The 70,177-nt window shown below is 45.9% G+C and overlaps 3 protein-coding genes and 1 long non-coding RNA gene across 13 annotated transcripts in view; 1 reads left to right on the top strand and 3 right to left on the bottom strand.

Moving 5' to 3' along the window:
- Positions 1-1,489, bottom strand: part of LOC146431937 (antigen-presenting glycoprotein CD1d-like) — a 3,372-nt gene extending 1,883 nt beyond the window's left edge. The window contains exons 1-2 of one of the 3 annotated variants that reach the window (XM_085073181.1): positions 1,328-1,489; positions 1-131 (exon numbers count right to left, since the gene is read on the bottom strand). The exon at positions 1-131 is cut by the window's left edge and continues 130 nt beyond it. In XM_085073181.1, the coding sequence (XP_084929307.1) occupies positions 1-131; positions 1,328-1,400 (204 nt within the window). In that variant the 5' untranslated portion in view covers positions 1,401-1,489. The remainder of the gene's footprint in view (positions 132-1,327) is intronic. The other 2 variants (XM_085073182.1, XM_085073183.1) reach the window with 2 other exon arrangements.
- Positions 1,490-7,714: 6,225 nt separating this feature from the next.
- On the bottom strand, positions 7,715-9,913 carry LOC146431938 (T-cell surface glycoprotein CD1b-3-like). The gene is made up of 6 exons (XM_085073184.1): positions 9,728-9,913; positions 9,146-9,403; positions 8,704-8,985; positions 8,315-8,599; positions 8,113-8,209; positions 7,715-7,947 (listed from the first exon to the last, which is right to left on the bottom strand). The coding sequence occupies exons 1-6, from the start codon at positions 9,804-9,806 to the stop codon at positions 7,887-7,889; spliced, it is 1,062 nt and encodes a 353-aa protein (XP_084929310.1). The 5' UTR covers positions 9,807-9,913; the 3' UTR covers positions 7,715-7,886.
- Positions 9,914-21,852: 11,939 nt separating this feature from the next.
- MAJIN (membrane anchored junction protein) lies at positions 21,853-53,417 on the bottom strand. 8 transcript variants are annotated; one of them, XR_014854817.1, is made up of 15 exons: positions 53,067-53,414; positions 43,000-43,098; positions 40,965-41,281; positions 40,407-40,516; positions 40,160-40,284; positions 34,803-34,848; positions 33,328-33,403; positions 30,824-30,949; positions 29,442-29,473; positions 28,577-28,686; positions 26,102-26,156; positions 25,765-25,824; positions 23,245-23,307; positions 22,985-23,129; positions 21,853-22,205 (listed from the first exon to the last, which is right to left on the bottom strand). XR_014854817.1 is itself a non-coding variant. In XM_085073189.1 (15 exons), the coding sequence occupies exons 5-15, from the start codon at positions 40,258-40,260 to the stop codon at positions 22,160-22,162; spliced, it is 870 nt and encodes a 289-aa protein (XP_084929315.1). In that variant the 5' UTR covers positions 40,261-40,284; positions 40,407-40,516; positions 40,965-41,281; positions 43,009-43,098; positions 53,067-53,363; the 3' UTR covers positions 21,853-22,159. The 8 variants fall into 8 exon arrangements, 7 of the variants coding, with proteins under 7 accessions (XP_084929315.1, XP_084929314.1, XP_084929320.1 ...); XM_085073189.1 differs by having other exon boundaries at positions 23,235-23,307; positions 43,009-43,098; positions 53,067-53,363; XM_085073188.1 differs by having other exon boundaries at positions 23,235-23,307; positions 53,067-53,363.
- A 38-nt stretch (positions 53,418-53,455) lies between these two features.
- LOC146431940 (uncharacterized) lies at positions 53,456-60,129 on the top strand. Its single transcript, XR_014854818.1, has 5 exons — positions 53,456-54,019; positions 57,073-57,191; positions 58,243-58,745; positions 58,892-59,016; positions 59,904-60,129. It is a non-coding gene; the product is annotated as an uncharacterized LOC146431940 (long non-coding RNA).
- Positions 60,130-70,177: the final 10,048 nt, after the last annotated feature.

Consider the following 70,177-nt stretch of genomic DNA (forward strand, 5'->3'; position numbering starts at 1 on the left):
GTGGATACTCCAGTTGGCAGGATCCAGTGTAAAGATGGGTATGTCCCCTACGACTGCCAAGCATGACACCTCAGCAGAGCTGATGTTGACAAAGAAGCCAGTCAGGAGGTACTGGATAACCTCTGGCTCTGCTAGGAGAGACAATGGAGATGGAAAGGGGTGCAGGAAGCAGATGAGTGGAGGTGCTACAGGGGAAACAGGGGAAGTGGAGGTGCTGGAGGGGGAACACAGTATTCAGACTAGATAGTAAGAAAGAAAGCTTTTACTGTTAGGGTAGCAGTGAGACCCTGGCACATGTTACCCAGACATATGGTGGATGCCCCATCCCTGGAAACATTCAAGGTCAGGTTGTTCAGGTCTCTGAGTAGGGAAGGTGTCCCTGCGCATGGCAGGGGGGTTGGACTGAATGGCCTTTAAAGGTCCCTTTCACCCCAAATCATTCTGCAGTTCCTATGCTCTTCATCCTGCTCAGGGTTGCTTTCCTGTCTGAACTTCCTCTGACTTCACTGCTCTTTTTCCTTCTCTATTTTGCTTTCAATGAAGTGGTTGTCTTCTGCAGGGGATTTTAGCCTCCCTTCCATGCCTCCCTCCTGGCCAGTGCTGCTGTCTAACAGCAGAGCAGATGAAGGGGCACCTTGTTGCTCGTTTGGGGTGATGTTTCCCCCCAGGAGAAGCACCTGTGCCAGGACCTGTTTGTGCCAAAGACTGGCACACAGTGTGGAGGATATGGAGGATGGTTGATAGGAAAGGGCATTTTGTCGAGGTTTGGGGCTCCCTGATAGGGCCAGGACATCAGCCCAGCACAGAGATCAGTCCTGCCTTTCCGCGTCTAGTGCTGCCTGCACCGGAAGCATGAGGTCTCATGGGGCTGTGATAAAACGCTCTGTAACAGCAATGCCCGAAACACTCTTGCAGGTGCAGCTCCCTAACGAGCAAGGGGCTGCTGGAAGGGGCCCTCAGTACCATGTGGAGCAGAGACTCGCCTGGAACCCATGAGCTCCTGGCAGGAAGAGGACATCTTGGGGGGAACCTCAACACCCAAGGCCTGGATGGGGACCCCTGGTGTTTCTTCTCGTGTGCCCAAGGCCCTGTGTTGGAGCTGGTGGGGCAGAAGTCCTAAGCTGGAGGCAGGAACAGAGAGGGTGGGTAGGGACAAAGTAGGTTTGAATGCTGCACAGTGGGAGGTGGGCCTCTGATGCTGGGGATCATTCCCCCCCACCCACCATATGGCACAGTGGCCCGGCTATGCCTCCCCTGAGGAATTTGTGGGGTCCTCTGACAGGGTGGGGGTTGAGAGCAATTGAGGCAAGGCAGGGCTCCCACTTACCCTCTGGGTCTGCCCACATCCCAGGGAAGAGGATCAGGAGAAAGAGGAAGAGGAGGAGGTGAGTGGGCTGCATGGTGCATGTAAAGGAAGCAGCAGCAGTGACTGTGGGAGGAGGAAGAACCTGTGGGATCCCAAGCTTCAGTCCAACCCAGCAGTCACTGCGGTGGCTCTCCACCAATTGGACCAGAATGAATGTGTCAGGGAGGGGCCCAGAGGTCCCAAGCTGAAGGCTGGGGATGTGTGGGAGGGGCAAAAACTGAAATAAGGTCTTGAGCATGAAGTGCCATGACAGGCTAAGGCTGGAAAAACCCCAGCCAGAAGGCAAAGGCAGGGAAAGAGAGTCCCAGGAAACTGCACTAGGAAAAAAGATATTCAAGGATCTAAACTGGGTTTCCTTGACACCCCCCTCCCCACCAATATTAAATTGTCCTGTCCCTGTTCTTGTGGGATGCATCAGCTCCGATGGAGGTGACGGTGACTTTTGGATTTCAGACCTGAATGGTGAAAGATGGTTGCTATCCTCTCAGCCCCCACATAGGGAGAAGGGATAGTTTGGGTCACCCCCCCTCCCACTCCTGGTATGTCCAGCTCGGGCTGCTCCTGCATCACTTGCCTAACTCTGGGGATGGGGCTCCCAGGGAGGAAGTGACAAGCTGTTCTACCTACTCCCAAGCTGTAGGACGCTGCTGCGGAGCCCCAATGCTGCTCTAAACACCTGGGGATGGGCCTGACAACTCCTCTTTGCTTCCCACCAAATTTGGTATGGAATCCAGTCCCCTTCCCCAAGAGCCCCCTGTGCATGGGATCAGAAATGGGGGGAGCCATCCCCCTGCTCTGTCCCCACTGGCATTAGTGTCCAGTGCTGGAGGGATGATGGGGTGACCAGAGTCAGCATCTCCCCTACAATGTTCCTGATTGACTGCTCCTCCCTGACTCCTCTCTTCAACACGCAGTTTCTCTTCCCTTTTTTGAGTGGTGCCTGCATTGGGGGTGAAGGCAGAACCAAAACTACAGTGGAGGGCAAGTCTGAGGGGTGCACCTCGGTAGCATCCAAACACTGAATCCTTTTGCTTCCATGGAGCTGTCCCAGAGAGAAGTAGGGATGCTGTGGTGGCCCGGTAGGCCCAGAAATGGCACCAGCTTCCCTAGCAGCATCAGCCAGGGGATTTCCAGCTATGCCACCACAAAGTCCACATCCTTCCCACTAGTCCTAGACCCAGAGGAGAGTGTTTGGCTGTCAGGATGGTAAAGCACAGCCATTGGGACAACCAGGGAGAGAAGAGAGAAGGGGACTTTTGTCTCTGCAGTCCTGTGAGGTGATCACTTGTCCCCATGGTCTCCCCTGAGATGACTGTTGGCCACTTCTTGGTGAGCAGTTGAGAAGCCATTCGCAGCCCTCTGTTCTGTGCAGGTGCATGGGGCATTACCGGTGTCTGAGCTGCTTGTAGGACAGGCCCAGGCACCTGGCTTTTGAGGGTGTGTCAGAGACTGAAATAGTTTATGCCTCAAACATTGATATAAAGTTTTGCTCATTATAACAAAAAGTGTATGAAGAAGCTACAATTAAAGAAACCTCCTTGAAGATACCTGACTGGCACTTTGGACTGAGTTAAACTGCTGAGATTAGATAAAGGGAAACCTTATTGTTCAATCATCTCAGGCTGAGGGAAAGGTATGCATCCACAAAGGCCAAAGCCACCAGCTGTGCTGAGGATCATCCCTGGCTGAGTTTGGGGTGGGGGCAGAGCACAGCTCACAGAAGCCAGGTTTACACAGACTGGCCCAGCTGTGGAACCCCCAACCCCACAGGCCACATCCACGGGACTTTCACGTGAGAGACAGCTGAGGGGGAGTCACAATCCATCACAGACCCCCAGAGTGCTAAGCCTGGCACCACAGGAGTACACGTGATGCAAGCAAAATCTGCAGCTAGAGGCTGCCCCCTCCCCCGGGGGGACATGCCTGGACATTGCCCCTGGCCTGAGTGTATATTAACCCATGGCATTCTGTGCTTTTCGGGGGGACCACCACCACCGAGAAGACCGGCTGGAGAGGATCAACGCAACATCGTTGGGATCCATGGATGGTGACATTTTCTCTTTCTCTCTTTCTGTCCCCCCCACCTCTTTTCCTACTTCTCTTTTTCTCTCTTTTCTTCCCTCTCTCTCTCATATTTTCTATCAAATAAAACCCATACTATTGATTGGCATATGGTCTCGTTTGTACCTTAATTCGGGTAGAGGTATTTCTAAAGAACTTTAATATTTAGATCATAACAGGGTGGTCAGCCCCTTCTGAATTTCCTCCAGATGTCTCCCACTGTTGCAGTGGATCTGCTTTAAAGTTCTGCTTTAGGCCTTCTGCTTCTCTATTTAATGTACTTTTCATGTTTGGGGTTTTTTCCACTTTCATTTTTGCTCACGACTTCCTCCTCCTTCATATTGTCACTTCTGTGGTCTGAAAACATCCCAAGGGAACAGGGAGCTGTTGGTTCACACAGACCATTGGTCCTCACAGTCCTCTCAAGTGACCATGGTCCTCAGAGTCACCCCCAGGTTACCACTGGTTCCCACAGTTCCCTCAGGTGACATTGGTTCTTACAGTCCTCTCAAGTGATTACTGGTCCTCACTCTACCCCTGCCCCAAGAGACTGTAAGAGTTTGAAACTCTCATGTGCCCACTGGTTCTCGAAGGCCCCACAGCTGACATTGTGTTATGGGTTCGGGAGGATGCCCATGCACAACAAACTCAAGACACATTCAGAATTGCAAAGCAAATTATTTTCATTAGTCACGGTAGCAATTAATACATACCAACCCCTCTATTCTGGAGAAGCCACAGAGCAAGAGAAGGAGATGGAGCATGGCTTCTGAGCAGGAGGGGTAGGAAGGCAGTGCACCTTCAGGGCATCCGCTGGATGATAACGGCGTGCGTCTTGTCTTCCTCTCCACTCCACCCCAGAACCACACCTTAAATCTCATCCTCGGGAGTTGCCACTTACAACATCACCTCATACAGGGCCAGTGCATGAGATGAGGTCACAACTGCCCATGTGTCCTGGGGTGACGTTATGAAGCTACTTTGTTCCTTAACCATCTGTTTAATGCCTAGGACTTCTGTGCCTTTAAGATGGACCCAGGGGGTGGGGCTGGAGCCAGGGTCGGTTAAATGGCCGACCGAATGGTCAGTTCAACCGAGCCCACACCTGGGGGTCAGTTCAGCGGCGTACTGAATGGTCAGCTCATCCGAACCGGCACCTGCGGGTCGGTTAAATGGCTCGGTCCAACAGCACTGGCTATAAAAGCAGCTCAGTCCAATGGCCTGGGGGGAGACGGCTCTCTGCGGAGCTTTGTGAGGGCGACGGTTCTCTGCCGCGCTTCGGGAGGGAGCGCACTGGTGACGCGACACTGCTCTCTTCACTGCTCTTCCTGCTAGCTTAGGAAAAGGTTTTGTTGGTTTTTTTTTTCCTTCCCCTGGCCTGCCTACCTTCCTTCCCTTCTCTATGGCTGGGGGAGCCTGTTGGGTGGCCCTGGCCAGTCCGAACTCTGAGGAAGGCCACACCATTAAGTGAAGAGGCAAAGAGTCGCCGAAACCCTACAGCTTCGCCTGCTGTGTTGTCAGCTCCTTGCGAGCATCCTTTTCCCTTTTTGTTTCTCTTTGTTTTTCCCAGTTTCAGTCTGTGTTAATAAATAGTTGAGGGTTTTTTTCCACTTTCACCTGCTGTTGTTAATTTGTTTCATTGGCAGAAGAAAGGCAGAAGGCCTTTTCTCTTGGGAGGATGTGCTCATTCCAGAGCGTTTCCTCCTGAAACTTTGCCTCCAAAAACCAAGGCACTGTGATAACACCTCCATGCTAACAGTGGCTTTATCGTTTATTGTTCCCCTTCCAGAGGTTGAATCCCACCAGGTGACCAACACATTGTTTCATTTGCAAAGGGTAAAGTCCTACCAACTAACAATAAGGTCTTCTTCTACATTATCTTGTCGATAGGCGCTACAGTGGACCAAATATGGTAGGCCTTAGACACATCTTTGGTTCCTGACACATATTGGTCCTTGCAATTTCCCCTGAGATGAGGGCCATAACCCCCCAAGCTGTGGCTGTGTGATTCAGGGTGGGGTGGACAAGGATGCAGTGACTGCGTGCTGTACTGAGTGGGTGGGCAGGCAGCAGCACCCGCTGCACTGGGCTGGGACGAGGTGCCTGAAGAACCCTCTCAAAATGCCTGGGTGGGGCGTGTTATTGTAAGGTCTCTTGGGGGATGTGAGCAAACACTTGCAGACACCTCCCTACTACCAGGTGTTTGTGGGTATGATACTGTAGGGTCTCTTGGGAGGCCATTCACAGGAAACAGGAGGTCATTCAGGAGGAAAGGAACACCTTTCCTCAACGGGTTTGCTCACTGGCTGCACCTGTGTCATGGTCCAGTTATCAAGGTTATTAGAAATGCCTCTGCCCAGATTAAGGTGCAAACGAGACCGTATTGCCAGTCGATAGTATGGGTTTTATTTGATAGTAAATATGAGAGAGAGAAGAAAAGAGAGAAAGGGAGAAGTAGGAAAAGAGGTGGGGGGACAGAAAGAGAGTGACAGAGACAGAATAAAGAAAATATCACCATCCGTGGGTCCCAACAATGTTTTGCTGCTCCTCTCCAGCTGGTCTTCTTTGTGGTGATGGTCCCCCCAACAAAGCAAAGGATCCAATGGGTTAATATTCATAATATTCAGTCAGGCTAGGTGGCAATGTCCAGGCATGACCCCCTGGGGGAGGGGGGCAGTCTCTTGCAACAGACTCTGGATCTGCTTGCATCACATGCAATCCTGTGGTGCAAGGCCTCTGGGGAGCACTTTGTGGGGCTCAGCTGCCTCTCATGTGAAAGTCCTGTGGATGTGGCCAGTGGGGTTGGGGGGTTCCACAGCTGGGCCAGTTTGTGTAATGGAGGATGGGTGTTTATTGCCTCTGACCAGAGGTCACACCCAAAACCTCCTCCTCCTCCTCCCATTTTGGGGGGGAGCCTGTGTAAACCTGGCTTCTGTGGGCTATGGTCTCCCCCACCCCAAATCCAGCCAGAGAAGACTCTCAGCATGGTTGCTGGGTTTGGCTCTCTTGTGGATGCATTCCTTTCCCTTAGCCTTGTTTGTTTTTCCTTAGGCCTGAGATGATTGAAAAATAATGTCTTATCTAGGTGGTTTAACTTACAGTCCAAAGTCCCAGTCAGGTATCTTCAGGGAGGCTTCTTTGGTTGTACTTCCTTTATACAGTTTTTGTTATAGTGAGCAAAACTTTATATCAGTGTTTGAGGCATGAACTATTTCAGTTTCTGACAACCTGTTTGCCCTGTCCTGTGAGTGCTGCAGGATGTTCCACTCTGCTTGGGAGAGGAATCGCCCCCTTTGCCCTGTCATTGCCAAGGCTGCAGGGAGACATGGCCAAGTGTTAACACTTAAGAGTTTCATCTGTCTGTTCCCAGTCAGCAGGAAGAGTCTTGGCATCATTCCTCCTGCAGTGAGGTCCTTGAGTCCTGTGATGCCAGCAGGTGACTCTGGCTGCCAGGGAAATGCAGTCCTGACCCCAGCGTTTTGGTTTCCAGGGCCTTGCCATTGGATTTGTGGTGGATGTGGCCACAAGCCAGCCAGGTTTTCTGGTTTGCACACAGCTGCCAGATTTTTCCTGGGAAACTTTGCAGGAAGTTGTCCAGTGAAACCAAACCTTTTGAACCTACATGTTCAAATTGATTGGGAGCATGAACTAGATGCCTTTCTCTGTATGTATGAACTCTGCTATCTTTGATGGGACATGGGCTTCCTTTTTCTCCTTTATTAGGAGCCTTGGGGTCACTTCACCCCCATGTGCACCGTTGCTTATTTCCTTGCAGCATGTAAGAATATGTTTGTTTATGCAGAGGCACACATGTACTGATTTTTCCCCATGCCTTCCTTGGTGCTTCCTGCAATTAGTGCAAATAATTCAGTGGTGTTTCAGCTTCTATACGTGGCTGATCAAAACCTCTCCAAGCCCATCCAGCTCTCCTTAGGAAAGGCACATGGTCTTAGTGAAAATATGAATGGTTTATTTTCATTTATACACATCTGCAGCTCCCACACATTGCACCAGAGTTTCAGTGTTAGCACTCTGAAAAGCCATTTCTGGCCAGGTTCTGTTAGTCTGTGTGGAACAGTTGAGTCTCAGCACAAATTTTTCTGGAATATGGTTTATAAAGGCAATTTTTAGGGAAAAAAATACTAGAAAGTGATGGTAGAAGGGTACAGCTTTCCACCTACTGACAAAAGTGTTACTGTACCAGAACCAGGAGAATTTGCCATTGGGCATTGAGGTGCCCTTGAGCATCAGTGGGTGCAAAGGCCAGTGCCACAAGCAAAGATTTGTATCTGTTCAGAAAATTCAAGTGAGTCAAAAGCTGCCCAGGTTTCTCTTGTGCATCTTTGAATCGAGTTAGTTTCACAATTGGCAATACCCAGAACTTAGGTGAAGCAGGGAAAAGGTAGCTCATGTTGTGAAGGCAGTGGAAGGGAATGGGGATTGTTGGGTCCCTTCTGAGCTAAGTTTCTTTGCTCAGGATGGAGTTCCTGGACTCTGATTCTGCCATCCGCTGGTGCTTTCTGAAATGAGAGGGGGACCGATTATGATTGCTCTATGGCAGAGACCTTGTGGGAGTGCACAAAGCATCTGGCAGGGCCAAAGCAAGAGCTGCTCGGTGCAGAAATCCCCATGGTATTTCCTCCCCTCTTTTCTCACTGCTGCTCCAAAGGCAGACAGGGACTCACCTTTGTCTCCACACCCAAAGCACAGACACTGCAGCTATGGCCATGGCTGCAAGCAGTCCAGCCATGAGCCCTGTGATCAGCACCACTTCTGAGTTCCCTGGGAAACATAAGGAGAAGCTGCCATGAACTTTCTGGAGTTTGCTCCATGTTGCAGGGCAGTGTGGCTCAGGAGCTGCATCTCATCCCCATGGGTGGCACCTACCCCATGGGATGAGAAGGCTGCGGGTGCCCAGGCTGCGGTGGCGCACACGGCAGACATAGCTGTGCCCATCGTGGGGGGCCACGGCCAGGACACTGCGGAGCTGGTAGGTGAGGTCAGCGTTGGGCAGGATGCTGCTGGTGTTGAGCGCCGGGCCTGGAGGCACCTCCTGGCCATCCCGCAGCCAGGTCACACTGATGGGGCGGGGGTAGAAGCCGGTGACATGGCAAACGAGCAGCAGCTGTTCTAGGCTGGGGGTGCGGGCAAAGACCGTGGCCACAGGCAGCTCTGGGGAATGAAACCAGAGGGGTGGGGGAAGCCGTGTTGGGGCACAGCCTGGCCCCAGTGTGGGGGACTTTGGGGTGGCTGTTGCAGGGTCAGAGTGGTCTCACCTTTTCTCTCCAAAGCTGCCCTCCCATAGTGCAGTAACACCTCCATGTCATCAACACAGGTGTCATTGAAGAGAACTTCCACCAGCTCACTCAAGGCAGTGTAGTTCTGGAGAAGTGACCAAACATACCGTGACAAGTTGCTGTCCTGGGAGAGGGTCCAGGTGGCATTTTCTGTGTCAAAGCTGAGGAAATCCTGACCATTGTAACCCACATAGGCAAAGGACCTGGAGGTTCTGTTGGGGTAGAGCTCGCAGCCTGCCATGCATTGGGTCACAAAGGGGTCTGGTGGGGCAGAGAGGAGAGAGATGTTGCATGAGGAGCTGGAATTGCCTTCCTGCAGACACAGTCACTGTGTCGCCTATACAGCGCCAGCATAATCAGATCCTTCCCCACTTCCCAGCTGCTGTTCAGAGAGGAGATGCAGTGAAGACTGGGTACTCACAGGGAACGTCCCTTTGCATGGCCCCTTCATTGATCAGATGGCTGAACTGCTGCAAATAGATCTTTAGTAGGTTCTCAATGGTGTCCCAGTCACTATGGGGCAGGGCTGGGCGCACCCAGGGCTGATAGAAGCGGAGGGACCATGTGTGTTTATCAAGAGAACCAAGTGCGATGTCTTCCAGCAGGCCTAACCCCTCCGTGTCCACCATCGAAGTGTTTTGGAAGGTGGTGGTCTGCAGCAGCCGGATAGTGAAGGACCCTACATGAGACAAAATTTGACAGGGAGGAGATGGGACTGAGGGAAGAGGGCTGAAGAAAGTGGAGGGGCTGAGGGATTTGTCCTTGATGTTGCAGGGTTCTGTGGGCCCCTCATAAGCCACTTATACCCTTTGCAGCCCCAGATCCAAACCCCTTGCACCTGCCTGTGCTGTCTGCATCCCTGCTGGAGAGGAGGTGTAGAGCCAGGGGACAAGGAGGGGTGAGGAAGCAAGTGCCCAAGGTGAGAGGTGGGTGGGGAGCAGGAAGCCTCTCCCCTATAGAGTCCCATGCAGGTAGATGTGTATGAGCCAGGGGTCCCACTTACCCTCCAGGTCTGCCCATGTTCCAGAGAGGAGGAAGAGGTAGAGGAGGAGGGAGAGAAGGTGGCAGCAAGGGGTCTGCATGGTTCCAGCGGTGAAGCCCAGAGTGTGTAGCAGTGGGTGCAGCAGCAGGAAGAAGAGACTGTTGAGAGATGTGGCCTCAGATGTCTCCCCAGGCTGGCTCTGCTCGGGCAGCTCTGCTGGTGCTAATGGCCCTGGCAGCCAATGGGGCTGGCACTGAGGTTTAGGGGAGGGTTCTGAGGTTCCCACTTGGTGTGAGCTGTGGCATCCGGAGTATGGCTGTGAGTGCTGGGGGAATTTGATTGTGAGCAAGGTCATCCCATTGGATGCAGGAGCAGTCCCTCATGGCTGCAGCAGCTCTTTGACAACGAGGGTGATATGGGTGAACTGAGTCCTTTTTTCTCCCACCCTTTCATGTGGATGTGTCACTTGACCATGGGCTACATCCATTGCCCTGATAGAAATGTGCCTTACTTAGGCCTGGCATGTCTGGCCCTGCATAGAATAGACATTGCCACCTGCTCTGTGCTGCCAGGTGGGCTCACAACAACCTTGCTGTCTTTCTCACAGGGCAGGCAAACCCTATTCCCACCACAGGGCCTCATGCCTGAGCTCTCTGTGCCCCCAGGCTGTGCACTGGTCCCATGCCTCTTTGTCACCTCCAAACCATCCCACATCCAGGCCACTATGATGTGCCACAGGTATATAAGCCAGTGATGTGGCACACCTGCAGGAGAGCTGGACCATGACCTTGGAAAACTCTGAGCGGTGAGAGTGAAGGAGAAGAGCTGATGGTAATATCCTCTGACTCCTCAGCACTGCTGGTTTGATGCTGGGGAAGTGACTTCCCAGGAGGTGGTGAGCAATTCCAGGCTGGACCACAGCTGTGGGGGTCAGGGATGGCTGCAGGAACAGCTGGAGGAAGCAGTCCTCCAGGAGCTCTTCTTGGGGTGCAAGAAGGGAAGGGACTAGAGAAGCTATAGTGTGGTGGTCCCCAAAGGGAGAGATGGGCTACAGGGCCTGGAAAGGACTGTTTCCAACTGACAGTCATCAGACCCTTGGAGCAGTGGCACTTGGCTGGACAGGATCTTCAAGTTGGTATGAGACCCCATCATCCGGCCCATTACAGGGAGTTGCATTGGATGTGCAGCTTCCCCCTTTCCATGGAGCTCTATCCATGCCACAGGTCCTGGGAGCTGCGTTTCTGCTTCCCTGCACCCCACAGTGTTGGGGAGCCCAAACTCTGCCCTAAATGCCCCCACAGGGGAGGGTCTGAGGATGGGCTGCAGCCTGGCAACTCCCCTTTGCTTCCCACCAGCTTTGGTGTTGAATCCAGTGCCCTTCCCCAAGAGTCCCCTGTGCATGGGAACAGAAATGGGGGGAGCCAACCCCCTGCTCTGTCCAAACTGGCACCCGTCTTCAGTGCTGGAGGGACAATGTGATGACCAGAGCCAGCCTCACCCCCACAATGTCCCAAATCCACTGCTCCTCCCTCACCTGCAGTTTCTCTCCTCCTTTCCTGGGGGATGCCCACACTGAGGGTGAAGGCAGAGCTGAAACCACAGCCAAGGGGAAGTCTGAGGTGGGGTGCTGTCAGAGACTGAAACAGTTCATGCCTCAAACATTGATATAAAGTTTTGCTCATTATAAGAAAAACTGTATAAAGAAGCTACAATCAAAGAAGCCTCCCTGAAGATGCCTGACTGGGACTTTGGACTGAGAGTCAAACCGCTGAGATTAGATAAAGGGAAACCTATTGTTCGTCATCTCAGGCTGAGGGAAAGGAATGCATGCACAAAGGCCAAACCCACCAGCTCCACTGAGAATCATCTCTGGCTGAGTTTGGCAATACCCAGAACTTAGTTGAAGCAGGGGAGACCACAGCCCACAGAAGCCGAGTTTGCACAAACTTCCCCCCCCCCCCCCCGCTGAAGGGGCGGGGACAGGAGGTTTGGGGTGCATGGCATAACCTCTGGTCAGAGGCAATAAACACCCATCCTCCATTACACAAACTGGCCCAGCTGTGGAACCCCCAACCCGACTGGTCACATCCACAGGACTTTCATGTGAGAGGCAGCTGAGGGGGAGTCACAATCCATCAAAGACTCCCCAAAGCTCTAGGCCTTGCACCGCAGGAGCACACGTGATGCAAGCAGAGTCTGCTGCTAGAGGCTGCCCCCTCCCCCGGGGGGACATGCCTGGACATTGCTCCTGGCCTGAGTGTATATTAACCCACTGGATCCTTTGCTTTGTTTGGGGGGCCATCACCACAAAGAAGACCAGCTGGAGAGGATCAACGCAACATTGCTGGGATCCACAGATGTTGATACTTTTGTTATTCTGTCTCTGTCTCCCTCTTTCTGTCCCCTCCCACCTCTTTTCCTACTCCTCCTTTTCTCTCTTTTCTTTCTCATATTTACTATAAAATAAAACTCATACTATTGACTGGCATATGGTCTCATTTGCACCTTAGCTTGGGCAGAGGTATTTCCAAAGAACCTTAATAATTGGATCATAACCGGTGCCCTCATAACAACTAAACACAACAGGGACAGAGTTATCCACATTGGTACGTGACCCTTCCAAGCACAACTGGGACCAGGTGTCACTGCTCCATGTTGCCATTTTTAGTGTCTCCAGCTGTAGGGACATGGGAAAGGCCTATATGGGGCTGCTGCAGTCGCTGCAGCAGCAGCTCCAGCACCCCATGACACTGAGTCAGACATGGGGACGAAAGGACAGTAAACCCCTTCCCTTCCTTGGAGCTGTCCCAGAGAGAAGTAGGGATGCTGTGGTGGCCTGGTAGGCCCAGAAATGGCACCAACTTCCCCAGCAGCATCAGCCAGGGGATGTCCAGCTATGCCACCACAAAGTCCACGTCCCTCCCACTAATCCTAGACCCAGAGGAGAGTGTTTGGCTGTCGGGATGGCAAAGCACAGTCATTGGAGAGAAGAGAGAAGGGGACTTTTGTCTTTGCAGTCCTGTGAGGTGATCACTTGTCCCCATGGTCTCCCCTGAGATGACTGTTGGCCACTTCTTGGTGAGCAGCTGAGAAGCCATTCACAGCCCTCTGTCCTGTGCAGGTGCATGGGACAAAACAAACAACATGCAGTCCCCTGTAGGTCCAAATGAAGTCCCATGTACACAATCCATGTGACAGAAATTTGTACGAATCACCATCATAGTACACCAACTCACTGGCAGTGATGTCAACAAAAGAAGGAGAACAAACTGTCCTTCAGGTGACTCCCTGACTCCAGCAATATGAAGATTATCTTTTTTCCTCCCTAGTGACCTGTGCCTTGGTTGTGGAAGGACAGACTCAAATGACTCAAGCAAACTAGAGAGGAAATGTCCCATATCCTGCCAGTACAGACCAGAGCCTCTCTGCTATTCAGAGCAAGCCTCCTCCTGCTCAAGAGTGAGGGGACACACCACAAGGTAGCCTGTGGTTTTACCTGCATGACATGGAGAGGACATGAGGACGTGGCATAGAAAACCCACCTCTGTCCTGGCATAATGGGTATGTGAGCTGAGATGAAGAACAACCACTACAGGAAGTTCTTCAAGGATAAATGACACTGCAGTTTCCAGCAGGCTAGTCCTCAGACACAACAGGAGGGCTGATGTTGCTTCCAATCCTCTTAAAGGCACCTCCAGTTCATGTTTACAAGAAATGAGCAATGAGTACTGTGACCAGGACTAGAGGGGCCCTGCCTCCAGCCAGATGGATGAAAGACAATCAGACCTATTGGACAGTGTGGATCCGATGGCCTGGCATATACAACCCACAAGAGTATGACTTTAAGTGACTCTGGTGCACAGCGTACCCTGATGCTATCAAGATCTGTTGTGGTAGAATCCATCTCTATTTTTCGGGTGACAGGGGGATCGCAGCAGCGGACTGTACTGGAAGCTGAAGTGAGCCTGACTGGGAACGAATGGCAAAAATACCCTATTGTGACTGGTCCAGAGGTCCTGTGTATCCTTGGCATATATCACCACAGGAGAGGACCCAAAAGGACATCACTGGTCTTTTGGGATAGCTGCTGTGGAGACAGAGGCACTTAAGCAACTGAATCCTTTTCCTGGTCTCTCAGAGGACGTTTCTGCTGTGGAACTGCTGAGGGTCCAAGAACAAGAGGTACTGATTGCCACCACAACAGTGCATCATTGCTACCACAACACTGCACCAACCAGGACTCTGTGACCCCCATCCATGAGATAATTCGAGAACTGGAGAGCCAAGGAGTCATCATCAATACTCGCTCACCTGTTGATAGTCCTGTATGTCCTGTGTTTAAGTCCAATGGAGAGTACAGAGTGACGGTGGACTATCATGGCCTGAATGAACTGCTATGCCAGACATGCTTGAACTTCAGCATGAACTGGTAACCAAGGCAGAAAAATGATGCCACTATTGACATTGCCAGTGCATTTTTCTCCATTCCTCTAGCAGGAGAGTTCAGGCCACAGTTTGCTTTTGTCTGGAGGTGCATCCAGTGCATCTGTAACCAACTGTCCCAGGGGTGGAAACAGAGCCCCACTATTTGCCACTGACTGATCCAGACTGCACTGGAAAACAGTGCGGCTCCAGAACACTTGAAGTACACTGATGACATCATTACCTGAGGGAACACAGCAGAGAAAGTTTTGAGAAAGGGGAGAAGATAATCCAGATCTTCCTGAAGGCTGGTTTGGCCTCCCCAGGAACCTCCCCAGGAACTTAATTTTTTAGGAGTAAAATTGCAATATGGATGTAATCAGATTCCAGTGGGTGTGGTCAACAAAATAGCAGCCATGTCATTACCAACTCTCAAGAAGGAAACAGAGGCTTTCCCAGGCACTGTGAGTTTTTGGAGGATGCATATCCCAGAGTGCAGACAGATTGTAAGCCCTCTCTCCCTGGTTTCCCAGAAGAATGATTTCAAGTGGGGTCCTGAACAACAACAAGCTTCTGAACAAATTAAACAAGAGATTGTTCATTCAGTCGGCCTTGGGCCAGTCAGGACAGGACAAGATGTGATCTATACCAAAGCCAGGGAGAATGGTCTTTCCTGGAGCCTCTGGCAAAAAGTCCCTGGGTAGACTCAAGGACAACCTCTGGGGTTCTGGAGTCAGGCATACAAAGGACCCAGAGCCTGCCACACCCCAGCTGAAAAAAGAGATTCTGGCAGCTTATTAAGGGGCTCAAGCTGCCTCAGAAGTGATTGGCACTGAAGCACAGCTCCTCCTGGCACCCTGACTGCCAATGCTGGGCTGCATGTTCAAAGGGTCACACTGATCACACAGTGAGCTTAAAGAGGAAATCCCAGTCATCTGGAGATCTTGGATGCCATAAGAAATTGGCCTGAAGGCAAAAATTTTGGATTATCACCAGAAGAGGAGGAGGAGCAGGTGACATGTGTGGAGGGAGCCACACACTCAGCTACCTGAAAATCAGCTACCTGAAAATGAAAAGTGACATGCTCTTTACTAATGATTCCTGATGTGATGTAATGTTAGGACAAATCGAAAATGGAAAGCTGCCGTATGGAGACTTACATGTAAGATGCAGAAGCTATTGAGGGACAAGGTGGATCAAGTCAGTTTGCAGAGTTAAAGATTTTGAGTTGGATGCTGAATGAGAGAAATGGCCAGTGCTCTACCTCTACACTGACTTGTGGGTGGTGGCTGGAGCAATGGAAAAAGATCAGTTTGCAGTGCAGAGGGAAACCCATCTGGGCTGCCGAATTGCGGCAAGACGCCACTGCCCAGGTAGAGAAGTTGGCTGTGGAAGTCCATCGTGTGGATGAACACGTACCCCAAGAGTCAGGTTACATAAGAATATTGCAGCAGCAGACAGATGGATTGTGCTGTCAGGATTAAAGTGTCTCAGGTGGGTCTGGACTGGTAACACAAGTGAGAGTTATTTCTGGCTCAATGGGCCCATGAAGCTTCAAGTCATCAGGGAAGAGATGCAACATGCAGATGGCCTAATGATCGAGGGGTCAACTTGAACATGGGCACCATCTCCCAGGTTATCCATAACTGTGAAACGTGCACTGCCATCAAGCAGCCCAAGTGCGTAAAATCCCTGTGATGTGGGAGCACACTGGTCAAAATATAAATATGGGGAGGCCTGGCAGATCAATGACATCACACTCCCACAAACCTGCCAAGGCAAGTGCTATGTGCTGACCATGGTGGGAACAATCACTGGATGGCTGGAGATGTACTCTGTGCCTCATGCCACTGGCCAGAGCACCATCCTGGGCTTTGAAAAGCAAGTCCTGTGATGTCATAGCCCCCCAGAAAGAACTGAGTCTGACAATGGGATTCATTTCATAAACAGACTCATGGACACCTGGTCCAGAGAGCATGGGAGTGAGTGGGTGTATCATATTCCCTGTCATTTGCCAACTTCTGGGAAAATTGAATGGTACAACAGACTGTTAAAAAACATCAAAAGCAATGAGTATGGGACCTTCACACATTGGGATCTACATGAAGCAAATGGTAAGCAGGCGTTAAACTGGTTAGTTAACACTAGAGGCTCTACCAATGGAGCTGGCCCTGCCCAGTCAAAACCTCCACATAACGCAGACGGGGATAAAGTCCCTGTGGTGCAAATGAGATGTGTGTTAGGGAAGACAGTTTGGATTAGTCCTGCCCCAAGCAAAGGCAAACCCACCCATGGGACTCTTTTTGCTCAAGAACCTGGGTGCACTTGGTGGGTAATGCAGAGAGACAGGGAAAAATGATGTGGACATCAAGGAGACTTGATTTTTGAGTGAGAACAGTCTGTAATGTTGAACTGTATAATATTGGTTGCTGAATGACACTGCCAGTGTGTGCCATAACTACCATGGTCAATGAGAATGGACTGCTCCAGATACACCAGGTGTTAGCTCATGGCTTGCAACCAGCTGACAGCACACCAGCCCTCCTCTCCTGGAAGACATCTAGGATGGACAGAATGCACAGCCATGGATTAAATGAACTCAACAGACATCATGGAGGGGCAGCCATTGACTGTGGAAATTACATTAGATAGATGGTATAGAATAAGGGGTGGATAATGCCCTGGTTCTGGCCAGGACAGGATTCATTTTTGCAGTAGCCAGAAGGGGCATGGCCAGCACCCAGAGATTATACTATACCACCTCACATCATTGCTGGGTACAGTGTGGCAAGACATCCTCCCCCTCTCCCTCTACCATATGGCTGGTGCATAGATAACCCAGGCTGGATCAAAGGCCCAGCAAGGGGTTATCTCTTGGCACCCGAGAGTCTGGGGCCTCTAACCAAGAATCAACATCTTGGTATGTAGAGAAAATGTCAAAAGAGATGAAAAAAGACAGATAACGTGACTGAAAGACACACTTTTACACTATAAAAGACACACGAATCATCACAGAGCCAGAAGTCTCCCACAAACACTCTGGAAATGTTCAAGCCTTCTCCCCGGAGTTTGGACCCAAGCTCTGCCGATTACTTTCTTGGGAATTGAGTGAAAGGATTCTGAAGTATACTCCACCACCAAATTGGCGTTGGTAAGATACGTTGGTTCCTAAAGTGTATTATTTCTTGCTAGCTGTAATAATAGCTACATTTTCGCATGCCACACTTTCTCTACTAGTAGTTTTCTTTCATTTTATTCCTGTGTAGTATGTAGTTTTGTCCCAACGCTTATGTCTGTTGTTTTTGTGTCTAATAAATGGTAATTTATGTATTACTAGGCCTAATTGGCCATTATTTAAAAACTTGCAAACGAGACCGGGTCTTGGGGCCACCCCAGTAAGAGCCACTGCCTGCTGCCAAAGGCCTAGGCAAAAGGCAGAGGCTCTTGTCTCCATTTGTAACAGATGGGGTAAAGGGAGTCTCTTCTGGAGATAATGGGTTTCTTCCAGTTGAGAAAACGTGGCTGAGGGAGAAATCAGGTAATGCCAGTTCTGAGCCAGAGGGAGCAGTCAGTGTGGTGTGGCTCCAGTTGGATTGGGTCAAGCTCTTCAGTGAGTATTTTGCATGTGAATCAGTCCCTCCTTTTTTGTACACTTTTGTTATTAATACTGTTTTCTTATCTCATTTTTGTTTCCAGTAAACTGTTCTTAACTCATGATCTTTACCTTTTGTGCCTCCAGTTCTTCTCTCTATCCCACTGCAGGGGGGAGAAAGAGCGGATGGTGGAGAGCAAGAGAGCAGCAGCATGGTTTGGAGAGTGTCAGTGGGAGCATTAAATTGGGGAGTACCATTCCTAAACCATGGTAGGCACTGACAGAATGATCAAACATTAAGGGTTTGAGCAACCTGCCCTTTTTATGTGACACCCAGTTAAAGTAAAAATTATTTTTATTTAGATTTGATAATACCATTTTCTTTACTACCTAAAATGATTTTCTAAAATGGATGCACATTTAGCACCCCAGGTGATAATCCCTGCTGACCCTGCCTGGAGGTGACTTTACAGGAATGGTACTGGACAAACCTGAAGCCCTGGGATGTAACCAGGCAGCGTTCTGCTCTGGCAGGAGTCAGCGAGAGGGAAGATATCACAAGGTAAAGCTTAGCCCTTTGTGTCTGAGCTGAAAAATAACCAGCTCCAGGCTGCCCAGGATGTGCTTGACCTCTGGGATGATGGTGCTCCTTTATGTTGGACAGCATCACAGTCCCCAGAGGAGGCAGACATAAATCAGGCTATCTGGTTTAAGATAATTTAGGAGGTAGACATTCTGGAATGAGTTGCCTCCCTTTATAGTTTTAATTAATCCCTTTCCACCAATAAGGAGAAATGAAATAGGAGTAGATGTAAGTGAAAAAAATAGGTCTATTAACAAGCAAAACAGCAACAGGGAAAGCAACAGGCAAAAAATGACAGTAAATAATCACTAGTTACAAAATTGCTAAATCCCACAAACTCCACAGAACAAAGACAAACCCAAAGTGGAGTGGTTTTGCCCCCTTTCAAGATAGCATTCTCCATGGACAACCACGTGTAGGGAGACAAAGGAAAAATGGAGTCAGCCTTCCTCCCTGCTTAACTCTCTGGCGGTGGCAACTCCATCAGCAAAGGCAGCTGGCACACTGCGGCAGCTGATACTCAGCAAAGGGCTAGAACTCATGGGGAGACTTTGCCTTCCTTTTAGAAGAAGACAGCAAGGCAAAGCAAAGCAGCTGGGCTGGGGTGACTTGGTGCCTTCTTGCCTCAGCAAGGCACTGCTGGCAAGCTATGGGCAACTCAGACTGGAGCAGAGCTGCTTGGTTCTTTCTGGTGTAGCGCTGCAACTGCTAACTGACAGGCACTCCTGGAATTTGCCTTGAGACAGCCCAAGATGCAAGAGAGGAACAAAAGGGAGGGGGGGAAAGAAAAACCAACAAAAAACCCCTAAGCAAAGATTCTGCCTTGAGCAAAGACTGCAAGGCAACAGGGGTCTGCCTGAGAGACCTCCCAACTTTTTAAAGGAATCCCAGCAACCCCTGGCCCTTGCACTTCAATTTCCATCCAGCGTGCTGGATCCTAAAGAGACAGGAACAATTTTGGGCACAGATAGATATGAAATACAATCTTTTGGGTTACCCAGGACACATGCTCATTTGAAGTAGACCAACTTGGCTTCCTTCCTGCCCTTTCCCAGGCTCAGCTTCCCCTCAAACTCCTGCTCCTTTTCCTCCTGCTCGTTACAGCTGCAAGTCACACTCGATGCCACCAGGCAAGCACCAAGAGGTGCAAGGTACAGGGTCTGTGCACAGTGTGACCTCTTTGTTACGAATGGAGGCAGGAGTTTATTGGGGCAGCCAGCACCCCAAAGCGCAGTCCCGTTTGCAAGTTCTTTAACAATGGCCGATTAGGTCTAATAATACATAAATTATCATTTATTAGACACAAAAATGACACACATAAGATTTGGGACAAAACTACATACTACACAGAAATAAAATAAAAGAAACTAATAGTAGCGAAAATGCAGTGCACAAAAAGGTACTTATTATTACAGACAGCAAAGAAATGATACAATTTAGGACCCAATGTATCTTACCAATGCCAATTTGGTGGTGGAACACACATCAAAAATCCTTTCCCCTCAATTCCCAAGAAAGTAACCAGCAGAGTTTGTGTCTAAATTCCGGGGAGAAGTCTTGAACGTTTTCAGAGTGTGTGTAGGAGACTTCTGCCTCTGTGAGGATTCGTGTGTCTTTTATAGTGCAAAAGCGTGTCCTTTGGTCACATTATGTTTCCTTTCATCTCTTTTCGTATCTGTTTTCCCATACCAAGGTGTTGACTTTTGGCTGGAGTTTAGACTTTGGGGTGCCAAGAGATGACACCCCTGCTGGGCCTTTTTGACCCCTCACTGGGCCTTTTGTCCTTTTGCTGGCTTTCTATATGCCAGCCATCTGTGCGGGAAAGAGCAGGGGGTGGGACATCCTGCCACACTCTTGCTTTGCCTGTACTCCCACCTGGCTCCTCTGCAGGTTGCAGTCCCTTCAGGGGTGGGAGGGGGTGGCCTTGGCTGGCAGGTGACCCCCATCCTGCTGCTCACCCACCCTCTCAGGGAATAGGGGAGAGAGTCACAAAGGCAAACATGAGAAAACATTCACAGGTCGAGACACAGACAGTTTAACAAGGGAAGGAAACTCTCTCAGGAAACACTTCATCCCATCACACTGTGGCCAAGGCTGGAAGGGAACTCTGGAGGCCATTGAGCCCAAGCCCTTGCCCAAGCAGGGTCACCCACAGCAAGCTGCCTAGGACCATATTTAAGTATCCCCAAGGTGGGTGATTCCAACACCTCCCTGGACAACCTGTGCCATGCTTGGTCACTCTCACAGAGAAAAGGTGTTTCCTGATGTGCAGCGGTACCTCCTGTGTCCCAGGTCAAATTTTCTGCCTCTGGGCATGCCCTTGGGTTCCAGTGCCAAGAGCCAGGCTCTGGCCTCCCAGCTCTCTCCCTCCAGGCATTTGAACACTGATAAAATGGCCCTTAAGCCTTCTCCAGGCTGCACATTCCCAGCTCTTGGTAATAAATCCTTTTTAATGCTAAGATCAGGGAAGTGGGGTGTTGTCTTCTGACATAACCAGTGATAAAGGTCAACCCAGGGATAACTGCTCTTACTTATGGCTTGTTATCAACCCTTCACCCACTTCCTGGTCCCCCGCACTGTGCATCTCACTGCAGAGTTTGCCAGAAGGGATTGAATTGGTGCACTCAGCCTTGACCTCGGTTTGCGGGAAAGGACTAAGGAGAAGATAAATGGAACCAGTTTCATAACTGTCCCCTTCTTTTTGGAGGGAAAGCATTGTTCCACTGCTGAGGAAAGTCCAGGCCAGAACAGGTCAGTACGGGGGGTGGATACCTGTAGCCAGGGTGGAACAAGCCAAAGAGCCCAGGTGTCACACTATCTGACTCTAATCATAGTCTTGTCCTGCCAGGCAAGTTACCACTGAGACACAATTAAACAGCCGTGTGCTGCTCCTGGTACAGCACCAACCCCTCAGTGATCTGTGCAAGACTGGCACTGCGCAGGTATGTGCTCAAGGGGTCCCGGCTCAGGGGGTGGTTCAAGAATGATAGTTCATTTTAAAAGCATAAGCATTGTGGCAAAAAGCTGCCTGAGCGTGGCCTTGGCGTGTCTGAAATCTTCAGTTCCAGCCTCATGCCATTACATATTGAATGCATAAATAATTACCCAAGTTGTAGTGTAGCAGCAATACACAATGCAAAATATTATCCCTAATTTTGACCTTTTTAATGCTGTGAAGCATACTACTGGAATCCATCTAATGCTAAATGTGGCTAGCACAGACCTTTCCCACGAAAATTATTCTCTCTCTTCTTCCTGTGTTTTATAAATAAAGTTTGGATGTTATTAAAAACAGTTTTCTCGGGATGTGGACAGTTCAGGCCTGGCCAATCAGGCCTAGGGGGAGGCTTCGAACTGACCAATCTGGGTGACCTTTGAAAAGTCTATATAAGATGGAATGAAATAATAAAAGCTTCTTCTTGATGCCACTTTGAACCTGGGTCTTCTTACTCTACTAGCGGCTCAACAGCGACAACTAAAAACCTCTGCTGCTTCTTGGAGGGAAAGAGTATCTTCTGCATGGAAAAGTCTGCTTAAAATAACACACAGTTCAAAGCTGATGCTTGTTTTATTAGAATACCACGTAATGTGAAATTCACAATTAATGACACTTAAGGATCAAAATCCTAAAGTTTCTTGCTCTGTTACAAAAACGCTTAACCTGGGAAGAAAAATCTAACATGTTGTTCTAACCCATCTTCAGAATGTTACTTTGAAAATGTAAACAAAGTAGAATTTAATTTAAAGCATTTAATAGCTGAGACAAACAATGTGAAAAGCTGAATTACAGAAGAAACAGTGCAACCCCACATTCATACTACAAATCTACCTTTCCACAACAATTAGTACTTCCAGGTCAGTTCTTTCCACCAAAAAGATGATGTAGTGGCGAAAAGATGATGCTGGGAAAACAATAACAACAAAAAGAGCATATTAGACTTAAAATACTTCTCTGAGAATTGGGAAAAAAGGTAATTTCTGCCCAACAGAAAACAATACAGTACAAAACAATACAGAGTGAAGCTGAAAAAAACAGAGGAAAGAATGAGTAACTTGTGCACTAATGGTCTGGTTTCAGTCATTAAAGGAATGGCACACTTCACAATTAACAATGAGTTTTATTTTTTAAAAAACTAACCAACCAACCAGCAGCTGCCAATAACCAACTAGTGTTGTGCAGTGATGGACCGCACTCACAGGATCCAGCCTCGGCAGCATGAGAGAACTCCTTCGGGGAGGAGCGCCCAGCAGGTGTCGGCACAGTGACACTGATTTCTATTTAAAATGGTGCCTTTGGGAGTCAGAGTTACAAAGTCCAGATTTGCTCAGACGCACCTTAATGGGGCTGAAGGTCCATCGGAGAAGGCCCTGTTAGCTGGCACTTCTCAGCTGAGAAAAGCCACTTTGTATAAGGACTGTGATGGAGGTTCAGTGACCCTCTCTCATCAGGAGTTTTTCCAAAAGACAACTCAGAAGAGGAACATTTAGTGGAAATGCTGCCCCTTACCAGGAGACAAAATGACACCCCTTTTTTTGCCTTGGGAGACTTTGGTTTAACCACAGAAAAGATGTATCCATCCTTCAAAATTATGGAGAACCACCTGGAACTACCAGAATCAGCCTCTGACACAGGCTTGGAAAGAACCAGGTCTGCATCTGTTCATTGCTGCAGGATTAGTACCTTCTCCAGAAGGCTGAAAGACCTCTTCCTGCTGACTTCATGTTTCCTTTCTTTTCTGTTTGGTCCATTTGCTGCAGCAGCTGCACTGCACCCTCAGCCTGACTGGCTACTCCTTTTTGTTCATGGGCAAATTCCAGAGGTTCCCCTGTAAGAAACAGAAGCAAGAACAAAACCACAACCTCGTTCTCCACACACTCCCTGCATAACCAGTAGAACAAAACCCAGCGGAATCCAGGAATTCCTTACTCACAGGAACTCACTTGGTCACAGTCTTTAGTAAGGGATGCCGGGCTAAACTCAAGCTCATTTGCTTTGGAGGCATTCTAAAAGGAAAAGCAACCCAAGAACTGTTACACAATGCTAAATTGTAATTGTAGAGAGATTTTTTTTTTTTTTTTGCTTGCTTCCTAAAAGTATTAGAAAGCAAGACCTACGCTCTTTGTTGTGTGGTTTCATTTGGGGATTTTTTCTACTATAAGGACTTTCTTCACCAAGCGATTTTTACACCTCCCTCCTCAGGACAGAACGTAAAGCTGTAATTCATTTAGAAGACTTTAACATACCAGATAGTGAACTAATAGTAGCTATGGAATAGGCAGAGATTTCAAAAAACATGAACCAAAGAGCTGTGGGAAACAACAGCCCCTGGACAGTGCAGGCCCCTGGACATTAGCCCTTCTAAGATGTAGTCCTGGGACACAGATTTAACTTGGAAGGGACAAAAATGAAAAGTGCCAGAAACAAGAGGTGGGCCAGGAATACCTATTAGGAAGGTGATCAGCAACACCAAGTACCACAAAAACCAAAATCAGCATATAAAAATACAACAAAATCAGCAGGCAACCTTCTTTAAGAGAGTAAACCCTACAAGAACAACAGATCCTAATGGTGTTTCCCTTGCACTTATCTCAGAACCATTTAGGTTGGAAAAGCCCTGTAAGATTGAGTCCAACTGCTAACCCAGCACTGCCAAGGCCATCACTAAACCATGTCCCCAAATACCACATGTAAGCTCAGGTTAATGCAAAACTCCAAACCTTTGATGGCCTCAGATCTTTGCAGTTTAGTCTGAGAGCATTAACTAAGCTAGGGAAATTCTCTGGAGTGACAGGTTGAGCGTCTCTTTCTTTCTTTGACTTTCATTGGTCCACTGTGTAAGTGGAAAGGCAGGCAGGTCTGACCACATTCATCCTGACCAGATGTCACCATCACAGGCCTGGGAGTCATCTGGGTGACAGCTGAAAATGCAATCCATTGAACAGTCATGTGCCTGTGGGGCTTCTATGCTCCTCATTCTGAATCCAGTGCCAATGTCCCAAAGTCAATCCCACATCTACTATGTAGACAGATTTCCTTCCTGTTTAACAAGACCGCTTCTTGAAAAGCATTATAAAATACCAGATGGATTTGAAACCAAAGCCATATACTGTTGATAAACTGAGCAAGAAGAACAACCAGAAAAACTCTGATAAAGTACGTAATCTTTCTTCTCATCCTGAATAAAAAAAATTTTAAAAAACCCAAACAAAACCCAAATGGAAAGCATGTCACAGAAGTACTTGGTTCTCATCTTCTAAAAATGCATGTTAGGAAGAGGACTTCTGCCCATGATTTCAGTACTTGTGACACCTGATCTGGTGATCATCAAGAGAACATTTTGTGCCCAAACATCCCTCTCAGTGTAACAGTGCCTTGATTAGTGCAATTTCAAGGACAAGCCATGATGGCACAAGCATCTGTTCTGGAGAAGGTCACCTGCATTGGTATTTGCTGAGTTGATTTTTGCATCACAGTTCCAGTTTACTTGGAAAGTGCTCAAGACATGCCCTCCCGCATTAGTTAACACAAGAGGAACTTACAGTGATCTCTACCACCTGCCATATTATTTCTCAGGGTCCAACCTGCTAACCTGGAGCTCCAGTTTTCAAGGACTATAATGTCTTGAAAACTATACAAGCAGCAGAGGAATTTTGGAGACAATGATTATAGAAAAGTGGGGAATAAAAAAACATCTTTCAGAAGATAACCCTTATCACACCAACAGAGTGTCTGGAGTACCTGAGGAAAGAAGCCAGAGAGGGCATGCATAGAAGACCCATCACTAATACCGCGAAGGTAAGCAGAGGGGGAAAAAAAAGAGTGATACAAGTTTTAGAGAAAAATAAACCTGCTTGTTTTAGAGAAGTTATTCTTTACTGAATGCTCCCAAGGAGTTACCAGGCAGCCTTCCTGCTATCCTGAAAATCCAACAAACCTGTCAAAAAACCCTGTTCTGAAAGAAAGTTTTGGATTGCCTTTGTGGGCAAGCCCAAGAGAAATGTGTTTGCCTCCTTGGAAAAGACTCTATTCCCAAGAGTTAAGACAGGGGGAAAAGGCCTGGAAGATGACAGTGTGGCAGGGATTTGAACTAAATTTAGGATGGGTGTACAGAAAATGGATGAAGTGCATTTAGGAGGATGTGCAACAGCCAGGAAGACACAGGTGTTAGGGTGTGCCTAAGAGCAGCTCTGTAAGAGCAGCCTTGGAGCCTGTGGGCTAAAAGAGAAAGAATCTTCTCCTCCTAACAAGGTCTTTGGAGAACAGTGGCTTTAGAGAGCAACAGCCAATCTGTCTGGAATAATCTTGTCATGAATCTGCCTTCTGGTGCCATGCCATAGTGATAAAAGTCATGGCACTGTTTCAGGAACAGGGTGATGGCTGCATGGCCATCAGCAAAGAGGAGGACACTGAGGAGTAGCACATGGTCACAGCAAAGCCAGTGTCAAGATGCCAGCACTCACTGTTGGCCTTTCCTGGAGTTCTGCGTGAAGAGGCATCTGAGATGACAGAGGACTGGAGTCCTGGAGAAAAGGCAGGGCGTCCCTCAGGCTCAGTTCTCAGAGGCTGAGCTTACCCCTGAGCTTCTGGCTTGACAGTCAGAAAAGCTCACGTCATCTCAAAAGAAATATAACTCACCCCTTTGCAAAGTCTGGTGAGGAGTTAAAAAATGTCAAAAATTATGAGGGTGATGCAGGTAAAAAGGGGACAAATTACCTGCAGGCATTTTTATGCTTGTCACTGTAAGGGTCCAGGACTAAACAGGTGCTGTCGTCTCTTTCCAAATATTCTGTAGCTTACCTTTTCAAATCCATGTTTTGCTTTACTCATCTGGTGAACATGGTCAGCTCCAGTTCTAAAGGTAAGTAAGTAAAAACTGAGTTTACAAAAAGTCAAAAAAAGGAAGCAATCTTGTAAATGGCTACTCCAAGTATTTCACTAGAAACTAGGACTTTAGCACCTCTACTCAACAAATACGTAACTTTAATCTGTATCTGTACTCGTTTCAAAGTCTTCCTTAAAAAATGAAAATATGCACTGAACTTCCCACTAAGACGAACAAGCACTTAAAGAGAAAAAGTGTTACATGAAAAGGGGGAGGAGCAGATAGCTGAGAAAGCTTGTGAATCCTACAAAGTTACAGGGGCAGGTAGCAAACAACCACAGAAAGATCTTGTATGACTTGGTCATGGAGCATTTTAATGGCAGAGTAGATTCTGTATTGGGAAGTATGAAGGGATACATGTGGACAAAAACAACCCTGGCTTCACTTGAGGTGATCAGTATCCCTGGGAGTGTCACTTGGAGATTCTGATTTCTCAACTCAGTAGCACCCCAAGAAAACCTGAATCCCCCAAGAGAATTTAGGAGCAAAAGAGCTTGTCCAGAAAGAAGACAAAGAGCTGGTCTCACTACAGCAGACACACTCGTTCCTGGGGCAGGGAAGATACTCAGCCTGAATGAGTTCTTCAGTCTAACAGTGTAACTGGAAAAAAATTACAGAGGGCTTGAAGCTAATGCTCAACAATTTGGTTTTGAATTCAAGCATACACTTAAGAATTATGAATTGTTCTAATCACAACTGCTGTGGCAAGATACAGGACCTAGAGAAAGCTGCTAGACTGCATCATCAAATAGCCCTTTTTGACCTTGTATTTTATTAATCTAAAACTTGTGTCTTGGCTAAAAGAAACCAAAAAAGCATTCTGAATCCCTCATTTCCAACAGTTTTACTGTGACTAGAAACATGCCGGGGGATGGGGGTGGGATTAAAGGACTACATTTGCATGAGCAGGAAAAGAACTGGCTTCAGACTTTGCTAATATCTCTGCATCAAATACATTTAGGGATTGGGTAGGATGTAAGGCAAAAAGGTAGATGACTGGATACGGTCAGTACATGGGAAGGGAAAGGTGTGCATAAACACTTCTGACCACTGACAGACCCAGGAATGTTTGCCACATACTTGTGAGGATTCAGTACAGATACAGATTTTCTTCTTTTAAAAAAAATAATACACTCCATAAAGAGAGACCCCTGCCAGCCTGTAACTAACACTGGGTCTCTGAGAGGTACTCAAGAACGAAGCCCAAGGTTAGCCATGAGCCAGCCCTGCACCCTGATGCTGAAGGTGCCAAACAACACCCTGAGCTGAACTAGGCAGAGCTCTGCCAAATCACTGTCCTCAAGCAGTGATCTCTCCCCTCTGCTCAAGGCTGCTGAGGCCCCTCTGTGTGCCCTGTCTGGACTGGACACCCCGGTGCATGACTGGGACTCACTGGCATAAGCCCAGCAAAGGGCCATGATACAAACTTGATGATGGGATTGGGGAACTTTTTCTAAGTGGAGAGGCTTTGAGAGATGAGGTTGTTCAGCCTGGAGAAGGCTTGGGTGGGATCTTACCAATGTACACCTGATGGGAGGGAATGAAGAACAGGGAGCCAGGCTCTTCTCAACCCTCTTGTCTTCTCTCAGGACAAGAGGCAAAGGCCACAAATTGCAAAACATGGAATCAAATTTGAACACAAGAAAAAACTTTTTGACTAGAACTGTGGTCATGCACTGCAACTGGCTCTCCACAGTTGTGGTGGTTCCACTCTCAAGAGTGTACTCAAGACCTGAGGGAACTTGCTTTGGGTGACCCTGCTCGAGCAGTAGGGGTTGAACTCAATCATACCAAAGGACCTGTCCAGCCTCAACCATTCTGTGAAATCCAGAGACAGAGACCTACTTGGGAATCACCACGAGAAGTTTAGCTACCAACGAAACAAAATGGTGAAGTTGTGTGAGAATACTCGTGTACACACAACATGTGCGATTTCGTGATCCTTTAAAGCACTTGGAAAAGAGCAAGTTCCAATATGTTTTGCCATCAGCCTCAAGCCAAGAGGGCAACATTCATCAGCTAGCTCAATGGAGCAGGCTGGGAGGCAGGTGTAAAACTGGTTCCAGTTCTTCCCTTGCTGTCCCAGGATGTGCAAGCCAGTGCACTGTTCTGTCTGGCTGCTGAGCTATCACCTCACGGTGACTCAAAAGGTCATGTGAACACAGAGGAGTTAAACAGGCAGAGCTCTGGTCAATGGTATGGGAACTTGGAAAGTACAGCACCACTTTTTTCCCAGTATGAGCAATAATGCTTAGATTCTGTAACCTATGGAAGAGACGGAAGAAGAAAAATGGGGCAAAAGATTGCACAGAAATGAAATATGAGGAAGGTACAAGAGACATTAAAAATATTAATATGTGTCCTGAGAGATTCTTTTGGAGTCAACTGACCTGTCCATACATGACTGCGGGCATGAGGTCTCAGCTCTGACTTCCACTCTCCTCCTCTTCACTGCTTCTTCCACTGCAGTACTTTCCAACATTTCATTTCTTCTCCTGACCTTCAAAACATTGCAAATTTGATATTGATAACAATTGATTTTTACTTTTCTCTTTTAGAACAAAAATCATAGTTAATATACATTCATATTTTGTAAAAATTGTTCCTGCTTACACACTGAAAACCAAAAAGGTATTTAGGACTAAAATAAGCACTGTGAGGTCAGCCAGAGAATTATGCCCAACAGTTTTAAACAGAGTATTACTTTCTAGGACATCATATTTGCTCCATTTTCAGAGGACTGCCAAGGAATGTAAGTAGCAGGAATGCCGAGATAGAAAAATTCCTTGGGGGAATTTGGATTCTAATTATTCTTCATTAATTCACTCCATCTTCAGACACTTACCCATATAAACCTGAGCTCTCATTACACAAAAGCTTCCCAAATAAGCTTAACTTTGCTGTTTATGACGTACACAATGCCTAGGGAACTACTTAATTACTCAGCAATATCAACCTCACAGACTCAGCCAGTGAAGAAAACACTGGTCAGCTCACTCAGCAGACTTGCAGAAAATCCATGGAACTGAAGGCAGCAGGCTCTCAGGTCCTGATACAGGACTGCATTCCAAGCCCAATGGAACTGCCAGGAGGACTTCTCTCCCCTTGGATGGTTCTAGTGAGAATTCAGTGCCACTTTACACTGACTTACTCCTAGAGGTAGGAGAAACTCTAGCATTGCCTAAATACATATATGCTGCTTCTCAAGAATACTTAGCATATAAATTAAACAACAAAACCAAATGCACAACTTACAAACTCATCACTGCCCTTGTTTACTTCTTTACCTGTAACAGAGGTATAAAACTTGGTGAATATTTACACGGAACTTTCTTTAACCAACTGAAAAGCACATTTTTGCACTGCACTTCATCTTCCAGGAACAAGATAAACTACTCTGAAACAGTCTGGACCTGTATATGATACACTGAAACAGAAAACCTTCAAATACAGCTCTTTCTGAACCAGAATTCATGGCTGTGAACACCAGGTATTGATGGGATGGGACAATTGCTTGTCTTGAAGAAGTCAAAGGTGTCTTCAGAAGAGAAGGGCCTGAAGAATGGTTAGCATCTCACTGTGCTTTGGGCACCAGATGGCAGATACAAGGATATCTGGAACACAGCCACTAGAGAATACTGGTCAGCTATAGGACCAAGTATGCACAAGTATGGGATTCACATATATTTCCCTGAAGAAAAATCCCCACCAAGAGAAATTTGAGACATCAAATCTGAAAGTAACAGTGCCTTAGAGTGTCTATATTTAGAACAGCAATGTTGTAAAACTATCTGGAGAGGGCAATTAAATACTGGAGCAGGTGTACAGGGAAGTGAGTGAACTCTCCATGGTTAGAAGTTTTTACATCCAAACGTGGGGTGTTTGACAGGGAATGCAAATGGGTGAGACTAAGAAATTACTAGCTGGCCGTTTTATAAACATCAGATTATCTGCTAAGCAGTCACAAAAAAACCAGCAACTTTTTTCAGAGCCTGATAATCAGAATACAAAATAGTAAGACTATTCAGTTTTCACAACAGGGGAATTTAAATGTAGAGTCCCACAGAGGCCTTAGCTGTGGCCTGAGGCTGTTCAGAGAATTCATAGAAAACCTGGAAAACAAGACACTATTGAGGTGAAAATGTTTGTTAATTATAGAAAAAAAAACCCAAACCATTATTACCATGATTACTGTAAGTTTTTTGGTTTTTTTTTAAAATCAATTCTTTCTTTAGGAAAATAGCAACAAAGAGTGTGGTGTTCACTGCTAACAAATGTAGTTAAGCTCAAAGAAGAAAAACATGCATTCCATATACATCTATGTACTGGCTCCAGCCCAATGACTGACATTAAAAAATGAACGTTGGGAGTCACTGGGCATTGCTTCATAAAAATACCAGCTGAAGAGTTAGCAGTGGTTGGAGAGACAAAAGGAAATTCAGGGAATTTTAGAAAAGCAACGCAAGACAATAAAGAACACCCTGTTATGCTCTATTTCAAACTCATGGTACAGTCATGCCACATGCTGTTTTGCTCTCTCTGATTCAAAGGTAACAGCAGCTGAAGGAAAAGACAAAAGCAAGACATAGATCATAGACATTTCCAGAAATTACCCAAACATACCTACTGTGACTTACCACAAGATATGTTTTGCTGAAATGAGTTCACTTCTAGATACAATGTGCAAATGTAGGGATAAGGCACGAGATGGACATTGTCACGTTTGAATTTCATCTTTGATACTCGCTCCCATTTACTCAAATCTTAGAAGAATGATTAAGCCTTAAAAACACAACACTAACATTTCAATGGAGCATGAGTCCTGACAATGTCTCCTAAAGCTTCAAAAGTCACAGCACATTGCACGTGTGTACAAGGGAGCAAACACAACCTGTTACTTTGAACTTGTGAAACTGCACCAGTAACACATTACAGGAAACACTTATCCAGGTAACACTGCCTTATCAGTCACCTATATTAATAGTGTTCTGTCCCCTTAACTGTGTTTGCCTTCAGTCCTGACACCCTCCTGCAAAAAAACATGCCAGGCTCTTCCAAACCTATGAATAAAAAAAACCCTCAGCAGTCTTCCTAATTAAAAAGGAATTATTTTAAAACTCTATTTAAAAATTGAAAAGGACTGAGAGTCATAGAAGCAGCATCATTAAAATTACTTCACAGTTCAAAATGGGGGGAAAAGGATATGACATGACATATACATGACATGTATACAGTTACAGCCATTCTTTCATGTGGGTGCTGTTGTGACACCCAGGAGCTTGTGCTTGGAAGAAAAAATGGTGCTGGTCTCCTCATATACCTCTGATCTCAGGGAGAAACAGGTGAAATGAGTACTGCTAGTCCACATTTTCTCCCAGAAACTAACATACTGGGGCCAGTATTGCCTGGGTTTTGGCTTGAAGGACTCATAGTTGGTGATTAATAAAGAGTCACTCTACAGAGAGGAGCCCAACACACCAACTGCAAGACAACTCCTCATGCCAGACCTCTGAGCTCACAGTTCTCTGCCAGGCCCAGTGCTGGCTAAGCATCTGGATGGACTTACAAGTTCTAGACATACAAGTTTGTGAACCAAACACTCCTCAACACATAGTCAAAACTGGCTGAGCTTTAGAGAAGCAAACCAGTAATGTTGGCTGGGTTGGGTGTCCCCTGTGTAATGATGCTCTTGGCTATTCTTCTTGACAATAATAAGGAATAAGTTGCTGTCGTATGTACCTGCTTTGGACAGAGAAAGAGGATGACCTCCTTCTTGCCTGCTATTAGGAGGCATAATACAGTCTTCCAAGACAGGAAGGGAATGCCTTGGAAGTGTTCTTTACTCCTGGGCACTCAGAATCACAGGAGGTGCTGCCAGATCTGATCCAAAAGCTGACACACCTTTAGGACTGAAAAACCCTATCATTTAACTGAGTTACTTTTCTCTTCAACAAGAGCATCAGGAGAGTAACTTCTCCTTAACCCATTACACTACAGCAACTACAACAGAAATATTAACGGTGACAATTTCTTTGACCAAATTATTGTTGATTTAAATTAATAATCTACAGAATATGTAGCAGACACAGCTAAATTCTGTCCAGTTGCACAAGGCAGAAGAAAAAAATGAAGGCCAGTCTTGGTGCATTCTGATGAAAAAACACCTAGAAAGTGGAGAAGCCTGTAGTACAGCTGCTAGCTAGCATAATACAATCTCAAATGCCTCAGCACTATATACCAAAAGTGAAATCCCAGGAATCTACACTCCTAAAAACCTGTGCATGCCAATATTAAAGTATCAGCTCCTATATGACTATGCTGTGCAATTGCACAGAGCTTTTACAGTGCTGTCTGCCAGACTGACAGCAGCGCAATGACTCTGCAAACTTTAGGGAAGATGGAAAATATCTGCTGACTGGTCCCACAGAAGTGAGAGGGGATGAGCACAGTAAAGTGAATGATGTGTGGATGACATTTGCTTCACGTTTGTTTCTAGGCTTTAAAGATGTGTCCTGAAGAGGGGATCAGGATAACTGGATGACAATCCTGCAGGCTTTGTGTGTTCAAAAGCCTGTCTGCACTTCCAATTATCCCTGTTCAAATACTGTTCCTTGTAAAGTTCACTCTGTGAGGTGCTTTTTGCTTCTCTCAGCTGCCTCTGTGGAGATATGGGTGCAGACTCACACTTGCTCCCACCCTCCATCCCCAAAGGCTCATGGTGGTTTAACCTTGATGGACCTCACAAGAGCAGCACTGTGAGCATCCCTGCCCGTGGGCCAGCATTGCTGGGCCTGTAAGGAATGTTTTACATTCTATGACCCTTTGGGAACAATGCACTGGCTGTGCTTGCAAGCACAAGGTGGGCTTCCTGGCACTTCATTTGTGCTGGCTAAACCTAATTTGGAACGCAGGGGTGTTTGGATGAAAACACTGCAAAACACTCTTGTCACATCAGTTCTCTGGTGAAGGCAACATCTGAGGTGTTCAGAATACCTTCAGCCAATGTGAAACTTCAAAGATCAAAGTAGTCCTGCTCCAGCTAAAGATCTGCACACTCCGACATATAAATGTTGAATTATGCCATGCCCAACAGATACAAGTAATTGAATCTTTTCTTTTATGAATGGGAAAGAAAGGATACATGGAAAGACAGTGAAGTGGTCTGTAGAAAATGGATGTAAATCATCAAGATTTCCAAGGATTACTCGAATCACTTCCTGCAGAGGCCAAGGAAATAAACAAAGGAAAAGTATTAAAAGCACAGTCCCTATTCCACTGTCAAGTACAGTTTCAAGGCTTGGGAAAAAATTAACATTACTTTACAGTTTGAATGAATCATAGAAAATCGGGCTCTAGATATTCTCCTTTTCCTCCTCCCCTCCTTCTCCCTGCTCACTCCCATTATTTTAGAATGCACTGCACTAAGAGACTCATAGAAATTTAAGTGAATGAGTATCTTAATCTTGAATTAATGCAGAACAATTACTATGGAAAGTGGAGGGGTGCTTTTAAATTCAAAAAGTTTTAAATTTAAGACGTGTCTTTTTTTTTTTCCCAGCAAAACACACATAGCATTTACCTGTGTCAAAAGTTAACATATTCTTCTTTCTCTGTATATTGACCCAAATCAGTTACCAGGGAATTGCAGTTAATCCTAAAAAAACTCCTGCTCTACAAACACAAAACTTTTTCTAGTAATACCTTTTAATATTTTCAAAAGTGAAGAAAATTGTAATTCTTCATCAATTTAAAATCAGCATTTTTTTCAGTTATGTTTTTAATGCTACTACTGTACTTTGAAGATTTAAAACAATTAAGTAATAGGAAGGAGCATTTTTAAGCAGGCAGTATATTTGTCTCAATTTTTCAATAATGGCAGAGGCTTTCTTCTGTCTCAGGAAGAAGATGACAACAACAAAACTCATCAACTGTGACCATCAGTTTGTGCTTGGACACAAAGCAATGGCATTATTAAAAGAACACCAATTGGTTTCACCAGTTCCACAGCTGCAAGGAAAGCACTTGCAATTTAGCATTAGATTAGTCTCCGCCAAGGCTGCTTACCAGCATTGCCACAGCTCCTGAAAAACCAAGCTAGTTTAACAGCCAGTCAAGCCTGACAACATGAAAGTGGCTGTCAGGTTTGAGGTTGAGACTGAAATTCTGGGCAAGAGTTCCTGCAAGGTGCAGCAGTGGAACCCACTGACATTACAACCATCCAGGTTCCAGCTGAATCACAAGGGCGGTCACAGCCAGCAGCAGTCGCCCCTGTGCAGCAGAGGAGGTATAAAACCAAACCAATCAGTGAGGAGGAATCAGACAGGAACTGTGTGCAACCAGCTCAACAAACAGGAGGTTCCACTTGTCCAATTTTAACAGTCAGTAGCTCCTCTGGAACATTTCAAACAAAAGCATGACTCTTCCACACTAAACTTTGCCTGTTGAGGAACACTTCATGTACGTAATTTTTTTTCACCCTCAGAATATCCAGGGAAGTTCCCCATTACTCACACTTGAAATGCTGCATTTGACAACATGTTCTCCGTCCATAACAAGCATAAAATTTGTTCAGCCTAACACCCATCTAAGGTCCTATGGACCTGCCTCAGCTCCTACCTCTGACTCCTTGGCAGCACTTTCAGCAAGATCGAGATTGGGAGGGCTGTGAAACAGAGAGAGAGTTGGAACCATCCCAGTCCAAATGCAATGAACCTACATTTCATGTAAGAGTTTAAACAGCAACTAAACATATTCTCACTAAACAGGAGAGATATACGTAGCAGATATAAAATATACGTAGCAGGCAGATGAATTCCTAATCTATTACTCTTAAAAAAATAACCCTTATTCACAAGGATTGTTCTTGTCAACTTTCTATCGACTTGTGTTTTGTGTGTCTGAGGTTACAATGGATGAGATATCAGATCTCTTCAATCAATCCTCAGTAACCCTCAGGATGTTTTTCTTCTGACACAATGCCCTCAAAACAGTCCCTCTGTCTTCCTGTACCATGATGCCATTCTGCTTAAGTGACTGAAAGGAGCAGCTAGCAGCACATGTCTGTTAATCCCCTCCTGTGCAAACCTGCAGAGGATTGGCCCTTCACAGCACCGGAGCGAGGCCATGTGATGCTGAGAATTGTGTACTGACTACCTCGAACTGTTCCCAAATGCTAACTACAGCTTCTGGAAGTGTGACTGCACAGATTCTGTCCCATGGGAAACTTTCCCTTCTCTCTCTAAGTTTTTAATAAACAGATAAAACTCTATGGGAACCATGAGTGTTTTGGAATGGGCGCCGAGACGCCTCAGCCAATCACTCCGAGGGGTGGGTGATTGTTGACCAATCCGAATGCTTTTCTCTGTGCTATAAAGCTCAGATTTTTTTTTAACAAACTCTTTTTCTCCGCATTCACTTCATGTGTGCTGCTTCACTCCGTTACCAGTTCAACAGCAACATGGAAGCCATCTTCTCAGAAGTCATTTGCTGCCAGGTATCAGCCAATAATCAAATGAACCGGGAGAGAGAAGGTCTCAAAGAAAATCTGAACCCGTTAAACAAATTACATAAAGGTCATTTGGAAATAAGTAAATAAAGTGGAGTGCCAGGAATCCTGGCATGCAAGCATTCTCTGGTCTGTGGTCTGGCAGGCAGCCACAATCACATCTTCCCCATTCAGGGGCCAGAAAAGAGTCAGACACAAGAACTCCCTCTTCAAAAAGGCTCTCTCCTGGCTCTGTAAGGAACAACTTCATTAAAAGAATTACGCAGTGCCAAAGCAGAAGGACATATATCACCCACCTAAGGCTTATGCTATGGTCATGAATCATCAGGGAAACAAAAGCACCATTCTGGAAAGGATACTGCCATGGTGCCAAGGAAATGAGGGTGAATAGAATGGAAGAAGGCAAGGCACTATCCAGGTACGAATGACAAGGATGTCAGATGTCAGACGAGCTATCTGACTGCAGGGGATTCACTGGTTGGGTTGGGATCAGGGGCATGAAAGGGACTGAAGAGGAGGGCATGATTTTCTTTTAAGCCTGGAGTGTAGTGAAGCAAAAATGGAGTAATTTTCAAACCTTTACAGGGAAGAACCTTTAGTGTTACCTGGTTTTCTCTAGGGATCTAGCAGACCTTCAGTGAAGATGGTCTCACACTATCAAAAGCCTGCAGACAGGTCTATGGTCAGCTGGGATCAACTTTTGCAACTTTCAATGTTCTTTGGGGAACCTGTCCTCAGATTGGTCACCATCTTGTCCTGGACAAAAAAGGAGTTTCACTTCCCAGATCTACAGGTGACAGATGGCACTGCTTTGGGCTTAAGGCTATGTATGCACTTAGGACTTACACCCTTCCTCTCTCTAATGAATTGGCAGTGAATTCAGATGCTTTGAACAAGTATCCCCTATTCACCTCAACCATGACATGATGGGGAAGTGTTTCAGGAGTTTCCCTGTAAAAGGAGTTGCTTTTGCCAAGTTTGATCATGCTGATATGAATACCAACTTGAGCTCCCTGCCAATCCCACAAGTTATCATGAAATGCAACAGATGCTGCGAAAGTCCCATGTCCTCTTCCCTCATATATAACAATGAACTGCAAGAACTGATGTTGCAGTACACATAAACTGCGAAGCACACGCAATGACAGAATCCCAACTTCAAACCAATGCAGAGCTCTCCTTATCATCAGGAAATCAAGCACCCAAAGGCTGTCCAGTGACACACCCACACTCTGGCAGTGACTTCCAAAGGAAATTTTTTCTGGTGGAAAGAGCTTAAGTCACAGACAAGAGCAACACTTCAAGGAACTTCTGAACACTACAACACCCCAACAAACAACACACGCTTCTCTCCAAAATCAACACCAGAAATAAAACAAGAACGGGTAATCCTCCTAGATCTGGCACTATTCAAGCAAAATGCTAATGAAAAAGAGAAACAACTGTGTTTCAATTCATCCTAAAATAAAGTCATGCAGGAGAATTTCAAAGAGTCAGCCTACTTCTACAAAGGAAAAAGGAGATAAGTGTGGCATGACATTAAATGTAGCTTCAATCCTGGAGACTTCCTAACTGGTAGAATGTTCATAGAACATTCTTGTCCACTCTTGTGCAGCAAAACCAGCCAGCGACACAGGGAACCAAGGCGCTGGCAACATCTGTGCAACTGTGATTGCAAAAGGACATTCACTCACACCCACAAAACCACTCTATAGGCAGATGCTGGAGTCACTGCCTATGGCATTTGAGTCCTGCTGGAACCTCACTGGCTTGAAAAGCCACTGAGTTTTGGGGTGGCACAACTCACTTCTGTTTCTCTAATACAGGGATACTTGATAGCCCAAAAAGATCTGAGTCTTAGATCCTTTCCAGGTTTGCTACCATCTGAAAAGAGATTTAACCTCAACAGTTTAAAAGACTTTCCAAAAGTCTTTGAAGGCATCCACTTTGACATGCTGCTGATCACAGCCTTGAAGGATGCACACAAGGAGCCAAGCCAGATTATGCCGTCACTGCTTTGGGCTTTTTTATTAATATTTAAGAATACTATCATTATTGTCAAAAACAACAAAGGGGAATTGACTTTCGTATATTGTTAAAGGGTTAAAGAGTTAATTCTTGTTGAGTTAATTAAAAGGGAAGGGAGTTAAAAGATGTGGATTAATTGATGGATTGTTTGGGTTACTTTTAACAAAGTTGGAAAAGGCTTAACTGAATTATCACTGTTCCTTCTGGTTGTTGTCATAACTGGTTTGGTTATCCTGTATATCAGTTTCTGTTATAATATTGAATAATAAATTGTGGAAATGTAGGGGCAAGAGGGCTGATGAGGGCCACCGAGAACTTTTCTAGAAGGATCTCTCCGAGACGTCAATCAAGGTGCCAGTCTAAACATAACCACACTCAGCACCACAAAGGAGCATGCCCATGGGGGAGGACCCAGGTCAGACCACCTTAAACAGGCGGGCAAAAGGGCAGGCCAGGAACTACAGACACCAGGACTGGGTAAATGTATCCAGGACCCTCGACTGGGGTCAAGAGGGTATAAAAGTGGCTGCGCAAGCCCTGGGAGGTGTGCCTTTGGCCAGACCAGTCACACAACCAGTGGTGCAGCTTTGTGCTGTGGGCGTCCCCTATTGGTTTTTTCTTTCCCTTTAATAAATTTTCTAAAATCTTTTAACGTGAAGAAGCCTCGTTCTTCACATTATTGATTATTTATCAGATGCTGAGACAGCAACAAATCAAACTTGCAGAGTAAGTCTGAGCACTACAGCCCTCCTTTAGCAGGACACAGTCTATAAGCACCTGGTTTGAAACCCTGCACTAATACCTGAGCAGCTTGTCTCCTCCAGGATTCTCACTCCCCCCTCAAACTAAAAGCTCCAGAGTTCCTTTTATGAGTTGATCACGGTAATGCCCACTCACAAAAGCACTTGCCCATCATCTCTGTGTCTGACCAGCAGATAGGAGCTAATTGCTCCATGGCAACACTCTTTGGAAAAACCTTTTTTCACCTCTAACACCTCTTTACTTGTTCTACATCTTCCTCATCTGAGCAGACTACTCAGTACTCTAGTTACTTTGCTAACTACTAATTAGAAGTTCCTATTTAAGGCTTACCACAACTGCTGCCTCTCACAGATGCCCTGCTCACTGGCTCCCACATCCCCAAAGGCTGTTTGCTTTTCTCTTCCTTGCATGCCAGCAGACTGTTCTTTTTTTCTCAATTCTCAGGCTTGCCCCTGAAGTGCCTTCTAGAAACTGACAGACACAGTTACACTTGAAGTCCTGCTCCAGCCCCAGTGCCTGCAGGAGAGGCATGATATTGTTTCAAAACGACAGGACAGGCTTGCTGCAAACCCATTTGAAATAGCAGCACTCAAAAAAGGAAAAGGGAACCTCAAGAAAAAAAGGCACAAGACCACAACAAACATCTATTGCCAGCAGCCAGTGAGAGCTTCAAAAGACTCTTCCCATACCCAAACTGTAGTTCCAGATTGCCAGCACTGCCAGCAAAAGGCACATTGGTAACAGCAAGAAATAAGTACACAGAATACAGAGCTCCAAGGCTATGCTGGTTTTGACTGGGATAGAAGTCAATTTCCTCTATAGCAGCTTGCATGCACCTGCGTGTTGGATTTGTGCTGAAAATAGTGTTGATAACACATGGATGCTTTAGTTACTGCTGAGCAGTACTTACCCAGCATCAAGGGCATTTCTGCTCCTCAGACAGTCCCACCAGTGAGCAGGCCTGGGAGTGCACATGAAGTTGGGAGGGAACAAGGATGGGATTGTTAACCCCAACTGACCCAAGGGATATTCCAGACCCTAAGATGTCATGTTCAGGAAAAAAACTTCCTGAAAAAGGAAGAACAATGCAGATGGAACACCATGGCGGATGTCTTCCCAAGCAACCATTATGCATGGCAAAGCCCTGCTCTTCTGGAGATTAAACACCTGCCTGCCCATGGAAAACACTGAATGGACTCAACTCATTATGCTTCTTTGCTTATATATGTGTTTTTCGCTTTACTTGTTGAATTGCCTTTATCTTAACCTGCAAATTTTACTTTTACACCCTTTGCCCTTCCAGTTCTGTCCCTCACTCCACTGTAAACAGTGAGCAAGCTGCCATGTGACGGGTCAGTTGCTAGATAGCATGAAACCATTTAGGAAAGCTCTAAAGCTTCTCACTTACAGAATTTCAAAATACGGTCTGTAAAAAGTGTTTTTTTCCCACCAAAGCACAAAATTCACACAAGATAGTGAAACAGCATTGTTTGCTACAGCTTGAATTGCTCAGCATGTGAAAGTGCAGCAGCAACTTTTGAATGGCCACTTTCTTGGTCCGTGAAAACTAGGCAGGACACAATAAGCCCTCAAGATCTGAATTTAAGGTGGTGTATTAGCTCACTGCCACATGCAGTCAACAAACTGTTGGCTGGCTTCTTGGCTTTAACACACATACCTGTTGAAGTTGCCATACCGGATTTTAAATTTGTACACAAGCCTGCCAGCATGAAGAAATCTTGTTTCGGGCAACGGATAGGTGAATGGTTTCAACGACATCTCTCTCTGTCCCTGTATGCCAGACTACGAAAGCAGGAGAATCAAAGGTTAATTCCTAAAACCCCTCACCACACCTCGTTCTGTCATATGAAAAGATTACAGGCAGTTTTGCTTCCAGGGGGCATTTACAGAGACAACTCTCCTACCAGTCAGCAAACGGCTGATCTGAGTGTCTGTTTCGGTAGCGCCGTATTTTTGAGCAGGATCCGAGGCCAGACCTGGAGCAGACGGCCACCTCGTCTTCAGCTGAGCTGCCCTAGAACAGTGCCCGCCGAGGTCCCTGGAGTTTTACTGGCCTCGTGCCCCGGCGCTGGCAAACAGCCCCCCACCCCCACCCCTCTCCCTGCAGAGGCCGGTGAGGCCCGAGACCGGCACCAGCTGCGAGGGAAACCCCGGCTGCCGCGGATCCCCGCAGCCCTCACGACTGCGGCCCGCAAGAACTCGTTTCTCCCCACCCCCCGCCGCATGTCACCAGCGGCGGGCAGTGCCCGGCTGCCCCCGAGGTGGGGCGGAGAGCCCAGGCCCGCTGGGGCAAGGCCGGGCCCCGCTGAGGACGCCAGCCCAGCGCCTGGCCTGCCCGACGTGAGATGCCACTGCCTTACCAGAGCTGGGGGCGGCCTCAAAGGCCTCCAGACAGTTCCGGCGCCTACCGCATACCCGCCACTCCGCGTTCACCGACCGCGCCATGTCCACCAAGCCCTTACCTCAGGTGGAGCCGGGGTGGAGCTGCGGACTGAGCGGGGTCGAGCGGAGACGAGCGCTGCTCAGACGAGCGCAGCCGAATGAAGCCGAACCAAGGCGAGCCTAGCCGAGCCCAGCCTAATCCAGCCGAAGCCAGCTGAAGCCAGCTGCAGATGGGGAGGGGGGACATGGCCCAGAACGGCTCTGCAGCCCCTTCCTCTGAGGGGTAGCAGGGCAGGATGTGCTGGTGGCGGGTGCTGGAGGTAGCCGGGGCTGGGCTGCTCAGGTGGTATCTCAGATGAGGCAAACGCTCCAGTGTGAAAAACGAAGTTTCACTCTCCTGTTAGAGTTTAAAACGTTTAATAAAGAACGTTATAAGAATAAAGGGGATGTGATAAATACATATCATGATGTTAGCTTTTCGCAAATATTACAGTGGATACTATGTGTATTATTTTAATCTTTTTCTTATAGAGGTAGCCTTGCTGTGAAAAATTGCTGTGTAATGATGACTTAGGTCTTTCTTTCTGGTGCTAGCTGAGCTTAGACATAGTAGTAAAATAGCTGTTACAGTTTTGTTAGAATGCTTGAACTGTCTGCTTGAACTAACGGATAACATCCCACGAACGGACCCTGCCACTGACACTCCAACTATCAGCACCTGTCGCCTGCAGAAACCACAATCTGGGAGTGAGAACAGAATCCATGAAAGACGACTGCGCATGCTCCGAGGAAGCGGATCAGTTCCCAGAGCATGCAAACTAGTTTGGAGAAAAATATGAATATCCATAACTGTTTATTAATATGCATTAGGCTGAAGGGTATGTTTATGACTTTAACGTCTTCATGAAGGATTTTGCCTGGTACAGCAAAACTGCGTTACAAAGGCTACAGAGAAGACCACTGCACCCTGAATGGGGCCCTGAACTGCCCACTGATTAAGATAAGTAACAACTCAGAGGTGGGAAAAGAATATATTCACTAGGGGATCACGCTTAGCACCTTCGGGGTGGAGATCAGAGCCCCAGGGATATCAGCTGCCAGGCCAGCACAGACCCTCACACCAAAGGGTGGGGAGGGGAGAAGTTTTGGGTGTGTAGTGAGGAAGCCTCTGGCAGTGAAACGCCCAACCTCCACTGTGCAGACTGGCTCAGGTGTGGGGCCCTGCACCACGGGAAAAGCTTATCCACATGAAGGACAGCCAAGGGGGTGTCATGGCTCGTCAAAGCCTCTCCCCAAAGGGGTCCCCAGATCCTACAACAAAACATTACAACATGATGCAACAGATCCACAGTATTGCAAGGGACAGCGTTAAACCTAGCCCCGTGCGGGGGAGGCACCTGGGCATAACCACCTGGCCCAAAACGTATATTCATCTACTGGATTCTGTAAGGAAAATGAATCCACAAACACCAGAGGTTTATGTCCAAAAAGGAGACAGAGGAGTCCTGTAACTTTATTCATTAATATAGGGAGAGGTCATGGGCATTTCCCATGGAGTCTTTCAAATTGATAGAGGATGCAGTCTCTTTTATCCTAATTCCTGGCCTCAGTTCCCTCTCTCTTTCCCTATTGACTGGGGTACTCAAGAGGCTGAGAAAGGAGTGGTCAATAGGTAACTCAAGTTAACTCTTGAGAGACACAATATGTGAATTCTAAAACCTGGAAAAACAGGATTCCCTTAATCTTATCAGGATAACAGGGACAAGAATCCGTTTGAAGCCAGCACAGCAACCGCTGAATCATCCCGTGAAGGACTGCGCATGCTCCAGAGAGAAAGGTGAAAAGCGCATTGTGATGAAGACTACTGGGACCTTCACCCTGGAGGGGATCTTTGGGGTCTCCAAAGACCACTGGGACACACAGCGCGTGCATGGCACACATGCTAATGATATTAATGACTTCCGAGAAATTATTTGAATAACCACTCCTATCCCGGGGAATGTGATGAATATTCATGAATTTTACCTATAACAATGTGTTTTTACAAGTACTGGAGCATATGTTTGAAGGAGGGAATCCCCCACACGTGGTGCACCGAATAAAGCAAATACTCACTTCTCTGACTTTGTCTCTGAAGTGTCTCTAGGCCCGCTTGGGGCGAATCAAGGTACAGGCTTCCCGGAACGCCTAATGCAGACGCCGCGTAACATACATCTGAGAAAGGAGTGGTCAAATAGGCGCCCATCCAGGGCTGAAGGCTGATAACAGGTCTGGCCTTGTGGATTCCCTTAATTGTATCAAGATTAAAGGGGGCAAAAGGAATCCTTTTGAAATTGAGCACAAGAAATCGCTAATAATATTTATGACTTATGAGAAGTAATTTGTATAACCACTCCTATCCTGGAGAATGTAATGAATATTCATTAATTTTACCTATAACACTGTGTCTTTGGGGGTACTGAGGTGTGTGTGTTTGGTGGAAAGAATTCCCCCACACCCGGTGCGTCGAATAAAGCAAATATCCACTTCTCTGACTTGGTCTCTGAAGTGTCTCTGGGCTCGATTGGGGCGAATCAAATTGGCACCTCCAGATGGGACCCTAACTCTGCTCAGCTGCCGGATCCAAAGGTAAGCAGACCTCCCAGTCGCGACCTTGAATTCTCAGGGGGAGCTCAGCTGTCCTTTGGCTCATGGCAGTAGTAGACTAAGGACCATCTGCACCAAATTAAGGTATTTGCTACTTCTAAAATGAATGCATGCAGGTCCGGGGTACTAGTCCCCAAGGGTGGGTTGAGACTGGGTCTCCCAAAATTAGTCCCAGGCAAGGGGTTGGATCCCAGGGGTTGGACCCCGCTACAGTGAAAGGTACCTTTAAGGGGTTGGACCCCCAGGGGTCGGACCCCACTGTACTACCCCATCATACTGTGATTTTTGTTCTGTCTGTCGTTATTTTGTTACTGTGTTACTGTGTCATTATTTTGTTACTGTGTGAGTGTGAATGAATGAGACGTGTCTCCAACACCAAGCGAAGCGATAGTGGAGCTAATATCTGTGTTTCCGTTCTCTGGCAACAGAAACGGCCAGAGAAAAGTGAGGCGACTGGCAAAGAGTGAATGAATATAAATCGTATATAAACCGTTGGTTTGGAGTATCTGCGGGGGCCAGATTGTATTATTGGAGGGGAAAGACTGAATTGAGAACACCCAGACCCCCTACACCTTTCTAATACAGCTCCATGTGATTTTCTTTTGAAATCCTGTGTTTAGTGTGGAAACTGGACTTTTGTGTGCTTGTAATTGAAGGTATAGAATAAGGGGAGAAAGGGCAGAGAGTAGTGTGACTTTGTGGCTGGTTCCCCCGATCTGAGGGGTTTTGAGAGGAAAAGTCAGAGGAGACGTGCAGGAAAGTGTGCGTGGAAGGAAGAAGAGAGGGAGAATAAACAAAAGGAGGCAATGGGATCATCAGAAAGCAAGGAAATACCCCAAGAAAAAGTCCGTTGAGATGTGTGTTAGCACATTGGAAACAACTAGGAGGGTTCTCCGGAGGGACTATGAAAAAGAGCACCCTAATTAAATATTGCAACCAGTGGTGGCCACTGTACAAATTAGATGATGGTGAAAAGTGGCCAGAAAATGGGACTTTAAACTATAACACCCTACTACAACTAATGTTATTTTTAAGGAGGGCAAACAAATGGGATGAGACCTCTTACATTGATTGCTTTTTCACTTTAAGACGTAAACCAGAATGGCAGAAACAATGTCGTATTAATTTAGCACCTCAGGACTCGATGGTCCTTGTATTGGAAAAAGAGGCAAAAGGGAAAAGCCGCATGATAAGGTGCTGTTTGTCTTGCAGCATCGGACAGCGGTGTTTAAAGCTCAAAGCTGAGAGAGACCAGGATCCCTTAGAAACCCAGGAGTTGATGAACTGCAAAGGTGACACCCTAACATCAGGGGCAACATCCCCCAGGTCCTCAACATCCCTGGAGGATAATGAGGATGAAGGGACAGGTGAAGCTAGCTCAGGAATATCATTGTGGCAGGACAAACAACCCCCCCCCCCCCCCCCGCTTCTCTCTCTCCCTGATTGCTGGCCGAGATCGATGGCTCAGATTAAGTCAATGGTTTAATCCGGACTATCAATGCTGGCGTCTGGAACTCAGAGCGAGACACTGAGAGAATGTGAATAATTTTCAAGTGACCGCAAATACACACTCTTTTCCCTATAAAACACCATGAAAAACTCAGCAAAAGTAGAAGCTTTTCTACATGGACATTGGAGTGTGAAGAAAGGTCTTTCTCCCCTGAGCTTGGACGCAGGCTCTGTGGTTACTTCCCCGAGGGATTGAGAGAGGATCTGGTGCATCCCCAGCTCCAAAAATTGGATTTGGTAAGAAGCATTCAGTTTCCTAGATTGCATTCTTCTTTGCTAGCTACAATAATATTAATAGGTACCATTTTCATTTTTAGCGCTGTATTGTTTTTAATCTCCCTATTTTGGGCAACATATATATATGTTTGTTTTAGCTATGAATAGCTTTTCATGTTTTGTGTAGTAAAATTTGTCTAGTTCTTTGTTCCGTTCTCACCTGTGTCTAATAAACCATAATCTATTTTACATTAGACATAAATCGGCTGTCTTTATAAGAACTTATGAGTGAGACTGGGTTTTAGGGTGCTGGTCACTCTGAATAGGTTTGGTCACTAGTTGCCATAGGCCTAGGCAACCGGTAAAATCTATATACCCTCTGTTTCCACTCGTGACAATCATCCAGAACTAGAAGCAAGGCCCTTGTAGAAGAGAAACTGATAGCACCACTCAGACAAGTGGTAGGGCCAGACGGGGGAATAACAAAAGTTAAAACACCATTTACAGCTTTGGATTTAGATACCTGGAGGGAGGCAGCCAGACTGTATAGAGAAGACCCTGAAAAGGTAGCAAAGAGGTTTGAATTAATTGTTGTTAAAAATCAAGATATTGATTGGGAAGACATAGATTTAATGCTATCAGAATTAACTGAAACAGAAAAGGCAGCAGTAGTATCTGCAGCAAGAACACATGTGCAGGGACAGGTAGCTACTGGAATATTACACGGGAATGTAGATAACATCTTTCCTGTTGTCAGGGACTGATATAGTTCATGCCTCAAACATTGATATAAAGTTTTGCTCATTATAAGAAAAACTGTATAAAGAAGCTACAATCAAAGAAGCCTCCCTGAAGATGCCTGACTGGGACTTTGGACTGAGAGTTAAACTGCCGAGATTAGATAAAGGGAAACCTATTGTTCAGTCATCTCAGGCTGAGGGAAAGGAATGCGTACACAAAGGCCAAAGCCACCAGCTGTGCTGAGAATCATCCCTGGCTGAGTATTGGGGTGGGGGAGAGCACAGCTCACAGAAGCCAGGTTTGCACAAACTGGCCCAGCTGTGGAAACCCCAACGCCACAGGCCACATCCACGGGACTTTCACGTGAGAGGCAGCTGAGGGGGAGTCACAACACATCAAAGACCCCCCAAAGCTCTAGGCTTTGCACCGCAGGAGCACACGTGATGCAAGCAGACTCTGCTGCTAGAGGCTGCCCCCTCCCCCGGGGGGACATGCCTGGACATTGCTCCTGGCCTGAGTGTATATTTACCCACGGGGTTCTGTGCTTTTTGAGGGGACCACCACCACCAAGAAGACCAGCTGGAGAGGATCAACGTGACATCGTTGGGATCCACGGATGGTGATATTTTCTTTCTCCCTCTTTCTGTCCCCTCCACCTCTTATCCTACTTCTCTTTTTCTCTCTTTTCCTCCCTCTCTCTCTCATATTTACTATCAAATAAAACCCATACTATTGACTGGCATATGGTCTCGTTTGCACCTTAATTTGGACAGAGGTATTTCCAAAGAACCTTAATAATTGGATCATAACGCCTATTTCAAATCTGCAGTGGGATGCGAATGATACACAAATGTATCCATTTTTGGTTAGATACAGGAAATTAGTGCATTGGGGACTGCTAAATGCCATTCCTAAAACCATCAATTGGTCCTTATTATTCAATATTCACCAGGAAACCACTGAGTCCCCAGGCTCATTTATAGAAAGACTGAGAAATAATATGAGAAAACAAACCACACTGGACCCAGCCTCTGAAGCTGGGCAACAACAGTTAATATCTTTATTGATGGGTCAGTCAGCACCAGGTACACGCAGAAAGTTGCAAAAGATTAAGGGACCAGATAGCGGAGACTTAGAGGAACTCTTAGCAGAAGCATGGGAAATATATAAGAACAGAAAACAGGCCGTCATGGTAGCAGTGGTACAGGCTGAGAAACCGAGCGCCCCCAGGGGCCGGAGATGGCCCCCATCTAGGGGGCGAAGATGGCAATGCCCAGGCCGTGACCAGTGCCTGTGCTGCGGGGGGTTCGGGCATTGGAAGCGGAATTGTCCTAACCGTGCTGCGATTGTGCAGACCCAATCATCAGCGCTGCCAGAACCAGTGACTGTAGCACAGCTGCATACAGAACGACGGGGACTGGCAGGTCCCTCCCTAGCAGACCCGCTGGTTAAAATTAAGCTAGGGAAATGGGAGGTGGAGTTTTTGGTGGACACTGGAGCCACATTCTCAGTCCTGAATCAAACTTTGAGTCCTATAAGCAGTGATCATGTCCAAGTTATTGGGGCCACGGGGAAAACTGAAAATGCCTACTTTTTGAGACCTTTAAAATTTACATTAGGCAAGAAGATGGGAATACACCAATTTTTATATCTTCCAAATTCACCAAAACCCCTATTAGGCAGAGATCTACTAACCTGGTTAGGAGCAAAAATACAATTCACAGAACAAGGAATGAGACTACAGGTCCCTGAGGAAAAATTGATTATGGCTTTAAGACTAGCAAGTATCCCTGAAAAAGAAGAAATACCCATAGATAGTGAAATAACAGATCAAGTGTTCCCCTTGGTATGGGATGTCAAAATTCCAGGAAGATCAAAACAGGCTTCTCCAGTGGTTATTGAACTGCTGGAAGGAGTGCAGCCAGTATCAGGGTGAGAATAGAACCAGTAATTCTATTCCTACCAGCACGGGTAGGAATAGAACCAATAATTGCGAAATTTATTGATCAAAGGTTGTTGAGAGAATGTAGGTCTGCCTGCAATACCCCAATTCTAGCAGTGCAAAAGCCAAACAGAAGTTACAGATTAGTACAGGACCTGAGGGCAATAAATGCAATAACAAAAACACTACATCCTGTAGTGTCTAACCCTTACACCTTGCTTACAAAATTGCAAAGTGACTGGGTGTGGTTTTCAGTTTTAGATTTAAAAGATGCTTTCTTTTGTCTGCCATTAGCTGAAAGCAGTCAGGAAATTTTTGCCTTTGAATGGGAAAACCACAAAACAGGGAGAAAAAGCCAACTTACATGGACTGTATTGCCACAAGGATTCAAAAATAGCCCCACGATATTTGGAGATCAATTAGCTAAAGAACTGTAAGGCTGGACACCGCCCCTTGGGGAAGGTACACTTCTGCAGTATGTTGATGACCTACTAATAGCAACAAGGACTCGTGAAGACTGCAAGAATTGGACTGTAAGTCTTTTAAATTTTCTGGGACTAAGTGGATATAGGGTCTCTCCTGAGAAGGCTCAGTTGGTCCTCCAAAAAGTTACATATCTGGGATATGAATTGGCAGGAGGAGAGAGAGCCTTGGGAAACAACAGGAAGGAGGCAATCTGTCAAATGCCCCGGCCAACTACAATCAAAGAACTGAAAACTTTTCTGGGCATGACGGGATGGTGTAGGTTGTGGATCCCTCGTTATGGGTTGATTGCGAAACCCCTGTACCTGCTCCTAAAGGAAACCGAGGGGACCTACCTATGCTGGACACCAGAGACTAATAATGCATTTGTAACTCTGAAACGTGAGCTAATGCAAGCCCCGGCATTGGGTATACCAGATATCACTAAACCTTTTCTGTTGTTCTCACATGAGAGGCAAGGACTGGCATTGGGACTTTTGGCACAGAAGCTGGGACCCTACAAATAAAGCCAGTGGCTTATTTCTCCAAGCAATTGGATGTGGTCAGCCGAGGATGGCCTGCCTGCCTGCGTGCGGTGGCAGCTGTGATCCTGCACATCGAAGAAGCCCGCAAGTTCACAATGGGCCAGAAGATAACTGGTTTTGTCTCTCATACAGTGTCAGCAGTGCTCACACAGAAAGGAAATCACTGCTTAAACCCATCTCGCTTTCTCAAATATCAAGCTGTCCTAGCAGAATCAGAGGATGTGAGTATCCAGGTAACCAGCATCTTAAATCCAGCAGCTTACCTCCAGGGCAGAGCTACCGAAGAACCCGTACAACATGACTGCATTGAAACCATGGAGGCAGTTTACTCCAGCCGCCCAGACCTGAAGGACTCTCCGCTGGAAGACGCGGAAAACTGGTTCACTGATGGAAGCAGTTATGTCAGAGATGGTAAGCGCCTTGCTGGGTATGCAGTTACAACCGCGGATGCTGTCATTGAAGCAAAACCATTACCTGCGGGGACATCTGCTCAGAAGGCTGGGATAGTAGCTCTAACTCTGAGCCTTGGCACTAGCCGAAGGAAAGCCTGTCAACATTTGGACTGATTCAAGGCATGCTTTTGGGGTGGTACACGCTCACGGGGCTATCTGGAAGGAGAGGGCTTTATTAACCGCACAGAAGAAAGAAGTCAAGCATGCTACTGAAATCTTACAATTACTAGAAGCAGTGCTGAAACCTTCAAAAGTGGCTGTAATGCATTGTAAAGGGCACTCCCAGGGGAACACCATCCCTGAACTGGGAAATGCTATGGCAGACAAAACAGCAAAGGCAGTGGCTGGTGCGGTTCAAATACAAGCCCTAGCTCTAATCCCTTCTAGCATCCTTATGGGTGAGAAACCCCCACCATAGGACACTGATGATTTGAATTGGATACAAAAAGAGAAGGGACTAATAGGAACAGATGGGTGGGCTAGAATAAAGGATCTCCTAGTCATACCCAAAAAACTGTTAAAGTTATTTATCCAAAGCGAACATTCCAAAACACGTTGGGGAGTTGATGCCTTACATAACCATTTAAAGAGCAAAGTGATAGCATCAAAATTAAAGGAGACAGTTGAGGACATAACTTCCACTTGTGAAATCTGTCTTAAAAACAACCTTAATGCCACTCTTAGGCAAAACACTGGAACAATCCTCAAAGGAGCCTTACCAGGGGACGTGTGGCAAATTGACTTTTCTGAATTACCTAGAAAGGGGGGATACAAGTACCTCTTAGTCCTCACAGACACTTTCTCAGGTTGGCCGGAAGCCTTCCCTTGTAGAACAAATAAAGCTAGAGAAGTTGTTAAAGCCTTAGTACAAGAAATAATTCCACGATTTGGGGTACCCAGGGAAATTAATTCTGATAGGGGATCACACTTTGTAGCTCAGGTGGGTCAGGGAGTAAGTAATCTACTAGGCATATGCTGGCAACTACATACACCGTACAGGCCACAGGCAAATGGACAAGTAGAAAAGATGAATCACTTAATAAAGCAACAATTAGCCAAAATTTGTCAAGAAACCAACTTATATTGGTATCAAGCTCTGCCCATGGCTTTGCTAAGAATTAGGGTAAAACCACGGCTCAAGGAAAAACTGAGTCCCTTTGAAATTTTGCATGGAAGGCCCTATGGAACAAATGGGATTCACAATGACAGTGTGGCTCTGGTAGGGCAAAGCTATTTATAGATTATGTAAAACATTTAGGTCAAAAATTACAATCAATATGCACTACCGTTGTTAATTGTAAACCTCCACCGCCTGATAAACCCTTTCATAATGTGAATCCTGGGGATTGGGTTTATGTTATGTCTCTTTCAGGAAATCCACTCCAGGAAAAGTGGGAAGGACCTTATCAAACGTTGCTGGTGACTCATACAGCAATTAAAGTACAGGGAAAATCGACTTGGATCCATTCTACCAGGACCAAACTTGCACCATGACCAGAGTGGGAGACAAGAAGAACAGGACCTCTGCGCCTTCAAATACGAAAAATCAATACAACGTGATCTGGACCATGCTAGTGACACTGGTAATTGGGGCAGGTGCATGGGACCAAAATGCATACCTTCGATTAATGGACAGTTATAAATACAAGCTGCTGCAGTTACAAAAGGCGAACATTGCATCAGATCACTTTAGATGACACTTCTTGAGGGTTTAAAGGGGCATGAGACAAACTTATAGCACGGTTACCCAACTTAACCTGGCTTAAACAATTCTTTGTAATAGTTATTTGTATTATTGAATTGTTACTTACTGTTTGTATTAGTAGTTAGTGTTGTATAATATTATGTACTTAGAATCACGATGCTTATGTTCAATGGCAAAAGTACAAATTCAGATGAGAGATAGAGAAAGGTACTTACTTTCATGACATACAAGATTTGTAAAGAATTACAAATTACAAAAAGAAAAGAGGGGATTGAGAAAGGAGTGGTCAAATAGATAACCCAAATCTATTTACACTTCAACCATCCTTATTTCTTTGATCTTTTGCCCCTTCCAGCAACACTGCGCCTGTCCAGGGCTGAAGGCTGATAACAGTTCTGGCCTTGTGGATTCCCTTAATCGTATCATAGATTAAAGGGGGCAAAAGGAATCCTTTTGAAACTGAGCACAAGAAATCGCTAACAATATTTATGACTTATGAGAAGTAATTTGTATAACCACTCCTATCCTGGGGAATGTAATGAATATTCATTAATTTTACCTATAACACTGTGTCTTTGGAGGTACTGAGGTGTGTGTGTTTGGTGGAAAGAATTCCCCCACACCCGGTGCGTCGAATAAAGCAAATATCCACTTCTCTGACTTGGTCTCTGAAGTGTCTCTGGGCTCGATTGGGGCGAATCACATCCCCCCTAATGCAGACCCCCTTAATACACATCTCCCCTTTCTTCTTTTTCTTGTGTCTTTGTTCTTGTAGTTTATTAACACAGTCTTGGGTAAGTCAAATTAGGGGAATTCCTACGGAAATCTTTCCCATTGTGTTGCGGTAGTTCAGCCCCATAGTGGGCCGGATGGTCTGCCGCAGGGGGGTTGCTACCAGGAGGGAGGCAGCTGGGTATGAGTTATGGATCTGTGCCCTCCTGGTTAGGGTGAGGAACCGTGATCCCCTGCGGCCCCCGAATTATATAGTTGCCCCGTGAGTTATGGATTGGCCCTGCACTCTCCTCCTCCCCTATTCCTGTTACGGACTAAGTTCGGGAATGTTCTCCCCCGTTTGGTGCCCCATTGGTTCCCCACTTTTGTACTCCTCCCCGTTCCTTCCCTATTGGCTTATTCTCTCTGGTTCCTCCCATGTGCCACCCCTTTCCCCTTCCCTGGTTGGCTTCTCGGAGCTAACCACTCCCCTTTCCTGTCCCCTTTTAACCCTATGTCCCAGAGCGCTCAAGGCTCTCCGCCTTGGGTGTCTCCTTCCCGCTCCGCCCCATGCTCATACCCAGATTTCCCTAAATAAACCTGCCTTGAAGACACCCCAGCCGGAGGGTCTGCGCCTCCTTTTGTTCGTCTCTCCATCGCTAGCCCAAGTCCCCAGGCAGCCACCACACACTGCCGCAACGCGCTGCCGCCCGCGCCGCCGCCCGCGCCGCCTGTGTCGCCCTGAGCTGTCCCTTCATGGGCTGCTCCTATCTTCGACGGCGTAGGGGCAGCCCTGCTAAGAGAAGCTAAGAGCCCGCCGTCACGATTGTTTGTTCTATCTCTCAGTATTGGTCTTATCTTACCAGCTGTTTGTTTGTGAAGACACTCCCTTATTCCTTTCGTCCCCCAGTTTCCTCACAGTTCAGAAATTACTCAGTTTACCTCACCAGGCCTTGTATCCACCAGAGGAAAGCAGTGGATCACAAGGCAAGGGGCGCCCACCCCAATACATGGTGGTCCATCTTCTACACACCCTGTGCAGGCCTGTCCCCTGAGCCTGGACTTGCCTGGCCCAGGGCTCAGCCAGTACTTCTTCCTTGAGAAAGCAACCACTACATGTCTCACCATTGTTCTGCACAGGCACCAGTTCCACAACTCCAGCTATGCTCCAGGGATGGCAGTGACTGTAGGAAAGGGCCACAGTCGCCGTCCCCCCCCCACCATTCCCCCCAGCTGGGACATTTCTGGCTCACCTCTCGACAGAAATCAGAGTGGCAGACTACCTGCCACTGGCTTTTGGGCCTCCAAGCTGCCCAAGCCGGCCTTTGCAGGGAGCTGCTGCGGGGAGCAGCACGGCCCTGGCTATTTGCCGGAGAGGGCTGCCTGCCTTGGCTCACACAGAGGCTCAGTGTCACCCTGCACGGGCAGCTGCAGCACAGTGTGCAGGCCACCTGATCATCCCTGCCACTTTCCTGCCCCAGGCCCCCTCCCCCCCAGCCTGGAGCTCCCGGCCACCCAGCCACCCACTCCTGCAGCCAAGGGCTAACTGGGAACCTGGGGCCCTTGCGAGCCAGGGGCCATTGTGACACGGCAGCGGGGCCACCTGTGCGTTGTCACCCCATGGCAGGCACGCTGGAGATGGTGTGTTGACACTGTGGAACTCGATTGGAAGCCAGGCTCCCCCTGTGACACCACAGTGCCTCAGGGAAGGAAGCTTGCAGATGGGGTGTTGATGCTAGGGAAGCTGACTGAAGCAGTGTCACTGGCACCACTGGCAAGCTACGAAAGCGGCTGGAACCGAGGGATTTTTGCCTTTTTTCTTTTTTCCACTTGTAACCTTGCCAGCACTTTTGCCTACCCTTTCCCCGGGCTAGAAAGAAATTGCAGAGCTCTAAGGCCCAGGGGCCACGAGGCCCCTCTTCTGTCTTGCTTCTTCCTGGGAACCAAGGTTGAGAACAAAATCTTCAAGACACACTGTCATGACACACGTGGAGCTGGTGTCAGATGAACACTTGGAGGAGATGGTCTGAAGCTCACCCCTGTGGCACTGACGCAGCAAGGCAGCCGCTGAAAGCTTTGCTCAACCCTATCACTGCAAGGCTCAGGCTTCCTTTGGCCTTGGTCTCTCCCGCAGTGATCAGAAAAGTCCGTCAGCTTTCAGGAATTGCTTGAGATCCGTCCATTCCTTGCTTGCCCCAGACAAGGGGTAAGGCTGAATGCGTGAATGGAACCCTCAAAATGCTGACGTGTTGCAGTGTGCTAGCAGGATTTAGGGTATGCATATTAGCACGAGATCATTGGTCCTGCGCTCTCCCCCGCCCCCATTCTGTGTATGGCTTATGTTCTAGAAATCTCTCCCTAGCTCAATGTATTATTGGTTTCCTGAGTTTGTACCCTCCTCTGCTGTAAACCTATTGGTTGTAACCCCTTTTCCCCTCCTTATCTCTTCCCCTCTGGCTTTCCCTGGTTGGCTCTTCGGAGCTGACCACTCCTCTTTTCCCTTCCCTTTTAATCCTCTGCACCCCTTTGTTCGGCGTTCGCAGCCTTGGGTTCCTTGCCTTTACCCCACCCCTCGCTCTCCGTCCCTCTTCGCCTTCCTTCGCCCTGTGCCCGTGGATCCTAATAAACTCCATTGGAACCCCAGACTGCGACCTTGCACTTCTTTGTTCGCCACACCTCCACGACGACTCGCGTCCCCCGAGCCCCAGCGCCTGCCGCAGTGCCTTGTCACCACTGTGTGCCCCGGCGTGTCTCAGCTCCAGGCGGCTCCCCTCTGTGTGGCGTGGGGTGTCCGTCCGTGAAACACAAGGCTGCGTCGCCGCACTGACGAGTCCAGTTGATGAAAACCATCCAAGATGTGTGTTCAGGCCTTACCTCTAGCCTTCCTGAAAATCTGCGTACAACTGAGGCGGAGAGACAGCAGAAGTCCTTATGAAATATTTATTGCATGGCAGGCCATGTGGGTCAAATGATGTCTATGACGAGAAAAGCGCCCAGCTTACCTTGCCGAGGTATCGAGCAGCTTTGAAGTTCCACTTAGCAGAAGCTGCAGAGATTCGTCCCCTTCTCCGGACACGCCTGCCCAGGCCAGAGACTGAATCTCTGCGAAACGGAAAAACAGGGACTTTAGAAACTAAGTCGAAAGGACTGTTCCAAATCCCAATGAGCCTCACTGAAGGCAAAGTTACGGACAGAGAAGCTGCCATTCACTGCTCCAGAGTGAAGAAAACCACTGCTCCTGGAGCAACTGGAAGACAAAAACCCATCCAAAACAAGAACATGCGACTTCCATTGTTCTTTTTTTGCCTGTTATCTGTGCTGTTCGGAAACATGATTCAGATTTAGCCCCCAAATCTGCATGTAACTTTCATCCAAAGTGTATCCAAAAGCTCTCCACAAGAACCACTTGCGCAAGTGGTATCCGATATATAACCATGAGGTCTGGTAAGTTTGGCCCCCTAAATCAAAATCAAGCCTGTGCCCTTGAGCCTGTCATTCCAAACAGAACACTTGGTCCCATGAAAAATGACTGAACATCTTGAAAAGTGAATTTCAGACACAATTGTAGCCTTACAGCAAGTCCATGATTTGTCTATTAGAGTTTTAGAAAACAAAATAGCTCTTCATCGCCCACTAGCCTTACCCTTATTAACACGAGTTGTTGTTCTTATGGAAATCCAAGTGAATAACTGAAGAAGGATTTCGTTCAAATTTGGAAGCAAACTCCAATTCTACATCAAGGACCTTTCCAAAAGCTCACTGAACTTTCAATATGCCTTCGGTACGCTTACTTCATAGTTACCAAGTGAGGCCTGAATTTAAAAAAAAAAAAACAAACGACAAAACCAAGGAAATTTTAAAAAAACCCAAAAACAAATAAACAACAACAAAAAAACCTCCAAACCAAAACAAAAAGAAAAAACTCCACAGACCAACGAAACAACAACATAAAAAAACCAACCAAACAAACAAAAAATAAAACCAAAAAACCAACCCTTTTCATACTATTTCTCTCTGTAGTGAGTCTTTTCCTCATAGCTGGCTGGATGACACGACACTGTGGTTAACTTTGGAGTAGAGACCAGACAAGGTAGAGTCTTGCTAGTCTCTAAAAAAAAGGGGGAGAATGACGCCAGAGTGATTTTTGCCTTTTTTCTTTTCTGTATTTGTAACCTTGCCAGTACTTTTGCCTACCCTTTCCCCCAGCTAGAAAGACCAAAGCCATTGCAGAGCTCTGAGGACCGGGGACTACAAGGCCCCTCTCCTATCTTGCTGCTTCTTGGGAACCAAGGCTGAGAACAAAATCTTCAAGACACCCTGTCATCAACAAGTCCAACTAGTAACAGGGCTGGGGGGCTCCAGAGAAGAGAAGGGGCTTGACCTGGGGTGAATCGCATCACCACTTGTCCTTTGGATTGGTGCTTTTCATCAGTTCTGCTCGTTTTTCCCTAAAACCTAGGAGACTGTATTCAGCCCTCTGGTGGTAGGCTTTTTACTAAAATGCACATGTAAACTCTTGCTGAGCCACTTCACTATATCGTAAATCTAACTGGGTGGCACTGTCTTTAGTTCTTGTTAATTTTTGCAGAAGGAAATGCTTAGAAACAATGCTTATCAGGAGAGATTCCCCTTTTCCTTGTATTTGCTAAACAGTAGTTAAACTTTACCACCTCCTCCTCCTCCTCCTCAAGAGCTGGGCACAGTAAACATGATGGAACATATAGTAACCACTGGGTTTTGTAACCTGAGTCCACGTGGCTACTTACCTCTCATGTCTCAGAACTGTTTCCACTGTAGCATAGCTACAAGGTCTTGGCACTACATTTTTAAAGGTTTAGAGCAGCTTGCAAATTGGAAAAATTCTTATTTAAACACCTAATTTTCTTTTAGGCACTTGCTTGTCTCTGGCCACTCAGTTGGCCTCTTGCTTCTCTCAGTAAAACTGTATTGCTCTTACATTAGTTTCTATCTCTAGAGACTTTTTTCTATGAGAAGTGACTGACACACAAAAATCTTTCCTGCCTGTATTGCACCTTATTTAAAGTGAAGATTTCTATATCTACCCACTCCAAAATAGCATTTGCGGTACTGCAGCACATGATACTAGGAAGGGAAGTTTCCTTATCAGCTAAAGGCATGTCTGTTGGTACACAGCACTAAGCTCTGGTAATAGGAAGGAACAACTAACATCCTTTTTTAAGGTAAAACCCCTGACTTCTACAATTCCCATAAGAAAGTAACCAATTTTTCTTTTCTTAGCTGTGTTCTGGGAAAGATGCAATGAACTCCAAGACATAGAGAAGATCATGGCTCAGATTGAAAGAGGAGAAGCCAGAATTCAGAGACGAATCAGCATAAAAAAGGCTCTCAATACCAAGGTGAGTTTGCTCTGTTTCCTGCTTTGTTTCCTGATGCCAGTGAGGGAAGATACAGGATCTATGTCAGGCCAGTGCTGCTGATGCATGAAGACATGCTGGGCATGACACTGGCCTCTTTGCATCATGCTCAGGATTGCCTCCTGTGGCTTTTCCATCCTACAGAAGTGCTTTGGTGACAGCCTTAGCTATCGCCTACCCTGGTGTTTGTAACAATCATCTGTATTACAGCACACAGTTCAGAGTGTTGTGTAACAAACTCCTGGTAGTAAAGGCTTTGGGAAGGAGCACAATTCCTTCTGGACACATGTAAATGAAAATAGGAGAGAGAGAGGGAGCAAGAGAAATGGGAGAGAGGGAGAGATGGGGGAGAGAGAGAGAAACAGGGAGACAGGTAGAGAGAGATGGAAAGAGGTAGAGACAGGTAGAGATAGCAGGAGACAGAGGGAGCTAGAAACAGAGAGGAGAGAGATGCACCTGTTTCGAGCACTTGAAAAGACAGACTTACCTAACAGAGCAGGCTTTTGTTCATGTCTGTGTTTCACCAACCAACATTTGGCAGTGAACAGATCTGTAGTAAATTAAGACATTTTATCAGAATTTTCTCCCTCCTTCAGGTTTGCTGAGTTAGTTCTCTTCTAGGGAAGAAAAGTGTCAGACTCAATAAACCAGAGCACCACTGAACCGTGTGCTGCACTCTCATGTACCTTTGTACTCGTACTCTGATTTTACCGGTTCCTGAGGATTTGTGTGTTCAAAAGGATCACTGCCATTTGAATCCTGACCAATCTTGCCTGTTTTCAAATGTAGTGAAAGTCTGCCAATAATCAAATTATTAGAAAGCTGTTTTCTGAACCAGAATTTTCCAGTTTAGATAGCTTTGATAAATGCAGTGTCCTGAACCTACAGTCCTTTTCTTATGGTGACTTAGCATGGGAGATCACAAAAGATTCAGTTTTCTGTCTTCATGTGATGTATTGCTTTCATACAAAAGACTTCCATGCTAATTCTGACCTATTTCTTAGCTTTATGTGGTCTTACTGGTTTTGTTCAGATTGGGAGATATAAAGCCCCTTTCCACCAACTAAGATTATCCTATGGTACTAATAAAGGGAAGAATTACACTGAACAGGAGGATCGCTTTCTAATCTGTATGCTTCACAAACTAGGATTTGATAAAGAAAATGTCTATGATGGATTCAGACAATATATCGGAAACTCACGGCAATTCAGATTTGACTAGTTTATCAAGTCCAGAATTGCAATGGTATATACATATATATATTGCTCTTTTTTGTTCATGAATGCCTATGATAATATGGTTATACCCCAGGCTGATTAAGTAGCTGCAGAAATACTGACGTAGGTGCATGGGAACAAGATATTACCTATTAATAACTTTGCAACAACTGTAGCAGGTGGCAAATGCAGTTAAACTAAAATGGGAGGAGAAGTTCAAAGTTCTAAGGTACCGTTTTCCAATCTGAGTTAAATGCGAATGTGTTTTAGGAAGCAAACATCTGTGATTGAATCCATTCCTGTGGAACCAGCCAGTAAGTAAGTATTGTGAAACATTTTATTCTTTGTTACTCTGACAAGATCCAGTGAAACACTTACCATCAAATCAGCATTTTTAATATTCTAATAGGAGTTTTCCATCAAGTGGCTGCCTAAGGTACTGATTGAACATTTGTGTAATGCAGGAGCTGCAAAGGAGGTGTAATACTTTAATCACTCTCATTGAAAGAGGAAACATGGAACCGGAAGAAAAGGAAAAGGCAAAAAAGAAGAAACTTGGACCAAAACCATCTTCGGTGAGATTTAAAAGGCATTTCTGTGAAAAAGCCCACTTGAAAACAGTGTTTTTCCCAAGTGTCTAGGACAGTGATATCTAAAGTTATTTGAAACCAACAACTTAGAGGGCAATGTTAAAAGCTGCCTAAAGTTCACATGGGTGTTCAGCTAGTACGGTTGAGGATGTCAAATACAGGAAAAAGGGTTCTTAAGTGTAGCTCATGTGCTTTGGAGCAGATGAACTTGTTATGTTTTAGATCACTGGGTTGGTACACTGCATGGGTTTACCCTGGTAAATACACCAGAGATGTGTCTGGCCTTTTGGTTTGTACAATCCGGTAAATCATCCACAGATCTGTTTACAGATGCGCCTCTAGAACTAGATTTGGGAAAACAGCACAAATGTTTGGCAGCTCCCTTTACTGACTAAATTTGAGGTATTGCTAATATACGGGCCTGTTTTGTAAATAAAATACCACCTTTACCGATTTTCTTACTTCCATTTGTTGTTCAGGTTGCTGTTGCCTAGAGCTGTTGTATCGAAAACTTAGAAGCACAACTTACTTGGTAGATGTGCAGAAATCAGTAAAATTAATAGTGGTGTATTATTAAGTTTTTAGATCTGTTCACAGAACATTTAAATTAGAAGTATATTTTCTTATTTGTGAATAAGAAGCTTTATAACACCCTTACTTGCTTTTATACACATTTTACCTCCGTAAAGAGATCATGCTTTTCCAGACTTGGAGAATAGAAAACAACAGAAAAGATGTGCATATTTACCATATTCCACATTTGCAATTTAACACATTTCAAAGCTGCCAGGGTGTAAATGTTCTCCATCTGCTTTGTCTTGAAACATATTGCCTGCTTACTACCTTTTTGTATCACAATAACTCATAATCAAATCTTACCTTGCAGGCACAGAAGCGCAAAATGGATTGGGAGAAAAAAGAAGCTTAAGCTGGCAGAATTTTTTTAATCTCTAAATTTAAGAAGTAGTTCTTTAATTTACGGGTCTTCATAAGATGTACCATGTAATACTTAACTATTTTTAAGAGCATTGGGTTAATCTGTTTATTGAACTAGAACATAGTAATTAATTGTCGTTTCACTTTTTAAAATGCAACAGCTGTGCTGAATTTTTTTTACCATTAACACTTGAAGTAATAAATGGTCTTAATTTATTAATAAGGCTTCTTGGGACTTTTTTTTTCATTAATTTTTCCACTTGAATGCATATTTATTTAGTCATCCCCCAGTTTGTTTCCTCTTAGGGTGTTGCGAACATCATGATCAATAGAACTGTTTAGTGGTGTTTTCTTGGTACAAGCCACCACTCAAACTCCATTTCTGGAAATTCTTTGGCTCTGACTTTACTGAACTGAATTTTACTGTACAAATATGTTCAGTTCTTTGAAATTTGGGAAAAGGCTGGTTATTTACCTCAAGAATAAGGATTGGAACAAATCTGCAACACTTTCTGCTTGAAATCAGCCAGAAGAAAGGTTGGTCGCTCATGAGTTCCGTACTTCATAAGAATGCCCGAAGCATGGCAGAATTGGGTCTGCTGGCAAACAACCAGGAAGTCAGAACAGAAAATGTGACAATTAGGGAAACAACCTCCTTCTTCCACACACTCAGCTGTGGTAAATGCAGAGAGATGGTCTTGACTGGAGTGAAATGAACTGGTGGTGACTCCAGCTGTGCACAGCTGTAATTAGCAATCCTCACTCTGCCCTGAGCTAGTCAAACAGTGCCACGCATGAGTAATCCCTACATTGTCCCTTACTGGTGCTGTATCTGGCACGGATTGACCGAGATGCCATCATCTAATGCAGCATATTTTTGGGATTTACTAGGAAAACAAACAAACTGAAACGGAGCAAATGCTCATAATCTCTGCTCAGTGTTGGCCTGTTAAGAACACATATCTAAAGGCAGCTGTTCGTGTAAATGGAAATGATGAAAAGTCAGCTCTGCTGGGGAGTCCCAGACGTGGATTTCCTGTACACCAGCACAGTTCCTACTGGCACAGGACATGAGTTTCTATTTGCCAGTGACCAATTTGCAAACACCAGCTGAGAACAAGCCAAGCAATCGCACTTAGCCCTTCAAAAAGTCCCACAACGTGATACATGTTAGCAGTGTTACCAGCCAATCCACAGCATGTTACAAGTTAAACTGGCATGGCAGCCCTAGAAGAAATCAGCTTGACCACTGACATTTAGCATACCCTAGAGGAAACCACCTTAATGTTGAAGCCTTCCTTGAAAAGCATCCATTTTCACCAAACAACCCCCAACCAAGTATCATCAAAAACCTCTAAACCAAAACAAATGATGATCATTTGTTTTAAACTAGTCTAAATTAAAACTTCTACAGGAAGCAGAAGGGAAAGATTTATTAAACAGCTAAGCAGCACTTCATTAATAATGGTTGTCAAGTGTCCACATGCAGTAAGTGAAAGGAACTAAACCTTAATTTCCCAATGCCATCCTACAACTTAGAGAAAATCCATTTTCTTTCAATAACTAGGTAAAACAAGTAAAATATTTTGCTTGTAGATTATTCAAGTGTTTCCCCAGAGTCCTCTGGAAAAAATAAGCTGTCTTTTTATAAGTGTTTGCCTGTATTTTGATGCTATTAACAAGCAAACAGTCTGCAATTATTGCACAATATGGGAAAGCAGTCATAATTACTGTCCTGAAGTGCTAGAATCTGTTTAAGGATATTTGAAAGCACTTAAAGCATTGACACATTCTTCTGGTATGGTCTTACACTAGTGCTGGAATTCTCACTGACCACATGCCATCTTCTTGCAGATAACTGCAATTACAGCCTTACCTGTGTGAGTTTCCTCTCCGTATGGCTGGGGTCCTCATTAAAATTTGAGATAACACTGTCTGCCACCTCAAAAAAAACACACAAACACATAGAAAGCCCCAACAAAACACAACCCCCCCCATCAGGCTCATTTATTATAAACTGGAAAACACCAAGTATCAGATTCAGCCACGCAGAGGTCCCAGGTCTGCTGTGAAATACATCTTCAGTCAATGGCAGAAAGAGGCACTTGAAAATAGGATTGATCTTTCCTTAGGGCAGACTGCTGAAGTAGAGCAGATAAAACATGGTCTTAGAGAGCTTGTTTCTCCTGAGTGTGAATGCAGAAAGGCTATTGCATTTATCTGACAAAGTACTAGTCTAATTTGGGCAAAAATTGCAGGAGACCCAAAAGAGACTTTGGAAAGTTGAATTAATCTGACTTAAAGCAGGATGCATGATTCTCTCCTTTTATTTCATATCATATAGACACCAATCACTTTTTTTAAAGTTTCAAGAAAATCAAGTCTAATTCCTTAGGTTTTTTCCTCAAGGTAAAAAGGCCGCCCGGATGTAAAAATGCCTTTACCATCCCATGCATGCTTTGTTTACATACCAGCATCTTGAATCTGCACAAGAGGGAGGGTGAGTCAGCCAGGCATCCATCCCAGATACGTATCCCATTCCTGGTGGTCTGGGCTATACTTGGGCAGTGCCCCAGGGCAAAGCAACATCTCAGTATTGCAGCTGAAGCAGCCACAGAAATTCTGAACTGGATCTATTGTCACTCACCCATAGATTTCAGATCCTGGTAAAGCAGAATAACACCTTTTACATTATGCCAGTCAACCTAAAATTATTAAATCAAGTTGTTACCAAGCTCTTGTTCTCAAAAATTCTCAGGAGAGGAATTACCTTACTCGTCTGGTTCTTTTTGCATGTGAAGACCGTGTGTTCCGTGACTATTACTACTGGTTTATCACGGGCTTTAGTGTTATTTTCTATTACAATCCATACCCAACCGTGGCTCTTACAGCGCAGCTCTTTTTCAGCAAGTTCTCCCTTCTCTTCACTAGAGGGCAGCCCTTAACCCCAGATAAGCAGCTACCCTCCTGATAGCATTACAGCAAGCAAAATAAAGTTCCTGAAAGAACCGCAGAGTTTTAGACTGATAAATCAGGGATCAGTTAAAGTCAGAATTATTTCTGGTCCAATACTGCCATTACCAGAAGTTTCCCTGGAACCTGATGACAGCTCCCATCAGTGAGTGAGTTCAGTGGGTGAGAGCTCCTGCCCTGGGCCAGAAAATTAACTCTTCAGAGAAGTATTACGTCTTTAGAAGTATTCTGTACAATTCTTACGTGATTTGTTTTCACACAAGAAAATTTACCAAATAACAACTGATCTTGAAGCCATAAGCTGCCAGCTCATTAATTATCTTTTTTTTTTTTTCCTAGCAGAATAAGGCCTTATGCTGCATGCACTATGCTGTATTGCAAAAGGTTATAACATTTAGCTTCAAAAAATTTTCATTTCTTATAGGTAATGGACAAGCTACAGACAAAAAAAGAGATGCTCACATCAAGAACTAAGACTCTGTCATCCACATGTCTGATGACTTTCCCAAAATTTGCAAAAAAAGAGTCCTCCGGAAGCTTCTGCTTACTGAACGAGACAATTTAATGAAGCAGAAAATTGCTGAGCAACTTGTACTATGCACAATACTAATCTAAGGTTCAATACCTGTTTAATGTCTCACTAATTCTTCACCAGTTCCTTGTTTCAAAACTGGGGAAAGGCTGGAGCAGCAGGTATATTACCCTATTTAAGGTAATACATTTTCTGAAGTTTTTAAGAGATACTAAGTGCATTTTAAGGAGTCCATTCTTTATGTTGAGAATTTAGTACTTCTAGTCTAAAAATAACAATCAGGGAAACTTTATTCCACAAGGCTGAAAATCTCTCAGCTTCCTATTCTGTAATTTGTAGAAGTATGAAGGAGCAATTGCTAGGAAAAAGAATTCACACTATGTACTTTACACTTGCATTTTTCAGAGAAACAAAGAACAATGAAAATTACAACAAACTCGATCTTGAAAACAGGACCATATGAAATGAGAAGGTTATGATCAGTTATGATCATAGAATTATAGAATGGTTTGGGCTGGGAGGGACCTTCAAGGTCATCTTGTTCCAAGTGCCTGCATGGGCAGTGTGAGAGATGGGTGATATTTTGCTGAAGCCAAAAGGTTACTAAGTTAAATAATGAAAGGTATTGGTTCTATACGTTGTTGGTTTTGGTTTGGATTTGTTCTGGTGGGTTTGTTGGCTGTTGCTGTGAGCTGGGAGAGGGGCAGGGTTGAAGACTTGACTGAGAGGGAGGTGGGATGATGGGGGGTGACAAAAAGTAGGCGGTCGGGAGACAATGTAAGCTCCCAAGTACCCAGCCAATGGGAAAGGGGACAGGCACCGCCCCGGCTGGGACAGGGTATAAAATGGAGCCATTTGGTTGAAGGGGGTGTGTGTGTGCTCGGCTCTCGGGGAGGGAGACACGCACCCGACTCAGCTGACTCATAACTAATAAACAGTTTGCTTTTGCTTCCACGACTTTGTCCTCATTAAAATTGTATCCCAAAAGTTAGTTCATTTCTAAGAGGCAGGGACGCCTTTCACCAGACCAGGTTGCTCAGAGCCCCATCCAGCCTGGTCTTGAACACTTCCTGGGATGGGGCATCCACAACTTCTCTGAGCAACCTCTTCCAGTGCCTGCCTCATCATTCTCACAAGTAAAGAATTTCTTCCTAATATCAAAGCTAGACCTTTTTCCGTTTGAAGTCATTGTCCCTTCTCCTGTCACGCTCTTCTAAAAAGTCCCTCTCCATGTTTTTCTCTTGTCAAAAAATATTTCATAAAAACTTTGAGTTTCGTAAGAGACGGCCACCTCTTTTTAGTGTTTTGCTAAAAACACTGCCCTAGTTTACTGCTTTCTTGGTTTTATTACTCCTAAGCAAGGGTTGATGTCAATAGCTTGAGGAAAAGGATTCGATTACTGCAAGAAGGTAAAAGCTAGCCATGAGCTTGGCACATGGATCCTGCTACTATGAAAAATGGATTTTTTCTGTAACCCTTAAAATCAGTATGAATATATATTTAGCAGTACTAAACTAGTAAAGAATAGCACATTAATAACCCAAATGACAGGACACTTTTTTTTCCACCAGCATCTTAAACTCTGGTTTAGTTTGGGTGGTGGTTGACACTGCTCCTATCAATTCCTTTAAGTGAAACCATGTTTCTTTACAACAGCTGACATGTGCATGCAAGCATATTTGCAGTTGGCTTTGATTTCCCAGATAGCTAAAATTTACTGAAAGGGGTCAGAAAGATAGAGAGCAGATCAGGGGAATAAATAGTGTGGGGGATAAAAAAGGAGCGAGAAGTTGGAGAAGCACAAAAGGAAGAAACAACAAAACCCGCCGGGTCAGAAAAAGGAAGTAGACACCTGTTTGAAAGGGAAACAGTTGGAATTGTTGGAAAAGTTTAAAAGGAAGGTGAGAGAGAGTAGAAAGTCTAAATTATTTTGCAACTTTAGCTAAAATGTTAAGGTGTGGTAAAGTAAAAAATTGGTTGTCATCCCCCAACAATCAAAAAAACTTCAAAGATTATTTGGCAAGACACAGAAAGCAGGTCAGGAAATGTGAGTCCGATGGGATCTAGGCCGGTTTTGTACTTATTTTGAAGGAAGTTACGCTTCTCTGGAGAAAAAAAAAAAAAAAAGCAAAACCTTTCAAGTCCTGCAGTCATCTTTTAGTTGACTTTGATGGGTTTTGAATGAATGTTAATTATATAAGACATTTAGAGTCAGGTTCAAAGAAGTGTTAAACACAAGGTTTTATTTGCACTAGTTTCATTGTGCCTCAAACACAGCTGAGCAGCTTCCTTACTACAGTGCTAGTCCCCCTTATCCCCCCACAATCCACTGTATTTCAATAGGAAAGCAAGTTATAACTAATGGTTATAAGTTGGCAAATAAAACAGGGATGCTTGATATCAGTGAGTGATTTGGGAATCTTGATTTATCGCCATGCTAGTCCACTGTTGCAGCAGCATAACTACAACTAAATAAATGAAAGCTGCCCATTTTTCCTCTACATTCTACATCTCTTCCATTAATACTCCTGATTCCAAATAGGGGTCAAGAATGTTTCTGCTCGACATTCATGTAAAAGCATGAGGAATTCATAGCTAGGAGACAGTCCAAACCTTGGTGCAGCACAACATACGCAGCTGGCTCCTCAAGTTCTACATCTGGCTCATTATAAAAAAAAAGAAAAGACAGCAAACAAACAGAAGATTGCAAAAATATTTGCTCCAGAGGGTTTTTAAGGTGGAAAAGGAAATCTCCACCTGTTCCATTAAAAAGTAAATTGGTACTTTGCACTAGTTTCCCATGCTTCACATTGCACAGGCTCTCAGCATTAGCTTCATGTGGATGGATGACAAGCACTCAAACTACTTACATCTATTATAATTAATTGGTCACATCAGGTCCTGGTTGTATCGTTCTCTAAGTTGTCTATTACTGTTACTCCCCATAGTCACCAGGCTGAATATACATACATGCCCTGTGACTCAGCTACACAGAATATTTAGAAATAAATATAAATGTTTAGTCATAAATTGCAATAAAATAGCAAGGGTTTGAATAATAATAGACATTTTCCCCCTGTAGGGCAGTTATTTGAAACATACCTTAGCTGTACTTGCAGGAGGTCAAGGAGATCAAGTACCAGAATTCAGATTTTTCTTTCCCAGCTTTCCACACTTATATTAGCACCAAAAAATGCTGGTTTATATAGAAGTAATTTTGTTCTACAAGTCTAGCCAATATAAGTTTGAGATTTACTGGGCTGCAGTCCAGTTATGTCAGTTCAGCTCCAAAATAATGTGGGATAAAACAAACAAGGCAGCTTCATGAAGGGAAGCCGTTCAGCTGGAAAGAATAGGGCATTTTTCCATTAATAAATTTCAGGTTTCTTCTCTCCCCACACCCCTGTAGCCTCACTGCACTGTGCCATAGGGAGCATCCCAAGGAGACCAGGAAATGCACTGGATTTACCACAAATGCAGACAATGGGCAAGTTCTGTGTCCCATACGCTTCGTGATCGATGCCAAGGCACACAAGGCTGCAGGGACATGCCACGTGCCAGGCAGGATTTGGTTTCACCTAGGTGCCCTAGGCTCTAGGGCTGGCAGGGTTCCAGGCACAGGGCAGCTGCCCCCAGCCCCTTTCCCAGCAGCCCTCCTGGCTCCATGGTGTCCACAGACCTTGCCCAGAGCCAGACGCCACTGGCAGCTTTCTACATTTGACCACTTACAATTCCCTCACCCTCTGTGGCACCAGCGGCATTCGAGCTGCCTGCCTGAGACCTCTGCAAACCCAGCCTCTTCCCGGACACCTTTGAACCCGTCTCAACCCAAAAGAATGGCAGCAGCCCTTGTCCTCAGGCTGTGGGATGTGGCAGGAAGCTCTTGGCAAAGCCGCTCAGCCTTTCTGAGGCCAGGTGCCACAGCTGCCCTCAGGCTGCCAGGGACAACAGCAGCAGCCTCTCCCAGCAGCTGCAAACTCCCGCAGCTGCCTCCTCCTCAGCCTCCTTTGCTCCAGGCTGAACACCCCCAGCTCCCTCAGCTGCTCCTCATCACACCCTGCAGCAGCTCCAGTGCCCATCTCTGGACACGCCCCAGCCTTGGCGTGTGCTCCCAAACCTGAGCCCAGGATTCGAGATGCACCCTCAGCAATGCCAAGTACGGGGGAATATTCTCTGTTTCTCCAGGTGACAGAAACAGAGAATACTCTGAGCTGGAAGGGATCCACAAGGATCGATCTTAAAGTACGACCAAAAATTCTCACAGTGATGTTCAAATGTTGCGAGCAGCAGAAGAAAGGAAGACATTTTTCATATCAGAGCATCAAACAACCTGAATTAATAAAATTAAATGAAAAAAGCAGGTTAGGATGGAACAAACCTAATTTATTTACATACTGCTATCCATAATTTTAAAACTTGCCTTTATGTAGTTGGTTTGTGGAATTTTTCACTTTCATTTTCCAGACTACAAATTAAATAGTTTGTTTCAAAAAAAGGTCAAGGCGTGTCTGCCTCTTCACATGACCTAGACCATCAACGATGGCAGTGACACCACTGGGATAAAATATTCAAGAGGAAAAAGGAAAAGATATGGCCCAAATTGATACCAGAGAAGAGACCATGGTGTCAAGAGAGTCTCAGGGAAATTGCCCATGGGGATGGATATCAGGAGGGCAAGAAGCAAGAGAAGGGCATCAGAAGAAATTCCTCACAGCAGCATGGTGAGCCAAGGGAGCAATCCTTACAAGAGTCAAGTGGCCAAAGCTCCTCAGGATGAACAAATTCCAACAGAACACAACTGCCAGAAGCCTCCTGTGCACACCAAGGAGCCCTTTTGTAAAAGTTCTGCAAGGCCAGAAAAAAAAATCGCTTAATTCTTCTTGGAACTACAGCATCAAACATGGGAAAATGAGACAGGGGAGCACACAGCTGGAGAGCAGCAGAGCTTGTCCAGAGCTAAAGCGCGCTTTAGGGCGAGAAAGCCGCGAAGGGCTCACTTCAGCCGGGGAAGGCTGCGTGCGGAGGGGGGTACAGGAAGAAAGCCTTCTCTTCACCTGCTTCTTTCTGGGACAGCTATATCTGCTGGAGATATGCATGTCTGAAGTCGAGGCAAGCTGCTTTTCGTTCCTTCTCGCTGCATCTTATGCCCCTCAGAGCACATGCTGCCAGGAGCTTGCTGAAGCAGAAAGAAGCATTTGTGAGCACATTGTGGCTGAAAAGCAGCATTTTGGTGCACTTGGGCAAAGTTCTGAACAAACCCTGCTGCAGTGTGCTCAGCCGCTGGTTTGATCGCTGTCTGCACACAGCCAGGGAGCAGGAGAGGTTCTGCTTGCGCTGGTACAGAGCAACTGTCCTGTTCCTCCTATAGCTGGTGTGTGACGAAGGCTTGGTACATGTCGCCCTGGCATCCATTTGGAATATTTTGAGAAAACCTGCTTCCTTAGCCAGCCATGTCCCAGACACTCCTCTCTTGGCGTGTGTGGCCTGCCAAGCATAGTTTGGCATATCTCCTAAAGAATGAAGGGGGCGCACAGGCGGGTTGCAAGAAGGGACGAGGTGTGTGGACTTGAATAAAAGACAGCTCTGGAATAACTGAATTTTGAAGATCTTCCCCACCGTGAGATGACATCGATTGATGCAGAGGCCAAGGAATGCCTTCTGGACAGGACCCTCAGAGACGCTGGATGTCTGTGGAGCCATGGTGATAGCTATAAGACCCGTTTTCTTCCATTTTCTCCCTATCTTTCCCCGACTCTCTCTCTCTCTTTCTATCACAAGCCGGTTTATGGGCTAAATTAATAAAGTCCCTGTTTGGACTGAAATTTAATTGCCTTGACTTGTTGAATTCTGTTGTGCTTTTTTCTTCTTTTTGCGCTCCGAGATCATAGCTGGTACGAACCATCCCACGTCGGCTTCTAAGTGGACTGTGACAGGCACCTGGGTGACACCAAATCCCGCCCGGCAAGCGGCGTGTTCCTGCAGCCTCGTGTGTCTTGGCATGGATGGGGAAGTGTATGGGATACAGAACCTGCCCACTGCCTGCGTTTTTTGAAAATCCAGTGCATTTCCTTGTCTCCTTGGGATGTTCCTGTTCTCCTTGGGCAAAGTGCAGTTAGGTTGCAGGGGTGTGGGGGGAGGGAAAAGCCTGAAACCATTTCTTTCCTGGAAAAATATCCCCTTCTTTCCAGCACAACTTGAGTGCTATTTCCTCCTGTCTCATCCCTTTTTCCTGGGAGTGAAGACCGAGAGAATGTGGCTAAACCAACCTTTCTGTGACTTGTTGATTGGGAGTACTTGAGCATACTAGCTCAGTGTTCTCTTCATGCCGTCTTTGAATGCAATTATGGATTGGAATTCCACAGGAAATTCTAGATGAATGATAGAAGAGGGAGAATTCAGTAAGAAGTGAAAATGGACTGGGCCTGAAATGGCCCTGGTTATTTCTGAAGGAGATTGAGATGGTTGTGTATATCCATGCGGTGTGTTGTTTGTGAGACAAATTGCATGGTCAGAGGCTAATAATCAGAGCCTCCCAGTGCTTTGAGGGTGCTGGAGGGTGTTTTGATTTGAAAGTATTTGATTCTTTTTTCTACTATTGCACTATCAGAAATCTGCTGGATTATTAGGCTGAGAACATTCTGGTTTCTCTTGACGGTGTTTGAAAGATCTGCCAAGGTTCTGGCAAAAGCTTTCTGCCTGTTGCTAAGCTCACCATGTTC

Source organism: Lichenostomus cassidix, chromosome 12 (genome assembly GCF_008360975.1).
Source record: "Lichenostomus cassidix isolate B80296 chromosome 12, HeHo_3.0, whole genome shotgun sequence".
Lineage (NCBI taxonomy): Eukaryota > Metazoa > Chordata > Aves > Passeriformes > Meliphagidae > Lichenostomus > Lichenostomus cassidix.

Coding starts and splice junctions, on each gene's coding strand:
- LOC146431938 (XM_085073184.1), bottom strand. CDS start 9,806: ATGCAGACCCCTTGCTGCCACCTTCTCTCCCTCCTCCTCTACCTCTTC. Junction 8,600..8,703: donor GGCAGCTTTGGAGAGAAAAG/GTGAGACCACTC, acceptor TTCATTCCCCAG/AGCTGCCTGTGGCCACGGTC. Junction 8,210..8,314: donor CAGCCTTCTCATCCCATGGG/GTAGGTGCCACC, acceptor TATGTTTCCCAG/GGAACTCAGAAGTGGTGCTG.
- MAJIN (XM_085073191.1), bottom strand. CDS start 40,260: ATGTCGTTGAAACCATTCACCTATCCGTTGCCCGAAACAAGATTTCTT. Junction 33,404..34,802: donor GTGCTGCCAAGGAGTCAGAG/GTAGGAGCTGAG, acceptor TGGCCTCTGCAG/GAAGTGATTCGAGTAATCCT. Junction 23,308..25,764: donor AACTCCAGGAAAGGCCAACA/GTGAGTGCTGGC, acceptor TTTTCCTTTTAG/AATGCCTCCAAAGCAAATGA.